Below are 72,089 nucleotides of genomic sequence, written 5' to 3'. Positions count from 1 at the left end.
TCTCTCCCATAGCAGTGATGAATGAAGAAGCCACTTTAGGCCCTATGGGTAAGCAGCCTCAGGATGGATTCCACCCCAAAGATGACAGAGGAAAAACAACCAAGACTCCATCTTTAGTTACCTTGTTGGTCAGCTTGTCTAACAATCGTGGGTGTAAAACACACCTCTTGCTCCAAAGGGAGTGTTGTAGTATAGTTGTTTAATCCAGATCTAACATGACCATCCCATCGCCATCTTGGAGTAGAAATAACCATGCCTCATAGCTATAGAAATGAAACAAAGAGATGCTGAGAGGTAGGTCTATAGTAATGATAATGGGACTATTGACACTCCTTAATAGCGGGTGGAGGGGCTCATGGGCTCTGCACCTTTGATTTTAGCCATTACAGCCTCCTGCACCTGTCCCACTTACTCCCTATTTCCCTCACCCCTGGCTGCACGTCATCTTGGGATATGTTAGACATGGAAGATTGGTCGAAAGGGGCACTGCATGACTCCCATGCCATGAGGTTGTCATCCATGATAAAGTGGGGCCTTGCTGGGAAGCAATGGTTTGGGGTCACCCATGTTCCTGCAAGTAAACCCTGTATGCTCATTGGCTCACCAAGTTGGACTTGAGTGCAATACTTAAGTCTGGTGTCCACTTATCATGTCTCTCCTGTAACTGTACTTTCTCATCGGGACCGCCAGTCTGCAAATAATGACGCGAAGACTTATTGTTAATTATAAAGGCTTGGCTTTAGCTTACTCTTGTCTCAACTAGCTCTTATAACTTAAATTAACCCATTTATATTAATCTACATTCTGCCACATGGCGTTACCTCTCTTCCATCTTGCACCTCCTGTTTCCTTTTCATGTCTCCCTGGTAACTCCGCCTTTCTTCTTCCCAGAGTTCTCTCTCTGCCAGGAAGTCCCACCTATACCTCCTGCCTAGCTATTGGCCGTTCAGCTTTTTACTGCACCAATCAGAGCAATATATCTTCACATAGTGTACAAATATCCCACAATATTCTCCAGGGAAAGTCACACAACAGGAAGTCGGAGGTAACTTATTCTGAACCAAATAGGAACAACCATGGCCCAGAAACATGGATTCAGACTACCCTTACTGTCATGTTCCACTGTGCAAGAAGTTACATGACATTTGTTGTCACAGAATAAAGGCGGTGGTGAATCACTGCATTTATCAAAAACATTGGTCAAGGCATCAGGTGGTTGGATTATTACCAAGCCAGGAAATTCTTTTCTGTAGGTTGTAGATGTTGCCTTAACATTCTTCTTAGCTTTCAGGTTGACAGAAGCTAGTGGTCTCCTAAGCCTAATGACATATTCCAAAAGTTTTGTTAGAGTAGAAAAACTTGCAGTCAAGAAAATAGACTCTCTGGCATGAATGGAGACAGGCTTAACATTTCTGTTGGGCCAAGTAAGTCATTTGGCCGAGACACCACCCCTGGGAAGGCAGCTTTGCTTTAATCCATGCTATAGGTAGGTGGAACTAATTATCCCTTTAATGAGGTACTATAATTTTCCTTCCCAGAATTCCAAGCCGCCACTGCCACCACCACCACCACCTCCCATACTCCAATATTTACAGACCAAAGTTATGCAGCTTCCCAAGTCTGTCCACTTATCTGGATTATTCAGAAAATTGTAACTTCTCCTTTTCTTTTTTATTCTTTTCTAACAATACTTTCCATAATGGCTTGGGTTTTGCCAACACTTGGGGCTTTCTTACTCTTTCTCTCAAGCTCTCCCACCCACCAAGTAGCTACTTGTCTGCTGTCTTAGTCAGTGTTCCATTGCTATGACCATGTGTGGTGGTTTGAATGCAAATAGTCCCCCAAAGGCTCGTAGGGGGTGGCACTATTAGGAGGCGTGGTCTTGTTGAGGTAGGTGTGACCTTGTTGGGGGAAGTGTGTTAAATGTTCCCCTTTATAAGAGTTACTGTGGTTATGGGGTCTCTTCACAACAATAGAAACCCTAACTAAGACACCATGGCAACTCCTTATAAAAGGAGGCTTTTAATTGGAGCTTGCTTACAGTTCCAAAGGTTTAGTCCATTATGATCATGGCAGGGAGCATGGAGGCACCCAGGCAGACATGGTGCTAGAGAAGTTGAGAGTTCAACATCTGGATCTGCAGGTAGCAGGAAGAGAGAGACACTGGACCTGGCTTGAGCTCTTGAAACCCCAAAGTGCACCCCCAACTTCCTTCAACAAGACCACATCTCTCAAAATCTCTCTCTCCTAAACTCCCTAATGACCAAGCATTCAAATACATGATCCTATGGGGGCCATTCCTGTTCAAACGATGGGATGTGACTGACCCCCATGCCTGTTTACATGGAATGGCTTCTCCTCTCCATCCTCCTTCTCCAGCTAAGGTTTACAGCAGCGTGCCCTAGGGGTTTTCTTTTAGACTCTAATATAATTGTCCTTGAGGGTCCCTTTGAATCCATTCTAAATTCTTTCATTGAATGAGACTAAGAACAGGTATCGGTTTCACCTAATAGTCACAGAGATGTTAGATCAGATACAGCGGTTACAGTAAATGGCTGTTCTGAAAACTAGAGATAACTCCAGATATAATCTAGCTCCTGATGTGCAGCATTCCACTCTCCAGTCAGGAAGCCTGCGAGATCTTCCACACAGATGGGGCTTCTCGGTGAACTTCATTCCCACCTCAGTTCTTCCAGGCTTTCCCACTCAAGTCCATTTCTGCAATCGTTAAGCCAGCCCACACTGGCTTATAGCCCCAGAGACTAGCCATATAGGAAAAGTCCAGCAAGCATTTGGCCACACATTAAGTATTTTACAGAGTTTTGCTCCTCGTTACATGGAAGCAGTCTTGAAGATGTACCCATTTGGCCCAGCTGTAAAAGTACTTGCCAAGCAATCATGAGGATCTGAGTTTGGATCTTAGCGCTGGTTAGGGGTGGGGGGTGGACGGGACCGGAGAGTCCCCAGGGTTTACCAACCCATCAGTGAGCTCCACTTTCGGTGAGCAGTGACTGTCTCAAAAAATAAGGTGGTGGCGCACACCTTTAATCCCAACCCTTGGGAGGCAAAGACAGGTGGATCTCTGTGAATTTGAGGCCACCCTGTTCTACAGAGCAGTTCCAGGACAGCCAGAGCGGTTACACAGAGAAACCCTGTCAAAAAAAAGAAAGAAAGAAAGAAAGAAAGAAAGAAAGAAAGAAAGAAAGAAAGAAAGAAAGAAAGAAAGAAAGAAAGAAAGAAAGAAAGAAGAAAGAGAAGAAAAGAAAAGAAAAACGAAAAAGAAAGAAAATAGAGAGCAACTAAATTCATCAACCCTGACCTCTGAACTTTACATGCACCTGCGCACACTGGACTGGGGTCCTCTGTAAGAGCAGTACCTGCTCTTAACCACTGAGCCATCTCTCTAGCACTCCATGAACTTCTAGAGTGAAATATTGGTGATGCCTGGGTTCCAGAATGAGGCTTACTTGGTAAGTATGAAAAGTGATAACAGGCTCAATGCAGACAGCAGAAGGAACAGAGAGCAAGGGTCCCTGGCCTCTCCTGGACTTGGTCATGAGTAACAGGGGCTCATGTTTTCCTGTTTCCTGCCATGTAGCCTGAGTAAGCTACAGCCTTCTGTGGCCATCACCTAAAAAGCAAAGCATCTGAGGAATGTCTGCTATTCAGGGTATGTGGTGTGTATGGTGCGGTTTTTTGTTTTTTTTTTTTTTTTTTGTTTTTTTTTTTTTCTGTTTTTCTTCACTGGGGATGGAAATTCCTAGCTGTTTTGTCTGGAGGCATCAGCAAGGATGTGAGGACCCCTAAGCTGAAGGTAGGGGAGGGAGAAGAGATGTGAGGCCCCTGATCCAGGGTTGGACGGTTCCACCACTGTTTGAATGAGAAGACTTGGTAGTTGGGGTGGGGGTGGGGGCAGCGTCTTGGGACTGGAGGGTGGGAAGCCTTTGGCAGCTCTGGGGGTGGGGTGGCTTGTAATCATAAAGATAACGGTTCCTCCACTTCTGTGGCCATCTCCCTACCCACACACAAAAGACAGAGCTAGTGTTCATGAGACATGGTACAAGTTCTGACCAGGCAATCTTGGGCACAAGTCGTGGTTCTCAGAACTTTTATTTTTGTATGTAACCAGGACTTTTCATAATCCCTCTTGGGGCTGGAAGGTGGCTGGGTGGATGGCATGGATGTTGGCAGCTAGCAATTCTTTGAAGAATTAATTCCACTCTCAGTCTACTAGGCTGTCTTCAGTTTTACTTTTTCTTTATTTAGCATGTGTTGTGTGCCGTGGCATGTGTGTGGAGGTCAGAGGCAAAGTTCAGGAGTGTTTCTCTCTTTCCAACAAACGTGGGCCCTGGGGATTGAACTCAGGTCATCACAATTGGCGGCAAGTGCCTTTTACCCACTGACCAGCCTCACCAGTCCACTTCTAGGTACTTTAAAAATATCATTTTCATCTTCACAGCTCATGTTCATTATGAGTATATAACATGCCAGGTGCCCTCTTGGGAACCTTTTTAAATACTAGCACATTTATCCCTGCAAAGTAGACACTAACTCCTTTGTACAGATGCAGAAAGCGAAGTAAGATAAGGTTGAATCGTTTCCCTGAGTCCATGGTGGTAAACCACAGGTCCACAACGGAACCCAGGCAGCCTGTCTCAGAATGTATATCTACAACTAGGGATTTCTGTTATCACATGCCGGTGGTGAGGGGACAGAGACACAGCTCGACACTGCCATCGTCAACAACCTGAGAAGGTCCCCCAGCCTTTTAGGGACCGGGACTCAGGTAACCTCGATACTCAAAAGAATTTCAAGATTGATTGGTTTATGATGAAGAGAAGTTGGAGTGTGTGTTGAAGACATTTTAATATAGGCTGAAGCATGAGAGATAAAAGAGAGATGCTCAGAAAATAAGTAAGACAAGCCTAAGAAACCTAAGAGGGGGCGTGTGCTTCCCAAGGGCGAGTAGGGGAAAGCAAGATGTGCCCAGTGTGGGCCTGGGCTCCTCAAGGGAGAATAAGCAACTGAGTGGCTTATCATTAGCCACGTACATCATTTGGGTGGCTCTCAAGTTACGTCTTGAAAGACTGCCTAGAAACCCCACTGCCACATTAATCTCCTTTGATAAATGAGGTAAGCAAGGTAGCTCTGGAGATGCCTCGGATGGAGTTAAAATCTGCCACAGTGAAAACAGGTCTGTTAGGGTTGCCCATGGGGTCTAGTGCATGCCTTTTCCTGCAAGTGGGACTTCTGGTGAGAGTCCCAGAAAGGTGTGGGTTTGTGTCTGGGAAAGGAGAAAGGTTTTGGGCAGTTGAATTGTCCTGCAATCTTACTTCTTGGCTGCTGTATTGGGCAGGGTTCTCTAGAGAAACAGAGCTGATAGAGGAATAGTGTGTGTGTGTGTGTGTGTGTGTGTGTGTGTGTGTGTGTGTGTGTGTGATTTATTAGAGTGGCCTACAGGCTGTGGTCCAGCTAGTCTACCAACAATGACTACCACTGGAAAGTCTAAGAATGTGGTAGCTGTTCAGTCCACGAGGCTGGATATCTCAGCTGGTCTTCAGTCTGTGCTGGAATCCCAAAAAAGTAGGCTCTAATGCCAGTGAAAGGAAGAACTTGCCAGCAAGAGTGAGAGCGAGCAGACAAAGAGAGAATCTTCCTTCTTCCATGTCATTCAGATAGGCTGCCAGCAGGAGGTGTGACCGAGATTAAAGGTGGATCTTCCTACCTCAAAAGATCCAGATTAAGCCAGGCAGTGGTGGCTTATGCTTTTAATCCCAGCACTTGAGAGGCAGAGGCAGATGGATCTCTGTGAGTTCGAGACCAGTCTGGTCTACAGAGTGAGTTCCAGGACAGGCTCCAAAGTTACACAGAGAAATCCTGTTTTGAAAAACAAAACAACAACAAAAATCCAGATTAAAAGTGGGTCTTCCTGCTTCAAATGCTTTAATTAAGAAAAATCCCTCACCGGTGAATGAAGCTACTTGGGTTTTAGACCATTCCAGATGTAGTCAAGTTGACAGCCACCAGACTGCAAAGGCTTCACATAGATTCCTGGGTGGGAAGGTTCCTTTCCTTTTCTCATGTTGATAGACCCCAGACCCAGGGTACTACCTTCTCGAGTGGGCGCCCCAAGAATCCAGACTCCGGTCCAGTTGATGCAAACAGCAAGAGGTTTATTGATGCGGCTGTACAGTCGGGCTACTCTTGTGAGAGCAAGAGTCGCATCCTACTGCAGCCACATAGTTACTTTTAAAGGAAAAACCCACAAAAGCCACAATATTACAATTCCCATACAATTTTGTTTCGATTGATTTATATCTAGAGGCTAATTTCACAAGATCATGGCCTGATCACAGGGTGGGTACAGTCACGTCCGCATGCACATTCTTCCCGAAACCTCAAGGGGGGTATCAGGGAGGGAGTGGAGTTTACACAAAGGTCATAGTGGTCTTTCCTGGAACACTTGCAATTATCCCAGTCACAGCTGAGCACATCTCTTAACAGAAATCTCTTTACATTGTTACATTGTGGCAGGGGTGGCTGAGTCAGTTTGCCCTTGGAACTAGATTTTTAGTTCCTCATTTTCCTGGGGCTTGGGGAGGTGTAAGCCTGAAGGGTTAGGGTCTTTCAATGTCCCTAAAATTGCTCCTGTCTTTCTGTCCTGCTTCATTATGTACATCATGCAATTTATCTCCACAAAGTAGATGAGAAAACCAAGATCAAAGTGTATAATACACAAAAATTACACAGCTTAGAGATGAGGGACTCTATGGGGGGAATCCCCAAACCAAACCAAAGTATGTAATATGCACAAATTGTCAGTTTATAGATGGGAGAACCCAGAACCAAACCCGGGGTGCCACCCAAAGACTTTCACTGCCGCAGACTTCCTACATACAGCCAAAGAGAAGTCCTCAGACTCCTGCGGTGGTGATGGATTTTATATGAAGGGTTCCATTTGTAGGCGTTATGATAAGTGTCAAATACCATGTTCAAAGAGTTCAAAGCATGACTGTCATACAAATATCTGGGAAACGTCCCAGAGGGATATCTAACTTAGTGGGGGAACCAGCAGTAGGTCCGGAGTCATCTAAACATATACATAACAGTCATCACCTCTGAAGAAAGAACCCTGAGGTAAGACTGCTGAGTCCCTCACAACATGGATTGCCGTATGAGTTAACAAAACCATAGTCTTCGGTTGACTAGTAGACAAGAAGCATATATCCCATGTGGATACTCCGAACAGAAGGATGTGGCACAGCCTGGCTCAACATAGTAGAACTATGAGAGATTTAAAACATGAATTGCTTATTTCTGGATTTTTTTTCCATTTAATATCAGGCTGCAGTGCATTATGGGTAACTGAAACTGCACAAAGAAAAGCCTTGGGTAAGAGGAAACAACTGTACCTTTTTTCTAAATGCAGAGTATTGAGTTGTCTGTTACTATTATACTTGGGTGGAGAGAATGAAGCTTAGGATGAGAAGACAAACCAGCAAGTTGGAATCATGGCCTGTCAGATTGTATGACTGTGTTAATCCCTGTGCTCTCTGTCAGGAAGTGTTTTGTGGGCAGGCTGGAGAAATGGCTGAGTCAGTAAAGTGCTTGACAATCAAACATGAGGACCTGAGTCCATCTTCCCAGTGCCCATGGAAGGAACTGAGCGTAGCGTTCATCTGTAATCCCACTCTGGGAAGGTGGAGACCCAAGGATCTTCGGGTCTTGCTGGTTTACCATCTTAGGAAAACTGGTGAGCTTCAAGTTCAGTGATATACTCTGTCTCAAAACATAAAGTTGGCCCTGATGGCTCAGCGAACATCGTAGAAGAGGGGACAGAAAGAATGTAAGAACAGGATTGCGAGGATGCTGGGAAACGCTGACTTCTGGACATGATGCCTGTTGCTCTCGTGAACCCACTGCAGCCATGGTTACTGGCACGAGACCCAGATTCATCAAACAAGATCAGTGAGCATTCCCCAGGTCCTGGGTCACCAGAGGCAGCGGGGAGGAAGGTAGAAGTGAGAATGTGTTGGAGGGAGTGGTATTTACTAGAAGTTTGGGAGACCAGCAGATGACAGACACCAGGAAAACTGGGTCTCCTTTTGGGGTTCTTAGTCTCATTAACAAAAGGATTTAAGAAAAGACTCAAACTGAAGCTGAAGGACAATTTTATTAGAGTCTGAACGAAAAATCCCAGGGTAGACAAGCTGTAGAGTTCAGCAGCTGCTTGCAGAGTGTGCAGGGGAGAAGAAGGGGGGGCGGGGGGGGGCATTTGAGTTAAGGCAGCTTGGAGGTCAGTCACATGGTGGCCGGCAGCCACATGGTGGAGAGGGGGGCTTGAAAGAATTAGGAAGCCCAAAGTATGAGGGAAAGTATGCTTAGAACAGATTTTATTTTTTAAAAGAAAAAGGAAGTTATGCTTTTCTGACTAATTCAGAAAATTGAACAGACTTACCAAGCTGTATACAGCTGTGGCCCTCTAAGGCTATTGCTCTAGGATGGGGGAAGGAAAAGCACATTATCTCATTAAAGGGATAATTATTCCACCTATCTCTTTAATGTGACTTAAGGTGAGCCTGTCTTCCTAAGGGACAGTAGCTTGACCAGGTGATTGACCAGCCCATCTGGAATGGTAAGTCTCCACTCAGGCCAGAGATCTCATCCTCTTGACCAGAAGGAACTTATTTACCCATAATGGGCCTTAATGCTGCTGCATCATTCTCCCCTCTGAAGAGTTACTCCAAAAATCACTTAGGAGATGGGTTGAAATTGGAAAACACAACCCATTTTCACCATGAAAATCTATCTAGAGAGCTAGTCCTAAGGCTAGGGACCTTCTAAGACTAGAAGGGACCAATGTCTGGAGTCGAATTCAAGTTCCCATGCACAGGCTCCGGAGAGGGATGTTCATTTACGGCAGGAGAAACCAGAGCTCCCTTCTGGCATTCTTGACTGGAGGTCCAAGGGTGTCTCTGACCAACACTGCGGCTTTGGGAGCCCCAGTCCTGAGCTGCACATCCGGTTTCTAGCTCCCGTTCTTGTTAGTGGCGGGGAGAGTTGAGGATGGACATGCTCAAAATAGATTTAATAAAGGTATGAAATTGTTGAAGCATAAATCCAAGATACTCAAGGTAGATAATTAAATGGAGAGGAAGTCAGGAAGGCAGCCAATGTCTGCTTCTGATGTCCATATCACTGCATGAGCACACACACGGAGGAGGTGGGAGATTTTGTTTTGTTTTGTTTTTTAAGCAGGGTAACGATGTTCTTTCTTCAACATCATAAAATTTTCGCCAGAAGCAAGAGTGGATATAGTAAGATGGAGGGCATCATGGTCCTGGCTTCTGTGTGTCTAGAGAAAACAGTCATTAACTTCAGCCCCTAGAGCTTAAAGGGAGCATTTGATGGCTAGCAGGTGAAACATTTCAAAGCCCTCAGCTCTGTGATGTCCCCGGGAGCACCAGTGCATTCAGATGAGGATGTACCTCCTACAGGTCATGCTGACAAGACAAGGATCGTGAGTCTTCAAAGACGTAAGTCACATGAATGACGCAGAGCCTCTAGGGAGTGTATTTTTGACAATAAACCTTTTTTTGTTTTGTTTTGTTTTGTTTTGTTTTGTTTTGTTTTGTTTTGTTTTGTTTTGTTTTGTTTTGTTTTACGAGACAAGCTTTCTCTGTGTAGCTTTGTGCCTTTCCTGGATCTCGCTCTATAGACCAGGCTGGCCTCAAACTCACAAAGATCCACCTGCCTCTGCCTCCCGAGTGCTGGGATTAAAGGCATGTGCCACCACTGCCGGACCAGACAATAAAGCTTTAGAAGGACAAGATGACCCAGTGTCATCTCACTGGGCACCCAGGATCAACAGAGAAAGACACATGTCACAGTCTTCATTGGTAGTCAGAACACTAAAGGCCCAGAAGGGTAAAGCTAGAACTTCAGTTGATGCATTTCTGATTTTTAATTTTGTGTGTGTGTGTGTGTGTGTGTGTGTGTGTGTGTGTGTGTGTGTGTACACCATGGCACCCATGAAACTTTTTGGAGCTGATCTTTTCCTTCCAGCACATGGGACCCTGGCATTGAACTCAGATCCTCAGGCTTGGCAGCTTGCGCCTTTACTCATTGAAGCCGTCTCTCCAGCCCCTGTTGAATTTAAAATTGTCTTGTCCTTGTTGGAAGGCAGGAAAGTCTGGACTCTGGTGGCAGCAAAGGGTGGCCACAGCGAAAACCATGGGAGAGACACACTAGCAAGAGGCAGAGGTGGGCAAGTGAGTAAAACCACTTTTCCGTGGCCGTCTGTGTCTGAGCCACTGCGGGAAGGTGCCGGCTCCAGCGGACCATCTCCCTTCAATTACTCCTCCCTGGATGTATCCATGAGAATGGCTCTTGGTTGAACCCAAACCCAGTCAAGTTGACAAAATTAGCTATCCCAAAAGGCCCTTTCCGGGCATGAGAGGGGCATTGGTGAAGTCCCGAGTTCTCTTCCCCAGCCATGTATCCACACTGAAGAAAGAAGCACAAACGGTGTTAATCGCCGCAAAACCTTAACCTTCTGGTGAATCTCTGGGACATCAAATCAGGCCTTTCAACCCCAGAGTCTCTGATGGAGCAGTCACTGGATGTGGCTCGTCACCTCCCTTTTGGATAAGCATCAGATGGCTCTCAAGCCCAGGGGCCCTGGACAAACTTGCCTTTCCCCTCATGGTCTGGCCCAGGAGGCAAAAGAAAATTACATCTGGTTGCCTAGCAGTCGAACTTTAGCAGTGGACCAATCAGCTCCTGAGTCTCTTGGCGTCTTAGGGTGAAGAGGAGGTATCAATAAGTAACTTGGTAAGGAGATAAATTAGGGAGATGATTTAAATTTTAAGCCTGGAAACCCTCATTAGAATTCTACTGACAAGGAAGGATTTTCTTGCAGAGTATTTACTTTTTACATAATCACAGCAAAATGACAATTTAATATTCAGCTTTCCCCAGGGGCCTTATTACAAATGTCGTCCATCCATGCATGTAATCTCTCTCCTAGGGCAGCTCCTAGCAACTGGAGATTGGGGATGGGGGTGGGTGCCTAGATGGAGATCCTTCTACGATCAACCGGAATACATCCCAAAACTTACCTGACATCCTCTAGGCTCCATAAACTGTCTCAGGCACAAGTGGATTTTCTTAGAAATTGAGCCCAGAGGTGCAGGTCAGTAATCACAACTACCTGAGAGGCAGAGACAGGAGGATCTCAAGTTCAAGGCCTGCAGGGCAAGTTAGTGAGACTGTTTCAAAAAGTTAAGAAAGTGATAGAATGCTTGCCTACCAAGCACAAGGTCCTAGGTTCAATCCCTAGCACAGAAAGAAAAAGAAAAGGAAGGAAGGAAGGAAGGAAGGAAGGAAGGAAGGAAGGAAGGAAGGAAGGAAGGAAGGAAGGAAGGAAGGAAGATGCTGCTTTATTCTGAACAGAGTTGCCTCACCAGACATTGAACATGAACCCAACACATTAAAGATTACAAATAAGAGTCCCACTGGCCTGTTCCCCAGACAGCTGGCTCACATGCTTCCCAGTGGCCCTGCCCCATATGCCCTGGAGGGTCCTCCCAGCCAGAGACACTGCCATCTAACTCACCCTAAAGGCTGTCACCGAGGACCCTAGGGTTCCCTTTAGTCACCCTGTATCTGAGTCTTGGAAATGACACTCCCTTCAAGCCATAATCTGCCACACACCCTCTGTCTCTCCAAGTCCTAAGCCCACAGCCCCTTCTCCTTCAGCTTCAAGTTCCTCACACCATGACCGTGTCCTTGCCCCTGAGCCAGGCAGGAGAGTGGCTTCTCTGAGCTCCCTCCCCGCAGCCTCGGGTCCTGAGAACCACATCCTCTGTCCCTAAAAATTCCATCCCACGACACCATCCATTTCATCATTCCACGTACACAAAGGATTTAGTAACAAGGCAAACCCATAGAGAGAGAAGCAGCTCGGTTGTTAGTATGAGTGACTTTTTTTAAAAAATCACTTAAATCTAGGTAACTCACAAACAAACACACCACACAGCTGCTTTAAGGATGCCAGGCAAACATTTGCCCAGATCCACACTCTGTACCTCTCAGCGACTTCTATGCAGTAACTGTCCATTCTGAAATCACTGACATCACTTAGGGCTTTAATGGCCACTATAAGTTAATATTTTTCCTTATTTTATGGTTCTTGCTGCTTCGATGCCCAGAAAGTTGAATTCATTTATCCACCATGAAAATGAAAAAAACTATGACAGAGTTGAAACTAGGAAAGAGCATGGCCTTGTAACTTCCTTCATGACTCCTGGGTCCTTGTCCCTGATTCCATCCTTCCTAATCATCTAATATCACACTCTCTCGGGGCTCTTTTCTGAATTTTGTACTGTACTCACACCTAGACCTGTCTACATAGATACTTGTATACATTATAGGCTATTATAGGATATGAATATGAGAGAGGACGTGTATTTTTGTCTGTCCAAGTTTGGGTCGCCTCACTATTACTCTCTCCAATCTACCCATTCATTATTTCATTTTTCTTTTTCTTTTTTTTTTTTTTTCCCGAGACAGGGTTTCTCTGTGCAGCTTTGCGCCTTTCCTGGAACTCACTTGGTAGCCCAGGCTGGCCTCGAACTCACAAAGATCCGCCTGGCTCTGCCTCCCGAGTGCTGGGATTAAAGGCGTGCGCCACCACCGCCCGGCTATTTCATTTTTCTTTAAGCTGAATAATATTCCATTCTGGGCATGTACTCCATTTCCATAGTCCATTCTTCTGATGGCGGACATCTAGGTTGATTTCATTTCCTTGCTACCAAAAATAGCATCCTATTTTCATCGCCGAAAACCCCTCTGTACTCTCAGTCATTAAATTGTTTTACTGATTTATATTACCAGGCAGATATTTGCTTTTTAATGATATTACTAACCTTTTGACACAAGGCAATGCAATTGAAGAAAGTGCTTTCCAGGACGCATTTCCATAATTTATGAATAGAGCAGGCAGAATAATGGCCCCAAAGATGTTCACATCCCAACAACCAAAGATTGTGGTAAGTCACCTTGCTCAGCAGAGGAAACTGTCAAGATGTAATTAGATCAAGATGTTGAGGGCTAAGAGAACAACTCATTGGGAAAGCACTTGATAGCATCCGTGGGACCCTGAGTTTGACCCGCACTATCACAGTAAATAAATAAGAAAATAAATAAGGTTGGGGTGCAGCTCAGTTGGTAGAGCATTTGCCTATTATGAACAGCATTCATTTGTTCTTACATCATTTTACTCATGTAATTACACACATTTATGTATACATGTTTTAAGAATGCTAAATAGAATGTAAGAGGAACTAGTCAAAGACTACTTGTATTGAATGACATAGTTTGTCCATACGACTGATATATAGCACATAGTACACTTTCTCCAGGTTGCCTGAGTTTTAGGGCTGGTGGCTCCTTTCTCCATCTCCAAAGCCAACAGGAGTACTTTCAAATCATTTATTCTGGGGCTGGAGAGGTGGTTCAGCAGTTAAGACCTCTACTGCTCTTACAGAGGACCTTGGTTTGGTTTCCAGCACCCACATCAGGGGTTTCACAACTACCTGTAACTCCAATCCAGCAGGTGAGAGGCCCCCTTCTGGCCACGCACTCAAAAACCATTGACTGCCCTTCCTCCTCGGCTGCATGCCTCTCTCCTTTTCTTTATGAGGAATCTTGTTATTATATGAGACTCACTTGGATAATCCAGAATAAGCTCCCTATCTCAAAATCTCTATTATTTTATTGTATTACTTTGAGACAGTGTCTCTTGTGCCCAGGCTAGTATTGAACTAACTTTGTAGCTAAGAATGGCCTTGAACTTCTGACCCTCCAGTCTCTATCTTCTGAGTGCTAGGATTATAGGTTTGCTCTACTACGCCAGTTTATGAGGTGCTGGGATGGAATCTGGGACTTCTTGCACGCCATCATGCAAGAAGAGCTACATCTCAAGCTCTCTATCCTGCAAACAGCTTTAACACCACTGTCATTCTGAAAGTGTCTTGGAGACTCCTGGATCACATTCTGAGATCTACTCTCTTGAGCCATTAATATGTATCTAGATCATTTCATGCTCTTGACTTGAAATGTGTAGCATTGTTATTCCCATTCTATGAAGGGAAAAACTGAGGATAGGAAAGGCCTAAGAACTTGGCCCAGGCCACACAGCTACTAAACAGCAAACCAGGTTCAGCCTGGCTGGCTCTGACTCCTGAGCTGCGTTCTCTAAGAGGACCTGCCCCGGACTGAAAAACAGGGCAGAGAGCCCTGAGGCTGGAAGGAGGGGCGTCACAGTGGGGAGGTGACTGCACAGGACGGGGAGCAGAAGGTCCAGAGTCAGCTTCCCTCTGTGAACATGTGAAATGGATACTTGCGCTGACACTCCAGTCTGGGATAGGGAAGGCAGGGGGTGAGAGTGGGGGACGACCGGACGGGACACAACCTGGAACACTGCAAAGGGCAGATAAGTGGAGGCCTGGCTGTCAATCAAGGCACTCCCAACTGGGTAGGTAGAGGATACTTGAGAGCAAAACCCTGTGGTGCCACCCTTCCCAGCCATCAGTATTCAGCCCCAGATCCAGGGTGAATCCTTGGGGTCTGCTGGTCAGCTGAGGGCTGGGAAAAGTCTCACCCTGAGAAGGAAAATGTCCTGTTCCCAATAATCACATGGTGCAGGATCAGTCCAGAGGATCAGGGCCTCTTCCATAATAGGTGATTTCTCTCCAAAGCTTGCCAGTGGGAGTGTCCACTGAAAACCACCAAGAGTGGGTTTTATATTAGGGCAGCATTCCACAGCTACCGCTGGCCATCCGCTGGGGAGGTCTGTTACCAATCTCAGAGATGTCAAATAATCTTAAAGGCACAGACACTCATTTATACCCACCCAGGCAGGGAAGAGGGATCCTCCGGGTTCCCAGCCTCCCCACGGCAAACCCTAAGGCAGCCTCTCCAGTACCCACCGCATCCCAGGCGGAGGCTCCTTCCACCCCTTATTTTGCCTTCCAGCTCCCAAGTGGGCTGGTGCGGATGTTGAGGATGCCCGTAGCTACCCACGCACACTCTCAGGGAGCGTAAGTGTCCACACAGCAGGCCCACGCCTGCCTTGGCACCTGCAGACAGACACCTGGCTCCTGGGTACAGCGTCTGGAATCACGGGTATCTGTTGGGAGCTCACATTTCCTGCTTGCTGTGCGTACCCTGCATGCCACCTCCCAGACACTAGCAAGGCTCCTGCTGTGGCCCTTCAGCCCATGCTTCAGAAGCTTGTCTCTGTGCAGTTTTACAAAAATCTTGGGGAGTATTCAGGTCATAGTCCGAGTTATTTGCAGATGGGGAAACTGAAGTCCACAAGGGTGAAACTGAGTGTCTAAGGCTCTCCCCAGAGAAGAAAGACAGGAGAAAGTCTAACATTTTTTCAAGCTGCGGATTGTGTAAAGATTTATTTTTTTTGGGGGGGGGGGGCGTTGATTTGGTAGTTCTCCGTTCTTCAAATGCCCCACTGAACTTTTTTGGCCATTGTCAGCAGAGGTCCTTTAAGGGAGTTCTGGATTAAACACAGATCCTTATGCTTACACATCAGGTGCTTTTTTTTTTTTTTACCAACTGAGCTGCCTTCCCCACCCTCAAATTATTACTTTTATTAAATCTCAGCCCCTGATTATGTCTTTTCACTATCTGTGTGACCAAGTAGAAAATTCTTAAACTACTTCCGTTGCCTGTTGTATTGCAGTTACTATATTTAACACCTATTATTGTGTATGTGTGCATGACATACGTATGTGGGTGTGCATGTCACAGCACTTGCCTGGAGGTCAGAGAACATCTTTATAGACTTAGCTCTCTCTCTCCTTCCACATCTACATACGTTGCAGATGGGTAACCAAACCTAGTTGCTAAGCTTCTGTAACAAATTCCTTTATCCACTAACCCATCTTGCTGGCCCATCTTAATACACAGTGCATGTCTTGAGGGAAAACATTTGTGTGATTGAGGCACATACTGAATTAACCCCTTTTTCATATGTGATCCTCAGTTCATATGTGTAAAGGATGACTGAGGTAAGACAACTCAGAGGTAAAGGCACATGCCGCCACCAGGCCTGAAGACCTGATTTAGCTCTCCAGACCCACACAGTGGAGGCTGAGAACAGACTCCCAAAAGTTGTCCTCTGACCTCCGTTTGTATCATACACACTCATACACACACACTGTAATGCTATTTTCTTAAAAGATTCATTTACTTATTATTAATCTGTGTGTGCCTTCATATTTTATGTGAACCACATGCATGGAGGCCAAAGAGGGCATCACATCCTCTGGAACTGGAGTTACAGGTGGTTGCCAGCCTCCTAATGGGGGTGCTGGGAACTGATCTGGGTCCTCTGCAAAAGCAGCAAGTGCTCTAACCACTCAGCTCTAACCGCTCATCTCTCCAGCCCCATTATTGTTGTTGTTGTTGTTGTTGTTATTATTATATGAATATTACATTTACTTATTTATATTAAAGAACTCTTGGAAAGGAAGAGTTTCTTGACCCCAGAGTATGTGCCTATTAAACTCTTTGTGAAAGTATCAGACTGTTTTCCAATGAGATCCTGTCACTCCACATTCTTTTTAACACTTGATATCGTCAGACTTCTAGATTCCCCCCCCCCAACAATGATTATAAAATTGTCTTCACTGCAGGCTTGATGTCTGTTTGTCTAGTCACTACCAAGGAGAATTCTCCTCGGCTGTCTGTTTTGCATGCCACTGCTAATTTGGAAGCAGGCTTGTCAGCTACCATCACAGATGGCATCGGCATGAGAACATGCAGCACCTGCCAAGAATGGGGGTGGTTTAGGATTACCACATTTAATATATTATAGGATGCCATGGCTTGTAAGATACACCGTCCATTTAATATGGAGTCTCAGCAAAAGAAAGCGAAATGTCATCTTATATTATACAACCTTTAAAACCTAACAGCAGCACACATTTATTTGTCAGTCTAAGCACATAGCACTTTTCTCCTTCAGCAATCACCAGATAAAGCCAATTTTGTTTTCGTCACATTTTGAATCTAAAGATTCTTTCCAGTTAATGCAAATACTGTCAGGGAAACAGATATATGTAGCCTGGCCCCATGAACTTGGTCTCCTGGGTGTCTGTAGTAAAGACAGGCAACACACCAAGGTTTGTGTACGTTTAATTAAATTTGATGTTTCAGGTTTTTTTTTTTTTCTTCTGTAATTGAATGACGTGTGACAGGGAATCTGAAAGTCAGCCAGACACTTTGCAAAGATGGATGTCTAGTGATAATCTTCTGCGAGGCATGAATTAGCTGCAGCAGTGTCTCCCAGCTCCCGGAAGGATTAGTTATGTTCGTATGTCACAGTAATGACAGCCACGCTGTAACTCTCTCCTCTGTTTGCAGCTAACAAACTTTGATTGCCATCAATTAAAACATACCGCCCAACCTCAAAAGCATTCAATGAAAGAACAGGCATTGTGGTGGTATTGTGTTCACCAAAATATTGTGTACCTTAATAAACTTACCTGGGGTCAGAGAACAGACAAGCCACTAGTTAGTCAGTGATAGCACACGCCTTTAATCCTAGCATTCCAGAGATAGAAATCCCTCTGGATCTCTGTGAGTTCAAGGCCACATTGGAAATAGCCAAGCATGGTGACACACACCTTTAATCCCAGAAAGCCAGCCTTTAATCCCAGGGAGTGGTGGTAGAAAGTAGAAAGATATATAAGGCGTGAGGACCAGAAACTAGAGGCTTTTGGCTGGTTAAGCATTTGGCTGGATAAGCATTCAGGCTTTTAAGCAGTAATTCAGCAGAGACCCATTCTGGATGAGGACTCAGAGGCCTCCAGTCTGAGGAGACAAGACCAGCTGAGGATCCGGCGAGGTGAGATAGTTGTGGCTTATTCTGTCTCTCTGATCTACCAGCATGGACCCCAATAACTTGTCTCAGGTTTGATTTTATTAATAAGAACTTTTAAGATTCCTGCTACAAGGCATCTTATATTTATTCTAATTATTCGTTAAGTTTTGGGTGTATACATTTGTGCATATGTGTGTGACATGTTCTGCCAGTGTTTATTGAGCATCTGTGGTGTGAATCAGCTCCATGATTCCAAGCCAAGGATTCTCCACGCATATCTAACCTTTACAGTAATTTGGTGGGCTATGTAGTATCCTCATTTTATTTTATTTTATTTTTTAAGTTAAATTTTATTACTTATTTTTATTTCATTTGTTAAAGATTTATTTTGTGTGTGTGTGCGTGTGCGTGTGCATGCATGTGGGAGCTGGGATTACAGGTGGTTGTGAGCTCCCTGACTTGAGTGCTGGAAACTGGACTCTGGTCCTCTGGAAAAGCAACATGTGCTCTAAAATACTGAGCCATCTCTCCAGCCTCTACCAACATTTTAAAGAAAAACAAAGTTCAAAGAGGCCAGATGACTTGACCAAGACTACCAGCAGCAGAATCAGAATTCAAATCCAAGTGTATCTCATGCCAAAGTCCACTAGCTCCCCACCATGCTATGATTGTTTTTTAGTACCAAAGCTCATGGAGCACTACTGGATAAGACCTCACATGACTATATGCCTTTTCCTACACACTTTGTCTCTTGGATCAGATACTTCCCAGTGGGGAGAGTTGCTGGCAGAGACAATAGATTTTTGGAAAAGTTCCACTCCATTAAAAAGAACTGGATATTTACTCCTAATCCTGCTAAGCTCTCTTGAGCTCTGTGCAAGCCGAGAAGAGGAGAGCATCTTAACTGGCCCGAAAGCAGGTGGGTCTAAGGTTGCTGTTAGAATCTCCTGCATCTTCCCACCTCAGCCCAGGGCTCCTGTCACCTTCTCCAGTGTTGGTGGTGGAAAAATCTTAACTCTTTGTCATGATGAGTGATCCTGTGTCCATGAAGCTTAGTTTCCTCTGTAGAAATGTGTTTCATTTCCTTAAACAGATCCCAGCCTCTCAACAGGAGTCTGATCAGAAAGAACTCAGGTTTGTATTGTTCATAATCTTCCATTTACATAAAGGTCTATCTTCCAGGTCTGAATAGACCTAGGGTGGAATTGGGAGGAGCCCCCATCACCATTAGCCAAAAGGGCCCCTGAGCTATCTGAGCCAAATAAAAACTTGCCAACCAAAGAACAGTGTTCCTCCACCTCCCTCAAAGAATGTTTTAATCTGATGTTCATCACAAAGATGTTCATCACACAAAGATGTTTTTCACCAAAACCCCAGTGTACAATTTCTCTTATGAAAGCCTCTTTTCTTCCTTCTTTACTTTTCTCTATCTAGTTCTTTAATAGGGTCCTATGTAGTCCCAGCCGACCTTAAACTCTCTGGGTCGCAGAGAATGACCTTAAACTTCTGATCCTCCTGCTTCTACCTCCTGAGTGCTGGAACTTCAGACATGCCCCACCATGCCTAGTTTATGTGAGGCTAGGCACACCCTCTACCAACTGAGCTACATGCTCAACCAAGTTTCTTTGGAGAATCTTCAACCAACATGCTGTTTCAGCTTTTAAAAATTCCCCACCAGAATATAGGATTCTTACCTTCTCTGGACAAACTTATAGTGGAATATGTGGGTTTCCTTTGATTTAAAAAAAAAAGTGTGTGGAATAACCCTGTGGCTCCTCCACTTCTTACTTTTCTAGCTAAATCCCCAGGATTCCAAGGAACTGGATTTGAGACTACTGGTCTACCTGCTTAACACAGTGCCTTTAACTTTGTGGTTGACTTTGAGGCTAGCTACCATTCACTGGCTCCTCCCACCTTAGAGAAACCCAAATTATGTAGGAAATAGCATACCATATTATTTCTTTAAAAATTTTTTTTTTGCTTTACTATTTTAAAAACTTGGAAATAAATGAAAATATCACACACAAATTTTAAAGTGCACCAAGTGACTAACCCTCCAGCTTCTGCCATACCAGAAGCACCTTGGAACCAGGTCTCCAGCCCAGTGGCCTCAGAGGTCAGTGCAGTCCTGAGCTTCCCCTCCAACGTGCCCATCATCCCCTGAGAGACTGGACCTCAGTGGCAACTGAGGTCAATATGGGTGTAGGGTTTTGATAGGTGAGGTGCTAAATGTCACCACAGGACCTGGAGTTTCTATTTCTGTGGTGTCAAAGGTTGCTTTGGCCTATGCCTCTAACCATGGCCCACGATTGTAGACAGGCTTCCCGGGGTCTAAAGTTTGCTGCCCTGCCTTCAGCAGATCCATAGGATCCAGGGGTGACCCAGGTTTTGACTCCTCCATCTGATCACCTTGGTGTTTAGTGTATAACCCCCTCCCTTTCCTTGGTCCAGCTGACTCATAGCCAAGATGAGATCATTCTAGCAGCTCATTTGATGTTCAAACCAAGTTTTACCAGTCCCCATAGCTTAACTTCATGCAAATATTCCCCTAAGAAGAATCATGGAAAGCAGACTACCCAACAGGCTCTGAAGAAGAGAAAATCAAAACAAACCCACTTCAACAGATGCACACACACACACACACACACACACACACACACACACACACAAAGCAATAAAAAAAGAGACACAACTACCACTGTTTATGGGTTTGTGCACATTAGTACGGGTGCCCACGGATGCCAGAAGAGGACGTTGGATCTACTAGAGCTGGAGTTGCAGGCTATTGTAAGCACTCCCACATGTGTGCTGGGAACCACATCCTGCTCCCCTGCACGAGCAGCAAGCACCCTTAACCACTGAGCCACATCTCCTTCCTCCCATATTTCATCAATTCCAAGATGCTGTAAGTAGATTTTAAAATTTGAGGCTCAATTAACACCAGCAAAATTCAGATGTTAGGGGACTGGAGAGATGGCTCATTAGTTAAGAGTACTGACTGCTCTTCCAGAGGACCTGGGCTGGATTGCCAACATTTACATGATGGCTCACAGTGGTCTATACCTCCAGTTTCAGGGTATCTGATACCCTCTTCTGGTACCAGGCACACACACGGTATGCAGGCATACATACAAGCAAAACATTCATACACATAAAACAAAAATAAATAAATCTTAAAAATAAAAATGTAAAAAGTCATAGTATTGGGTGTGTAGTTCTATGGGTTTTGACAGGTGCATACCTTTGTATAACTGATGTCGTGATCAAAATATAGAACAATTCTGTTTCCCAAACATCATTGTGCCACTACATGGTCATCCTGTTCTTCTACTTCTAAGCTTTGACAAGCAACTACTAATTCATTATTTTTCCCTAAACTTCTTTCTTTTATGAAATGTCACAAAAATAGCATCAGAAAGGTGAGTTTGATCTCTTTCATTTGGTAGAAGACATCTGAGATTTATCTGTATTGTTGAACATGTTGGTTTTTTTCTAGGTAAACATTCAAGTAACCTACAAGGAAAGACAATTTTGTATTTCCTCGGGAGTCTCTGTATTGATTTATTCCCTATGGCTCCAGTACATTGTCTAGACCTTCTAGAAAAATGGTGTGCGATGGTTAGCTTGTCAACTTGACACAAACTAGAGTCACTTGGGAAGAAGGACCCTCACTTGAGGAATTACCTCAATCAGATTTGCTCATGGGGATGTTTGTGAGGCATTTTCTTGATTAATGATTGACTTGGAAAGGTCCAGCCCACTATGGGTAGTGCCACCTCTAGGTAGATAGGTCTAGATTGTTTAAGAATGTAAACTGAGCAAGAGTGAGTGCTCTCTTGTGGAGAGCAAGCCAGTAAGTAGCATTGACTTGGAAAGGTCCAGCCCACTATGGGTAGTGCCACCTCTAGGCAGATAGGTCTAGATTGTTTAAGAATGTAAACTGAGCAAGAGTGAGTGCTCTCTTGTGGAGAGCAAGCCAGTAAGTAGCATTCCTCCATGGTCTCTGCTTCAGTTCCTACCTTGGTTTCCCTAAGTAATGGATTCTAATCTGTAAGATGTCATAAATCCTTTTTTTCCTTGGGTTGATTTCGGTCATATTGTTTATCACAAAACAGAAACCAAACTAGAACATTGAGCACTTACACAGCAGACAGTTGATTTAAGGATAAACTCTGTCATCCCATAAGATGATGGCAGAATTGTTCTATTCTGCCATGGAAGCCTAGTTCTGAGGTGACTTTTGACAGCTCATTAATATTTAACACCTGTCTGACCACCTGCTCTGCTTAAGCCTATTCAGTCTGCTGCTGTTAGAGGGTATTTCAATGGCTTTGTGAGATGTATACCCTCCCTCCCTCCCTCCCTCCCTCCCTCCCTCCCTCCCTCCCTCCCTCCCTCCCTCCCTCCCTCCCTCCGTTCTTTCTTTCTTTCTTTCTTTCTTTCTTTCTTTCTTTCTTTCTTTCTTTCTTTCTTTCTATAGTATGAGTGTGTGCCCACAGAGTCCAGAAGAGGGCATTGGATCCCCTGGAGCTAGTGTTAAAGGTGGTTGTGAGTTACGTGATGTGGATGCTGGGACTTGAACTCTGGGCCCTCTGCAGGGATAGTTAAGCATTCTTAACACTGCCAAGCTATCACTCCAGCACTTCACTCCCAGCTTGAATTTTTGAGACAGAGTCTCCTGGAGTTCACCAATTCAGCTGCCTAGGTTAGGTGGCCCTCCAGTCCCAGGAATCCGCCTGTCTCTCTCTCCCCAGTGATGAGATTCCAAGTACATGCTGCCATGCCCTGTGTCTTACATGGATTCTGGGGTCTTGGGTTCAAATACTCACGCTTGAGCAGTTCACAGACTCATTTTTCAAATCAGTCAAACAAACAGAGCAAAACTGAGCTCCAAACAGCTTGAGAAATTTGCCTAGCAAATGTGGGGAACACATCTTCTTGCTGTGTCCAAGTCCATGAAGTTGCCACTGTTCTGTCCTGGGCATGGTCCACGTCACTGTTATCAATACCAGCCTGTCTGCACTGAGGCTTCTGTGGAAGCCGTGGAAAAGGGGTGGCTGCCCCAGTTCTCTCCACACCAAGGGAATCTGAAGCTTAGCCTGAGGGGTTTTTATTTTTAATTATTTTTTAAATTTCTGTTTTTGTGTGTTTTGTTTGTTTGTTTGTTTTAATGTGTAGCCCAGGCTGGCCTAGAACTCCTGATCCTCCTGCCTCTGCCTCCTTTAACAAATCCTACCAGTGTGTGCCACCACAACCGACCTGCTTTTGTTTTTTAATTACATTTAGTGTGTGTGTATGTATGGGGGGGGGGAGGGAGCAAGAGAGAAAAAGAGAAAGAGAGAGGGAGGGAGAGGGAGAGAGAGACTGTATGTACATGGGCCACCGCATCCGGAGTCCGAGGAGCACTTTCAGGAACTGGTCCTCTTCCACGGTGTAGGTCCAGACACCGAACTCAGCTCCCAGACTTGGTGACAGCACTTTCGCCTGATGAGTCGAATCACCACCAGCCAAAGGATTTTTTAAAGCTCTGTGGTTGATGTTGAACACTCAGAGTTGGGAACACTGGACCTGATGGCCTTCAATGGAGGGGTCCTTCTTGCTGTAGAGCTCGAGATCAGGGGTGCCTGTTTGCTGAGTCGGGAAGCGGTGTGTAATGAATGCCTAGCAGGCGGACAACTGCTCCAGCTGCTTCAGGCCTGGGAGGCTCAGAGCTATAAAAGGCAAAGCTTTCTCCTTCATCTGTTAGATGCTAGCAAATCCAAGGAGTGTGTCATGGTATTTTAGCATCAACTTATCACACATGTTTGTGCTGGCTGATGGGGGAAGTCCTGATGGAAAACAGGTGTGGTTCCTACAAGCCGCTATGGACTTAATGGGTTACATCAGGATGCCAATGGAAAAAATCTAATGAGAGGAATGTTGCCATTTCCAAGGATATGGAGAGACTTGGGTTTCCCAGAGGTATCTGGCCTGCTGGGATATCTTCCAAAGCAGAAATGGAAGTTCCGGGCATCACCGTGGGAGGCGATGGATGGCATTCCTGAAATATGATGCCTGGAGTGGCCCAGCTACTCAGATGTGGAACCTTCTCTCTGAGACGGTAGGTGGGAAGGAGGGGAGACAGCTCGGCCTGCGAAGTATTTGCTATGCAAGCGTGAGTTCAGATCCCCATCCAGACACAATGGCATTCATCTGTAATCCCAGAAAACTGAGGGAGGGGTGAAGTCAGGCAGATTCTCGGGGCTTGCTGGCCAGCTTGTCTAGCCAATCTGTGAGCTTTGGCTCAATGAGAAACCCTGTCTCAAAAAAGAAGGGGAGGGGGAGGTGACTTGAAAACACCAGTCATTAACCTCTTACACATATTCACCTGAGTACACACACACACACACACACACACACACACACACACACACACACACAAACGGGGGCAGGGCAGGGGAGTGGCAGCAAAAAAGAGTGTCTAAGAGATCCAGAGCCAAGGAATACCACAAAAATCACACCACACAACTAACCTCAGCAGCTTTATTGGGGGGAGGGAGACAAAATGGCTGCTTCTGTGACAAGCCAGGCCACAATGTCAGTCTTTATCAGGGTATGGAGCATGAGCATAGAGAAAATATTGATGGTGGAACCATGTGGCTTTGGCGGTTAGTGAAAGTGGGGTGTTGGTGCTGAGTCATTAAAAGTGGGGTGGGGGGTGATGGATGAGGGAGCTCTGAGGAACCTGGTTCCAGAATGTGGGCAATTCTTAGTATGGCCGACGGGGGTGTAAGGTAGATTGACAGATTAAGTAAATCTCCACTGAACTCATCATTTTCTAATAATGGGATTCTGGAAAGCCCTCCTTGTTCCATGTGGTCAAAGAAGTTGGCACTCCAGTATATCTCACCATACATAAAGATAAAGAACTCAGTGTGGACACACACCCATCATCCCAGCACTATGGAATGGGAGGCAGGAGGATCAGAAGGTCATCCTCATCTACATAGCAATAGCCTGGGCTACATGAGACCCTGCTCAAAATATAAAGTGGCAAGCTGGGATCTTCTCCTTCCAGACAAACTGGTTGGATCCCAGTCTGTTTACTACTGATGTTTTCTGACTTAGATGTAGCATCTATCTGGGTACCATCACCTGCTTTGAAATGTCCCTGTTGCATGGACTTGCTGGTGGTGTGTTTCAGGCTTAGGTTTTTGTTTATTTGTTTGTTTGTCTCATTAAAGAGTAAAATGCACATAATGGAAGACTTCAAAAGTGCAGAACTGTAGCCCAACATAAGGCTATGGACAGTTTTCATATAACTAGCACCATGCTAGAACATTCTTAAACTTCGCCTCACTGAATTCTTTCAAGAAATCTTGGGGCAGGGGAGAGGCATAATTCTCATTTTCAGATGAGGACCTTGAGGGATAAGGACACTTAATGGCTTACATAGAACAAACATCTCTGCAAGCAGCTGCTGGGAACCCCAAAGTTCTTTCCCAGCTCCTTGTATTTGCTGCCTAAATACATGTCCGAATATTTCTTTATGGGCTTCCTTTGGTTGAACAAGCATTTTCATTTTTGATAGCATGCTGAGGCTCTACACTTTGGAACACATGAAAAGAATGGTTTTGCTTCCAGAGGGTTTTTGTTTGTTTTGCTTTTTGAGATAGGGTTTCTCGGTGTAGCCCTGGCTGTCCTGCAAAGTTCTTTTTTAAGTGTAACTTAAAACAGCAGCAACAACAACAACAACAAAAAACAGTTTCCTGGTTAGTTAAGCCTTGGCACACTTGTTTGATAGATGACCCACTATTAAACACTAGACTTTAGGGAGTTTGTCTTGGCAAGCTTGGCTATTGATGAAAGTGAGCGCAAAGGGCCAGTCATTCTGGGAAGGTGTGTGGGTCTCAGGGAGTGGGTGTTAGGATGGGTGGCAGAGCCATGGGGAAGGAAAGGGCCAGATTTTCACACCCCATAGACAGACTCCTGTAACTCAAATCTCCATTGCTCAGAAGAGAGGCTTATAAAAACTAGAGTTTTTTGTCTTTTATTTTTTGGGTTTTTTTTTTTTTTTTTTGAGACAAGATAACATCAGACAGAAAAAGAATGAGCCCTCCTCAGCCCTGATTAAAACCAAGAAGGAGGAGATGAGGGTCTCGGCTGAGTTGCTGAAGGATGTGTCTGAAGTACGCCCCTTCCCCTGCTGAGCAAGCCAAGACAGAGGATCCCAGCAAACACACTAGACGGAAACGGGCCCAACAGAGAACAGGCAGAGCTCCAGAGAGGCCAGGCAGGCCGGGATTGCTGGCCACAGGACGAGGATCGATGCTGTGTCCAGCTCAGAGCCTCCTGTGCCTGTGAACACCTATAGCCTTCCCGGAAAGGCAGTAGAGGCTGGAAATGCCCTTTATAGCCTGGCTCACAGGCACGGGGCAAACCCCTCATACACACAGCTGTGGTCAGGGGTCTTGCCTTTGTGTCCTTAGCTTCAGTGCAGTCTTTGACTCCTACTGACGGGCGGGGATACATCTGGGTGGGTTGGGTGGCAGAGGACCCTTAGGAACCATCGTGGAACGGAGCAAACATTTCTCTGAACACTGGGCTCTCACTGTTGTCTTTTAATGTAAGGGTTTAGCTAGTTAACTCTGAGGGATTGCTGTGGGTGGCTAGCTGAGGCCTCCATGGATGCCTCCGAGTCTCCTCCCACTCAGATTTTAACCCCAACTCTCTCCGCTGAAATCTAAAAGATGGGAAATCTGAACCGTTTTCTCTAATATTCAGAGCCTCCAATTCCTACAGGGAAGAATTTCAAACAAACCCCTCTTGGCCTGTGAGCAGAGGGAGACTGGTATCTGCTTGGAACCCTCAGGTGAAGGACGGAGCAAGGGTCTGGTTCTTGTTAGAATTCTTGGCAAAGCCTTCGGAGGCACATCTGGAAAAGGAGGCTGCCGGAAAGCCTGTTTAATGAGCCCCCCTCCCCCTTACACGTCTGTTGACTTTCCCCAGGATAGGTCACCGGGACCAGCTTTTCCAGGCCCCATGCACCCCGACATGATTCTTCACATACTCAGGACATACAATGTGTACGTGTCCTGGTTGGCTTATTTTATTTTATTGCCAACTTGACATAAGCTCGAGTTATCCGGGAAGAAGAACCTCAACTGAGAATAATGCCTCCACCGTCAGACTGGCCTGTAGGCAACTCTGTGAGGGCATTTTCCTTGATTAATGGTTGCCGTGGAGAGGCCCCGCCCACTGTGGGTGGTGCCACCCTTGGGCAGGTGGCCCTGGGTTGTAAAAGAAAGCGGGCTGGGCAAACCAGTAAGAGGCATTCCTCCAGGGCCTCTGCCTCATTTCTGGATTCCAGGTTCCTGCCTCGAGCCCCCGGCCCGACTTCTCTTTACGATGGACTGTAAGTGGTAGGTGAGATAAACCCTCTCCTCCCCGGGTTAACTTTTGGTCATGATGTTGAATCACAGCCAAAGATACTAACAAACACAGGCACAAGTGGAGAACCCAGTCTCACCTCAAGAACACAGGGGCCTTTGTCCCAGTGTGTGGCCAGGAATAATTTTAAGATGATCCTGACCCCGTAGCCATTGCCTTTCTGCCTGCATCACATCATTCCTATTCAGAAGCAGGTCTTCACTTCAGGACAGGGAAAAAAAAAAAAAAAAAAAAAAAGCAAAGCCCAAACCAAACCCGAGGCCCAGAGAGAGTAGATGACTAACACACAATTGTATAGCAAATGGGAGTCTGAGCTGTCTACTATGGGTCACACCATCTCTCCACTCCCACCATGTTGCCTCTCCTGGACACCTAAGGTCTTAGATGTGTGCAGGGGTGTGTGTGTGTGTGTGTGTGTGTGTGTGTGTGTATGCACACATGCCATGCACAGGTGAATATATGTATATGCAGGTGGAGGTTCAAGGATGATCGTGAATGTTGTTCCTGAGGCTAGACCACCTCTGCTTTTTGAAACAGGGTCTCTCCCTTGCCTGGAACTCACCTAGTGTGCTAGGCTGGCAGGCCAGTGAGTCCCAGGAACCTCCTGCGTCCACTTCCCCAGCACTGAGATCATGAGCATGCATTCACATTGATGTTTGCTTGTTTGTTTAGCATGGGCTTAGAAATCAACTCAGGTACTAATGCTTATAAGACAAGTACTCTGCTAACGGAGCTTGTCCCCTGCCAGCCCAGCTTTCAAATCTTAGTTTAAATGCTTCTTCCTCCATAAGCCTCTAATGAACCAACCCCGTCCTCAGACTGTTTAGGTTTCTGTAATTAACCGATGGTCCCAGGTCATCTATCTGTAGAGGGGAAAGTGGAGCGACACGGGAGGGGGAGTGGCCTACGAAGCCATACTGACAGTCCTTTATTTTCCAGATGTGGCTGAATAGCTTTGCCAAGAATCCTAATGAGAACCAGATTGCACAGGTTAGTGTGCTGTATTCCTCATCACAACTTAGAGTCAGTTTTGTGTGTTCATTTGCTCCCTATTTTCCTTTCTAGAAAAACTGTAAGCTACAACAGACACTGTCTCTCGCTTTGTACTTCTTGATTTCTATCTACCCAGCCTGGCACTGGGACATACGCAAACAGGTTTGCAAAATACATGACCAAGAGCCAAGGAGGCGGCTCAGCAGGTACGGGCGCTCACCGCACAAGCCTGATACCCAGAGTTCAACCCCTGGAACCCACATTGGAGCCAGATGTGACAGTGCACATCTGCAATCCCAGCATTGCTACAGAGTACCGGAAGCAGAACCAGGAGACTCTCCCAGAAGCTCCTGTACCTGCAAACCTTCAGTTCACAGAGCAACAGGATGAGAGACCATTGCAAACAGGTGATAGTGAGAACTGACTCCCCAGAAGTTGTCCTCTGGCCTCCACACACGATGTAGCATGCATATGTCACACACACACACACACACACACACACACACACACACACACACACACAAAAAAAAAAAAGCATAAACAAACAAATACACAAAGGAAGCATTGCCCCGGCACAGTGGTGATAGCAGACTTCAAACATTCTTCTTGTTTCTTTAGTGACCTGTTGAGGGATTCCTTAAAGAGAAGTTTGGAGATTGTTATGTTTCTTGTGAAAATCTTTTACTAAATACTGAGAAAGCTCCTAAAAAACTAGAGGCTGAAGCCTGCAGCTCACTCAAGACTTCTGCTTGCTGCTGGCCTCAGGAGTGTAAGAAGAGGGGCCTATAAAGGTGCCTCATGCCCCAGGCTGAAATCCAATTATATGGCCCAGCTGTGGTCTGGGAGCTTCCTGCATGGAGGGTTCTCTCAGACCTGGCCTCCATTCACGTGATGTGGGAGAGTTCTAGCGTCTAGATGGCCATCAAAAAGGTGGTTGTAGTTTTCTAGTTTGTGTGGGGAAACTGAGGCCAAAGAAGAGGATGGTGGGTCAGGAATGGGGATTAGTGCCCGGGTGTAACTGGTTTGTTAGCATCAAAGCAAAAGCCAAAACTTAGGGATCGTGCCTCTTTGGCTGATGTCCTCACCATCACCACCCAGAGAATGACTAGCATTTGCCATGTGCTGGGTCATAAAATCTATGCTGGACTCTGAAATGGATACAAAGCGTCTTGAAAGTTAAGTACATACCATAATACAGAGATAGGGAGCCTTACCTTCCAAGAACCTAGTTTATTGGCAATAAAGCTGAATTCTTGAAATTATAACTGGGGAAGACTGTGAGTTTAAGCCAGGCTGCTACACTGTGTTCAGGACAAACTCTAAACACCGAGACTTCTTAGGAGACGTTTGGCCGACAGCACACGCTCCACAACTCTACCTGAGTGGACCTATGACACAGCAAAAAAATGTCTACAAGAGCTTGAGGGCGTGTGCCATGGCAAAGGGCACAGTCTGCCATTTCGGGGCTCTGTGACCTTGGGAAGGTCAGTGAGTCTTCCTCAGATTCCATCTCCTCTTCTGTAAAATGGGATGAGATGGTAATAGGCATAGTTCTCTTGCAAGGTTGTTGCAAGACCAACATCCATGACGCTTTCCCCTGACTTTTGATCGACTAAACAGAAGCTAATGCTATCCATGGTAAAGCTGTACGGATGCGGAATGGTTGTTATAGAAAGGTTATTTTGGAGAAACAAAGTTGCTAGTCATCAATGCTTTTCAAACTCTGGCTACAAACTACAGAAGAATTGGTTTTAGGGGCTGGGGAAATGGCCCAGCGGGCCCAGAATTTGACACAGAAGAGAGAGGACTTGAGTTTGAGTCCCCAGAATGCAGGGAAAACCAGAGAAAGGAGAAAGTATCTATCTGTAGTCTAGTGATTCTACAGCGAGATGGGAGGTGGGGACTGGAGAACTCCTGGACGCCTATAGGCCAGTTAGCCTGGTATACAGCACACAGCGGCAAACAACAGACTCAGCCTGCCTCAGACAAGGTGGAAGATAGGAACCAACACAGGAAATTGTCCTCTGTCCTCTGCACACAAGTTATGGCACACACACACACACACACACACACACACACACACACACACACACACTCATTGCTTTTAGAAGATGAAAGATCATAGAGCTAGGTGAAGTTTAAGAGTTTAAGGTCTTTCCCAGTGCTGACCCCGAGATGACCTTTCAGGGCATTCGCTGGCATTGAGGAAGACTATGCGTTGTTCATTTGGGAAGAGGAGAAGAGTGAAGTCTTCAAAGTTGGGAACAGCATGAGCAGAGGCTGAGGAAATACCAGCAACTTTGAAGCCATAACTTTACAGACCAAATATTCCTCAGATGTGGGTTTTCTAGCATCTGAGGCCTGACCATGAGCTTCTAGGATTTTGTGGGCTGATGAGAGAAGAGATGTTTGTGATATGATTTCAGGGTTAAACCAAATGAACTCTAACCACAAAGGCTCACATGAGCCTGCTCAGCAGGGCAGTGGTCCAGTGCCGCTCAGGAGCAGCCAACCCAACTGGACCAGTCTGGCCTTCCACCCCCAGAAACAAACACGCCAAGGTGGATTCCTCACTGCCCTAGTCTCTGCACAAACCTGACTGTGAGTGAGCACGGAGAAAGAGGGTGAAGGAGGTGGGAGCAGAAGGTGGTGTTTGGACAGCCGTGGAAGCTGGAAGGTCATTTGGTAAAAGCCAGCTGTCCCATTTAGTGTCCCCAGGATCTGCCCAGGCCCATCTTTTATTTTTTTAATTCTTATTTATTTATTTGGTTTTTTGAGACAGAGTTTCCTTGTGAAGTTGTCCTGGAACTCACCATGTAGTCAGGCTGGCCTCAAACTCCAGAGACTTGCCTACCTCTGCCTCCAAGTGCTGGGATTAAAGGCATGTACCAACCACCACCCTGGCCTTATTTTATTTTTTTTATTTGTATGTGTATATACATATATGAGTATAGGTGTCTGCAGAGACAAGAAAAGGGTGTCAGATCTCCTGGATCTAGAGTTATAGGTGGTTCAGAAGTGGGAACCCAACTCCAGTCCTCTGCAAGAGCAGTAAGCACACTTAACTGCTCAACAATCTCTCTAGCTCCCCACCCCCACGTACATCCTTTACCATGAAAATTGGCAGAGGACGATAATGTTCTGAATCACCCTAAAGGGGAGAGTCTCACCCAGTACGTAAGTGAATGTCTTCTGGACACCAAAGGCTGAAAGTGATGAGCAGCCAATGGACAAAGTGGCTTTTGAAAAATCTGTAGAGGGGTAGCAATGTAACTCAGTTTGTGGAATGCTTGCATGGAGCATGCATGGAGCATGCATGGAGCATGCATGGAGCCCTGGGTTCCTTCCCCAGCACTGTCTAAACTGGACATTGCAGGTGGGACACACCTGTAATCCCAACTCTCGGGAGGAAGAGGCAGGAGGATGAGAAGTTCAAGTTGATCTCCTACTACATAGTGACTAGGCCAGCCTGGGCTACATGGGACCCAGCCTAACAACAACAACAAAATCACACACACACACACACACACACACACACACACACACACACACACACTCACACGCACGCGCCCTTATAATCCCAGGAGTCAGGAATCTGTAGCAGGAGTGGGTTCTGGGCTAGCCCAGCTGTATAAGAAGACCTTGTGCCCTAAATCAGACTAAACTAAAATGTATAAAGCTGCTACAGAAAAATAACTCATTAGAAACAACCTTATATGCTGCCAATTTGCTTGTAACTGGCCACTCTCTCCTTAGTTCAGCATCCTTTGCAGCTGGAAAAGTTGGGACATGGAGAGGTCGCTCCTGGAGGCCCCGGAGGAGCCTTTGCCAAAAGCCAGCTCTGCCGTCTCGAGAGTGATGTCTGGGAGTCCCCTTCTTGGCCTAAGGATTCCTGAATGAGGAGGGCAATCACATGCTCCCTGTGGTACCATGCATGTTTCAGACCTGTGGCTTTGGGAGCAGTGCCCTGCTCTGCTGGGCTCGGTGTTTTAAAGTCATTGCCAGATCGGGTCCATCCTGCTCTTCCAGAGGGACTGCCTAGCAGACCGTTATTCACTCCAAGCTTTCTACTGCAACATCTTTCTCTACAGGGACGTGTCTTCCTAGAGCCTGCCTCAGTCCTCACGGTACCCTGGGGTCCAAGCACAGAACCGAGGCCCTCATGACCGCCCAAGACGTCCACCACGGGGTGGACAGATGTTCTGTGCTGTGTATGTGCTGGCTGCACACAGGTGGAAAGGGGTAATAGGTTTAGCCAGTATCTAGGAGGAAGGAGGATCGGGGTAGGTTGTGTTTGTGCAAAGAGAAGCAGGTTTGCCCTAAGAGGGGTACAGCAGACAGGAGCGGTGAGCCCTGAGAACCAAATATCCTCGCCCATAAATCTTCCACCCTCATCAACACACAAAAGCCCCGAGGACAGATCTCCTTTCCTGCCATTAATCTAAGACTGACTGTAGCATTTCCTTGCTTGTCTAAAGGGGACAATAGAACGTCCCTCTGACCCCAAGCAGCCTAGGAGAGATAAATGGGAGGGGAGGTGCGGGCACACAGGTGGCTTTTCACCTGATGACAGAACCAGCTCCTGCCAAGAACCGTGCCAGGGAGCTGCCCACCACCCTTAGAAAGACCCAGTCAGCTGTTCAAAGGTCAGTGAGGGCACCATCTCTGACAACCACTCTGGCGGGCAGGCTCACGTGAGCCATCGTGGCTAAAGCTCACTTGCCCAGGATGCTTGGATGGCCAGATGTCAGGAACACAGCTGTCCAAAGAGGCGCAAGCTATAGCAGGTTCAAGCTGTACACGCCTCCCTTCTGCGCCCATGACCTTGATTAGGAAGGTCATAAGGTCAGGAAAAGAGACCTTCATGACCTTCTTTTCTTCTACAGATAATATGCATGACCAAGGAAAAGTTAACATAAATAACTAAGCTTTACAGCTTTCTTTTACCAAATGAGAAAACCACACACAGACACACAGACAGACACACCACACACACACACACACACACACACACACACACCCCTCTGGAGGCCAATTTGAACATATAAACTTTAAATAATATAGATGGAAAAGTCAAATACTACTAATGACATTCTAGTAATGATTTCTTGGATTCCTTTCAAGCAAATTCTGTCAAGTGATCAATTTAGTAACCTAAAAAGAGCATTGGCTGAGTTCCTTGGAGAGTTTTGCATAATTCTCAAATACTGCGTTATTACTTAAAAGTGCAGTTTATGCAAAAGAGATGCACTGTAATTAAGAATCTATCTGCAGTATTGCACTCTTTTTTTTAAAAGTATTTGTGTATCATTTATGTGTATGTGTGTGTGTGTGTGCCTGCCTGTGTTTATGTGTACCACACGAGTGCAGGTGTCCTTGAAGGCCAAAAGAGGGTATTAGACCCCCTAGAACCAGAGTTACAGACAGTTGTGAGCTGCCTTGTGGATGCTGGGAACTGAAACGTGTCCTCTGCAAGAGCAGTAAGTGTTCTTAACTGCTGAGTTCTCTCTCTAGCCTCCATGTCTTCGTTTTTGAGAGATAATTCAAGTAAAGCAGCTTATCCATGGCACCTTTATGCAAAGTGATGCTCTCTGGTTATTTCAGTCTTTGCTTCCTTCCAAAAGAGGCATGATACTGGGACTCCCTGTGCACCAACCGGGCCTTGCAGGATCGCAGCATGGCTGAGTTCTGAGTTCTGCGTAAAGAATGTGCTTATGGGGAAAATGGAGGAGGAGAGTGTGTGTGTGTCATCGATGGAGACAGAGGAGACCAACCTCAGCCAGAGAAGTTACCTGTTGGGGCTATTACTCAACGATACAAACTATTTAAAAATTCATTTCTGGACAGGCATAGTGGCACACATCTTTAGTCTCAGCACTTGGAAGGGTGAGGCAGGAGGATCAAAAGTTCAAGATCAGCCTGGGTGACATAGCAAGAGTCTATCTAAAATAATAATAATAACTTCTTAAATTGTGGACCCAGAGTCATCTGTCTTGGCATGCCATTGTTGTTTATGAAGTTTTAACTTAATCCTGGAAAGAAAATCTCTTTTAATTGGCAAGTTATGCCTCAAATATCATCTACAATTTCCATTTATTAAGTCCAGATGGTCTCTGGCTTACATTGGCTCAACTTAGATCTTTCGGCTTTACAGCAGTGTGAAAATGATGCATGTTCCATGTCCACATTTGCTAGGATATGATGTCAACATAGATGTCCATCAACAGATAAATGAAGGACTAAAGAGAGGGTGGTGTACAGTGGAATATTATTCAGCCACAGAAGAATGATATTCTTGGGGCTAGGGAGAGGAATCGGTGGTTAAAATACTTGCAATGTAAGCCTGAGGACCCAAGTTCAGATCCCCAGAAACCCACGTAAATGCGAGGTGGACACAGTAACCCACTTGTAATTTTAGCCTCAGAAAGCAGAGATGGGATTCCCCAGAGCAAGCTGGCTAGTAAGACTCTCAACATCAGCAAGCCCTGTGTTTGATTGAGAGATGCTGCCTCAAAGAATAAGGTGGAGTGATCAGGGATGATTCCTGACATCAACCTTGGACCTAAACACACATACACACACACACACACACACACACACACACACACACACACACATACACACATACACACACACACACACACACACGCACGCACGCACGCACGTGCACACACACACACACACACACACACACACACACACACGCACGTACATGCACACGCACGCGCACATGTCCACACACCATACACATATGCATGAAAAATTGAAAAAAAACCCACAATATTCTGTAATTTTCAGAAGAACAGATGGAACTGGATGTAGCAGGCTTTTCCTTTGGGCTACCAGCTCACAAAACCCAGCATAGTGACTTATTATTAATTATGAAAGCTCAGCTTTAGCTTAGGCTTGTTCCTAACTAGTTCTTATAACTTAAATTAACCCATATCTTTTAGTCTACATTCTTTTATGTGGCTCAGTTACTCTGTACTGCCCATCCTGCCTCCTCAATATCTGACTGGTGATTCTCCTTTCTTCTTCCCAGAGCTCTGTCTGTCCAGAAGTCCCACCTATACTGCCTGCCTAGCTATTGGCCAGTTAGCTTTTTGTTAAACCAGTCACAGTGGCACATCTTCACACAGTGTAAAGGAATGAGTCACAACAACTGGAAGACATTGTTATGTGAAATAACTCAGTCACAGAAAGAGAAACTATTCATTGATTGAAATTAATACTGATTGTTGAGGCTGAGAAGGCTAGTGAGATAGAGAGTGGGTGATTAGATAATAGCACCTTCATGGTTAGATGGACGCAGTAAGTTATAGTATTCCTAGAACAATGGGGAGACTATGGCGTATAATGGCGTAGTATATAGCTTATGAATAGCTAGAAAGGAGGACCTCAGAAGCTTCAGACGTAAGTGGAGCTAAGGACACAGAAATGTTAATCCCTTTGATTTCATCGTTCTTTTTGGATACTGTATTTAAAATCATATTATGTCACATAAGTAAATATAATTATTATGTCAATCAACTTTTAATGTTTAAGGAGATTTTTTTTCAAGTGACAACTCCTCTAATTTTATCATCACATATTCATGAATCAAATTATTAAACTGTTTACTCTGTAAATTTGTACAATTAAATTTTCTTTTAATGTTGATACTGGGTTTTAGGTATCCCTAGCTGGCTTCTAATTTATGTCACCAAGAATGACTTTGAATTTCTGATTCTCCCACTACTACCTTCAGAAGTGGGGGAGGGGATTATAGGTGTACACCAACCTCTGTTATGCTTTGCTGGGTCGCCAACCCAGGGCTTTCTGCATGGTAGGCAAGCACTCTACCAACTGAGCTACAACTTCAGCCCACAAATAAAATATTTTCAAGTTGATAAGCGCTTAACTGTACTTTGAATTTTTAGAAAGATTTATTAACTTTGGTATGTGTGTGCTTGTGCCTGTCTGAGTTTATGTGCACCACATGTATGCAGTACCTGAGAAGACCAGAAGAGGGCATCAGGTTCCCCTGGAACTGGAGTTAACAGTCGCTAGCTGCCTGATGTACACTCAGGTGCACAGACATAAAATTAGATAAAAATCTCTTTAAAGCCCTTTGCAGAATATACACAATAAATCTCAAATGAAATTATATACTGAAAAAAGCAACTTAGTTAGCCGGGCGGTGGTGGCGCACGCCTTTAATCCCAGCACTCGGGAGGCAGAGGCAGGCGAATCTCTGTGAGTTCGAGGCCAGCCTGGGCTACCAAGTGAGTTCCAGGAAAGGCGCAAAGCTACACAGGGAAACCCTGTCTCGAAAAACCAAAAAAAAAAAAAAAAAGCAACTTAGCAAAATCCAATACTGTGGCACAAAATGCCACCATTTGTTTCAGATGTTTTCTCAAAGGAGACATTGGGGGCAGCTGGGAGGCTCTACCTAATCTGAGATGTCCTGAAGTGCTAGAACAATCCGGACACAGTAAGAGGAGGAGAGGCTGGCCAAGGGGCCTGTCCAGGTCAAAGGCAAGCGTGGCAAGATCTGTGTCCAGCCAGGATTCCTTGAGGGGAAAAGGAATGAGAAACGGCTGAACGTTGAAGTAATGAGCTTCTAGGAGTGAGGGAATGCAGACACGACAAAACGTGTTGTTTTTAACATCCCCGTTAGCTGATGAATCAACGAAAACCCAACTGCCTTATTTCTGCTGAGTTTTGTTTTCTGCCCACCTCTCCTTTCCTTTGTTTTATTTCCCCCTCCTTTCCAGCGGCCTGAGACTAGACTCCTTCCAAGAAGGTCGTGTCTGAGATGAGCGAGCGATGTCTGCAGCTTGTTTATTTTAGGAAGTGGTTCAAGGAACAGGGCTTGGGGAGGGGCTTAGAAGAGGAGGAAGCCAACCACCCCGAGAGGCAAATAGAGTTCCCTCCCTTCGCCGCCCTTGGTGAGGGGAAGCAGAATGTGCCCTAGCCTTATCTACACAGACAATAACGTCTTTCTTCGTCTTTTTTTTTTAATGTGACTCTGCAATTAAAATTTTCCTTTCTACATTCTGTAGCATGGTTATGTGCTCAGAGCAGAGAGTGTTCCACACAGTTTTAATTGCTCCATCTTAGCTTTCTGTCTTTAGCTTCCACACACTCGCATGATGCCCTTTAATGGTCTCCGTGTAGGAAGTAAAGAATTGTCTAGTCAGAGAAGTACCAGCTGAAGCAGTGGCGCCTAACTCAGGTTCCGGTGCATCTGATTCCACAGCCACTCCTTCTCAGCACAAACTGCCACCTGTGCCGTGTGGGTGGCTTAGGAGCTGGCCATGCTGTTTACCTGCGTCACGATATCACATGGCTTATCTTAGCCACATCAGTCCTCAAATACCCACTGGCCCTTGTGTGGGTTTGGGCACATCCTGTCCAAGCTGTAGTCTAGAGAGACTCTAGAGATTACAAAAGCCAAGGGATTCTTAGACTCGTTATTCAAAGGCTTCTGTTGCGTTGTGTTATGTCTAGGGACCACAGCTCTTCCTATGTTCCAAAGATGAGGGATTAACTTACCAGTAAACCAACTACTGTGACTGAGAATTACCCAAGCAGGTCTGATCCCCTTCTGTAGGCTCGCTGGAAAAGAACACAAAGTATTTTCCCTCCTCTTCTAGGGGGACCTTTGTGTCTTGCAAGGCTGGGCTTCTCTTGCCCCAAGAGGAAGCGAAAGGACCTTCTGTTTTCTAAGCACCTGGAAGCTTAACAAGAACTCTTAGAGGAAGAAAGGCCTAGGAGGGGGTTCAGGGCCTGGAGAGCATTCAGGGCTATAGCATCTTTGAGTAACAGGCCTTTCCAAAGATGTCTGTGGTGGCAGGGCCTTGCAGAGTGGCTTCCAGCTAAGGGGAGGGTATCTGGGCACTGGGCACTAGAGCATGGACTAGAATTTGGAAAGGATGCATATTGTCAAGAACTGTTCTCTGAGGCAAACTCCATGAGTTCAGCTGAGCCTACATGCAAAAGACCATGAAAGCCGGGCTTGTTGGCTGTTGACTTTCCCTCATAGAGTGGGGAGGGTCACGGGACCCTCCTGAGTGGCCATCAACTCTTTCCAACCAGTTATATAGAATTCTGCCCTATTGCATCCAGCCTGGGGGAGGGGCTAAAAGTACAAGGAGAGACTGGGGAGGGGGCTGTAGTGGGTAGCCATTCCAACCTTGATCTGGAAGTTCCAACCCCCATTGAGGCTTCAGTAACTGTCATGCCTACAAGGCGGGGCCAAGAGAGGACCCTGAAGATGGGAGATCTGGATGTGCCGGCTCTCTTGGTTCCTGGACCCTGGACACTGGAGATAGACCGAGCAGAGTTCTCCAGAGAACACCGCCGGACTGCGCTACACCTTTCCCAGACCCTACAACCTACCTATCCCTTCATTTGTAAGTTACGCCACTAAATAAACTTCCCTTTTAACTATGTGGAGTGGCCTTAATAATAGAGGGCTCTATCTGTGCAGCTAGGAGGAAGCTACCTTTCCCGCTGGGTGCACACCTTCCGCAGTGGCTGCTCTAGGGTTATCCACAGTCCTGCCCATAACCCCTCTCGCACACTTTGTAAGTAACCCTCATGAATGCATTAGTTCCCAGGATGAACTTTGGTAGAATTGAATTTGGTTTGTTATCAGGACCTTGAGAGGAGGGGGGTGAGATGTTGCCTGGGTACTCCCAAGTCTGGGAGAAAGTTCTCTCCACAGTGTATAATTGGCGACAACTTTCAACCCATTCACATCAGTCTGGAAAAGTGGAGCCATGACAGACCAGATGCCCTTCTCAAAGTTTCCAGGTTGTAGAGATTTCAGAGTTCTGTACAGAGGAAGAGAATATGTCTGCAGAGTAGCTGTTGGTGGAATTTTCTGTGCTTGCATTGGGCGGGGGGAGTAGGGGGGTAAGAACGATTGAATTTGACTTAGAAATTTCATGAAATGCATCATTTCTTATAACTTTGGAGCAATTTATACAAGTTATAAAAATAATAATCAAGTTCTGAAGTAAGATTTTTCTCATGCTAAGTAAAGCAAGTCTATACATATTTTGGCCTACATACATGTGTGTGTGTGTGTGTGTGTGTGTGTGTGTGTGTGTGTGTGTGTGTGTGTGTGTGTGTACATGCACACATGTATAAATCATCCCTTGGAACTGTTTGATCTATAACTGACATGATGTCTTCATTTGTTTTCTATTATTGTGATTAAACATCATGACCAGAAGTAACTTGGGGGAGGAAAGGGTTAATGTGGCTTTATAGCTCTGAGTCACTGTCCACCATGAGGGAAGTCATGGCAGCCAGGTACTTGGTGACAAGAACGGAGGTAAAAACCATGGAGAAATGTTGCTCACTGGCTTGCTCAGCCTGATCAAGGTACCAAGTCATTCCTGTCACCTCCCACCACACAGGACTCTCCTCCAGATTGCTCTCTTTTTAGTATGTGTGCACATATCATGTGTATACATGTGTGCACATGCATGTGGAAGCTAGAGTTAGATGTTAAGTGTCTTTCTCCATTACACTTTTCCTTATCTTTGAGATAGGGCACATCACTCAGTGTGGTCTCCCTGGATCCAAAACACCCCAAATACACAGACAGACACACACACACACACTTACAGCCCTTGTATAAGACCATGGTCCACACATTATGGTAGGATACACACTCAAATTGATGAAATTTAAGTAGCCATTCTTTTTACAGTCCTCTTTCATTTCCTGGGAATGAGAAAATCTCTACCATGCATTTCATTGCATGAGTTTGGAATTAGACTGTCTGGAATATAAATTCCTCTACATTAAACTGGAGCCTATGAATAGCATTCGACCTCTGTAAGTTTCAATCTCATATCAATAAAATGGGACAAACAGTGCTCACCTCTAATGAGGTCACATAGATTAAATGAGATGGTGCTTATGAATGAACAGAATTCAGCACCAAATAATTCTTCAGTAATTTGATCTATTATTCATAATATTAGTTGTCATCAAAACCAACCAAATACCTGCATGGTTAAACATGAGCAGCCAGGTGAACTTGACCCTGTGTAGAAATGATGATGTAGCATCCATATTTATATCCAATCACTTTCCATCACTGTGATAAAATACCTGAGCTAAACAATTTGAAGAAGTAAAGACCTATTTTGGTTCATGGTTTTAGTCCATGGTCTGCTGGCTCCACTGTTCATAGGCCTACAATAAAGCAGAAATTCCTGGTATAAGGCATGGTGGGGCACAGCTGCTCACCTCATGGTAACTGGGTAACAGAAAGAAAGGTCTGGGTACAAGATAGTCCCCTCCCTAGTGACCTATTTCCTCCAATCAGCCCCCACCTCCTAATAGACAGTTCAGCCATGAGCCCATCAATGCATGAATTAATTGATGGAGTTGGTCATTATGATCCAATCATCCTTCAAGCCTTAAACACATGAACCCTTTATGGTGGCGATGACACTTGTTAATCAAACTATAACAGTGTTGTTACCAAAAGTCTTGAGGCATCACTGAGATCACAGATAAATGAGTGTGAACAGCCAGGTGGCTGGTCTGGTAGAGGCAAGAAGCAGACACCAGGGACCTCTGACCTCGGAGCAGGAAGTTCTGTGTTTATCTGGTGGGTGTCTCTAACCCCTACCCAGTCTGTGTCCAGAAGAATGGAGTCTAAATGGAGCACAGAACATTCCAGGCATTGACCGAGATAGGACAAGTGTGACTGAGAGTCAGGGCAAAGGCTGGCACCAGGTACCCATGAGTGTGCCTGTTCTTTGTCCCCATCGCCTGCCTGCTGGGAATTCTGCCCACCATCAATGCAGTGGGTGTGAGCAGCAACCTGTCAAGGAGAAGCATTTTTTAATGTTTTTTTTTAATGTCTTCATTAATTTAAAAAAATCATAGGCATTATGTAAAATATATTTTAAAACCAGAAAATGGTATATGATCAAAAAAGAGCAAGGTAGATTTCTCCTCACCTAAACCACACCCTCTCCAACACACACATAAACATGTTTATAAACTTGTGTTCTAGAAGTTTTGGAGGGTGTTTTGTTTTGTTTTGTTTTGCTTTGCTTTGCTTTGTTTTGTTTTGAGACAGGGTCTTTCTGTATAGTCCTGGCTGTTCTGGAACTCGCTATGTTGACCAGGCTGGCCTCAAACTCACCGTGATCTGCCTGATTCTGCCTCCTGAGTGCTGGGATTAAAGGCGTGCGCCACCAGGCCTGGCTAGTTTTTTATTTATTTATTTATTTACTTACTTACTTCTTACTTACTTACTTACTTACTTACTTTAAATTGTATGTGAGTGTGAGTGAGTGTGAGTATAGGCACAGTGACACTCACGTGTGGAGGTCAGAGGACAGCTTTGGAAATCAGCTCTCCCCTTCCACCTGGTTGAAGCAGGCTCTCTTGCTTCTGCTGCTTCCCTGAGCTTCCCAGGCCAGCCAGCCTGCAAGCTTCCAGCTGACTCTGCTGTCTCTTTCTCATCTTGCTGTACAAGTGCTGGGGTCACAGATGTGCACCACAGTACCCCATTTTTTTAATGTGGGTTCTGGATAGTGAACTCAGGTCATCGGGCTTGCACAGCTAACACTTTTACCCACTGAGCCACCCCCCACCACACACACACACACAGAAAGTTTTCAAACACACGGTGTAGGAGCACAAATAACATGAGGAAGCCCCATGTACTTGAAATCCGCCTTCAACAGTTACAGCATGTGAGAACCCCGACCAAAGCGATGAGCTCACAGTATTTTCCTAAAACTGCAATGACTCCACCAAGCAAGTTATTGAATGTAGAAAATTTCTGCGCATTATTTAATTATGTATTTTACTTATTTGTTTTGAGGATTTTTGTTTGTTTGTTTGTTTGTTTGTTTGTTTGTTTGATAAGACAGTGTTTCTCACTGAGCCTGGAGATCACCAATTTACTTAGGTTGTTTGGCCATCAAAATCTAGGGCTCCTCCTGTCTCTGCCTCCCAGCACTGGGGTTAAAATTGTTGACACTCCCGGCTTTTTATGTAGGTTTTGGGGATTGAACTCGGGTCCTTAAGCTTGCATGGCAAACACTCTACCAACTGAGCTATCTCCACAGCCCTCAACTTTGCAATGTTTCTGTCATGAATACAGATTATTGGTGCTTCCTAGCATACAGGGAGGTAAGAAGAACGAAGAAAAAGAAGAGAGGAAGATTGGAAAGTGCTTTGGTGGGCTGGAGAGGAGATTGGGGTGGTAGGTGGAGAGAATGGGAGCAGGAGCAGTATGATATGGGTGGGGCCCATGCAAAGTCAGCTCTTCTGGTCTCAAGACATCTGGTCCACATGTCAGGTTAGGCCCAGGCTAAAGGGCACGGAGCACGGGGCTCCCACACCGTCCTCACAGAACCCCATGGCAGGAAGAGTGCCTAGCGAGTCAGCGTATGTAAAAATACACCCCGTCGCCCAACTCTAGTTTCTGGGGAGGGGCAGTGAGAAGCCATGGCATTCTGACACCTTCTCAGAGTCATACTGCTTTGGCAGGGCCTCCTGGCCTGGGGCTGTTGGTTCAAAAATGCTGCATCTTTGGGATTAAAAATAACTCTGGGTCTAGGTTGGCTGTTTGCCCTCTTCCAGAGTGATTGAGTTGGGAACAATGGCCGATGTCCCCTGGATTGTGTTTCCACTCAACCACCAAATCTACTGCCCAGACAGTCACACTCCCATCGTGGTTTCTCTACTGAAGAAGGAGATAAAAGAATGGAATTGGTGCTTCTCTCTGGTAGGGAAGCTATAAAACCCTAGGGGACAGGCAAGCCAATGCCATTAAAATAGCCGCAGTGATCCTGAGAGAAAGTGACAGGCCCTTTATCAACTGTCAAACACCATGTGAATAAAGGTTCCCCTGCAGCATGGGGGGGGGGGGGTGAGGGCCCTGAGGCCTGGCTTGTCCTCAAATAGCTCCACGAATTAAGATACACCATTGAAGTTACTTCCTTCAGACTAAAAGACCTGTGCCCTCCACAAGTCCCGGCACACGTGGCTGGAGGGCTGGCACTGATGGTTAGATGGATGGCAGACCTTCTCAGGACCATCTTTGCCATTTCAAAACACCTTAAGATCACAGGCTGCTTCCATCTGCATTCCTATTTTTTCGGCTAAAGAGCCACAGGCAGGTGTCATTAGTTTTCTTTAGAGTGTTGAACTCACTGAGGTACGGCTGTGACTAGAACCTGTTCCTCTTCCTGTCATAGCCAGTTAATGGTCAGATCAGTGGCTTAGCCCTGGGGAGCCTGGGGAGAGTAGTGGGACAGCTGGAGAAAAAGCCACCCCAGAACCTGCAGAAGGATGGCCGGGAGAGGAGCTGTAGTCTAAGGATGCACTTCACAGCGTCACTGGTTTCTTTGTGAATCCTTCCTGCCTCACAAGGAGGCACAACTACAAACCCTACCCTCAAGGCAGCATAAGGGATTCCCCCGGAGGTCCAGCCATGGTAGCTTTACCAAGTGTTGGGAGCACTGTTGAGAGACACAGCTCAGAGATTATCGATGTTGGCCTTTGGTGTCAGTTCAGGGCAAGCTAAGCCATGTACTTCAAGGTTTACCATCCCATCCTACACCACCTGGAGTCCACAGTAAGGGTGCTGATGGGAACGGCTTACATGAAGAAGGCGGAGGAGGAGCCTCAGACCACATCAACCCTTGATGCCTTGACACAATTCCTCCATACACCCCCAAACATTATCTCAGCTCTGTTTTTATTGTCAAGACAAGCTTGGACACACACCCTCTCTTCGCTTCTGGATGTGTTCCTACATTCATTCATCTTTATCCTGCCTTTGTCCACTTTTCCAAGGAACTCCCCCCACACACACACTGTGTCTTCATCCCACCAGCCTGGTGTTCCCTCCTTCCTCACATTTCTCCATCTCCCCCTTTTCCCAGGGATACTATCTTCACTTGAGGGAGCCTCCTAGACCATCTGCACGTGGAGGCTGCACCTTCCACCTCCTCCTTCACCTTCATTGCCAAATGCCCCAAGCCTGAGGGTGGGTGGGCTGGTTAATTGATTGATTGATTGATTGCTATAAAAACCACCTCCACCTTCCCACTTCCTCCCAAACTTACTCTGCTTTTGAACCCCAGCACAAAAGATTCCTTATTTTTGAGCCCTGGGCTCTGGCCAGCCCTGGAGCCTTGTCCCTCCAGCCCACAGATTGCTCACCTGCCTTTTCCCTCGGGTTCCCATGCCCTGCATGACCTCAAACACCCAAGTGTTCTCTAAATTCTGAGCTTAACTTACCCCAAGCCTAGAGGAGAGTTCCCTGGAATCTACAGCTTGGTCACTCCAAACCGAGGGACCTCGGGATCCTCACAAAGCCTCTGATTGCCCCTATAAGGTGGTGGTAATGCTACAGACCTCACAGAGTTATCATTAAAAGCAGTAATAGATATCAGGTGTGTGCCTTAATACTCACTATTAAACTTCTTCCTATTAAATGACTAATGGGCAGGTGGCATGCACATAATTGATACACTAGACAAAGGGATGAATCACATCCCAGGTGAGATAGCAGGAGAGAGCAAGATTGCTTTAAACTATGTATGAGTTGTTTATTTCTAGAATGTTCTGATTAGTATTTCCAAACCTCAGTTAACCACATACCATTGAAATTATAGATAAGGGAGAGCTACTGTACTTCATTTGGCCATCAGATTATTAATTGGATATGACTTCACCTTCTAACAAATTTTCCCTTAGCAAATCCCAACTCAGTGCCTAATATGCAAAGGGTACGATTTGAAGTGTTTTAGAAGGCCTAATTATTTGAACCCTCAGGACAATACTATGAGGCTTTCTCATGTCACAGAAGAGTAAGGCACAGAGCAACAGTGACCTGCCCATGGTCATAGAGTCGACTGGATTCTTGCTCTTAGCACTTGCTCTCCAGCTGCTTGCTAAGCTGACTTAACTACAAAGATGTGAGTTGGCTCTCACTCATGAGCGAGCTCTGAGGGCACTCAACAGTGCCCACACTGATTTCACTAAAACTCAGCCATGGCTTTTATTTTTTTTTAATAATTCTTTGTTTCTTTATACACTTAGTAGAAAATTACAGACTATCAAGCATGATCCAGGCAATATTATGTGGCGAGAACCAATGATACAAGCAAGATGGACAGGGCCCCTGCCCTCATGTCACCGCCCATACCTTGTAGTGGCTGACAATCCCTGGTATACATACAGTGGGGCTTAGCAGCGCTCTGAGGAGGAACATGGACTCTATCTTCTCTCTCTGGTCATCCAGCCATCCCCTCTACAGAGGCCAGGTGGGGACCCAAAGTCTCACTAGAGGGCACTGTTCAGTAGGGCTGTTCCAGGCATTAGCTTCTGTGCAAGGAGAGCGGTGAGGGGCAGTGTTGGGGTTGTTAGGAAGATCTGAGGGTGCAGTGGGGCCGGAAGGGAAGTGCTCTCAGTTGAACAGAGAGGATGCCAGACCAGGAAAGAAGCACACTGCCCCGGAAGGGACCTTGTCTGGCTTCGGTGTCTTTATCAAGCACCGGACAGGGCCCCTGCCTGTGTCCACACTGGTGGCTCCACCAGACTGCTGAGGCCTGGGGACTTACACAGGTAGATTTCAGGCTCTGTAAAAAGACAGCTGCTGCAATGCTGGCTCCTCCCTCCCCACCCCTGCCCCCACCCCCACTCTTTGGGCATCCCTTCTCCTTCCCCAGAGTCTCCCATGGAAAGCTGAGAACAAAGTCTGGTGGAGAAACACCTGCTTCAGGCAGGCTTGCAGCTGTCTGGGGTACACATTTCAGAGTGTCAACACGTGAGTTACAAAAGTTAAAAAACAGGGCTGCCATACGATCATAGAGTAAATATTGGCATTTAACTCATTAATGAAGGAACCAGTGAGCACCTAATGCTGATGCCAAACCCATCTGAGAAACTGTGTGCATAGAAAAGAAAAGAAAAGAAAAGAAAAGAAAAGAAAGAAGAGAAGAGAAGAGAAGAGAAGAGAAGAGAAGAGAAGAGAAGAGAAAAGAAAAGAAAAGAAAAGAAAAAAGATAAAGATGTGAAGTAGTTTCTAATGCTGGTTATGTTCCTATAGGGTTAATAAACCATACATAATCTATCCGGCTAAAACCATATGACAATTAACATGCAACTTCCCACTGTCTGGGGCAGGGTGGGGGTTATCTAATAAAGTAGAGAGACAAGTGAAAGACAGGTGTTTCCTGTAGAACACTGGAGACCCTTCTCAAGGTGCTGCAGAGACCACTCGGCAGGAAAGAGTGCCTGTCAACCTGAGCTCAGAGCCCCAAGCCCACATGGAAGCAGGACACAACAGCACAAGTGTGTATAATCCCAGCACTCCTCTATGTGGAGATGGGAGGAGAGACAGGGGACACCCAGATGTTTGCTGGCCCCCTAGCATAGCTTACACAATGAGGACTCCCCACCCAAGCAAGGTGGAGAGGCAAGGATTGACACCAAATGTCCTCAGACCTCTACATGAACTATACGGCATGTGAATACCCTTCCCTCTCTCCCATATCTCTCTTTCTCTCTCTCTCTCTCTCTCTCTCTCTCTCTCTCTCTCTCTCTCTCTCTCTCTCTGTCTCTCTCTCTCTCTCACACACACACACACACACACACACACACACACACACACACACACACACACCTTCTGGGGGGTCCTATTCAGCAAAGCCTCCATGTGACTTTGAAAAGACATCCTATACTATCTTTGGCTTGTTGCTAAGTTCTGGAAATTTTTTTCTCAGTAATGGCAAACATCTCTCTGTCTGAGATTACCTGCATATTTATTAGCTTTTTGTCAGGTTCAACCTATTGGAATTAAAACCTTTTGAAGGTATAAACTCTCTATCATGATGAACTCTGTGTCTCCACATTCTTTAGTTCCTGCCCAGGCTGGTAAATATTTCTTGACATGAACCAAATATTAAAACGGCTTTCTTTCAGTTGAAAAAAAAAAATTTTTTTCAGGGGCTGGAGAGATGGCTCAATGGTTAAGAGCAATGGCTGTTCTGGTTGCTCTTCCAGAGGACCTGGGTTCAATTCCCAGCACCCACATGACAGCTCACAACTGTCTGTACTTCCAGTTCCAGGGGATCTGACACTTTCATACAGACATACATGCAGGCAAAACACCAATGCACATAAAATAAGTAAATTAATTTAATTTTTTTTTTCAGACACTCTACTTTGGTCATCTTTCCCCCTCCCTTGATTCTTCTCAGATACTCCTTACCTTCCTGCTCACCCAATGTTGTGTTCTGTCTCTCTCAGAAGGCTTTTATAACCAAAATTTTCTTATTGGAGGCAGAAAAAAAAATAGTAGCTCTGTGGGATGAGCAGAGGAGACGCACATGAAAAGATTTAGAAGTCTGGTGCTGATAGTCTCACAGCTTGAGTATGCTTAGTCGCACCCCTAACCAAGAAGCTATGTGCAATGGGTGTCTGGCGGGGAAAAGAACAGCAGTTTTTGCTGGGCAGTGGTGGCGCACACTTTTAATCCCAGCACTCGGGAAGCAGAGGCAGGAGGATCTCTGTGAGTTCGAGGCCAACCTAGTCTACAGAGTTCCAGGACGCCAGGACTACACAGAGAAACCCTGTCTCAAAAAAAAAACCAGAAAGAAAAAAAAAAGAATACCAGTTTTTTCCAAATGAGTGTCACTGGGGCATATCAACCACACTCTAGGGTAGATCCCATGCCCAGGCATAGTTGGCCAACACAAAATGGATTCCATATCTTTTCTTGTGTGTGTATTTTATTTTGGTATTTTTGTCTTGTTCATTTTCTTTCTTTCTTTTTAGTTGTTTTTCTGTTTTATTTTCACTTTTTTATTTTGTTGTTTTTCCTGATTTTCTTTCTTTTTTTTAAGAGAGAGAAAGAACATTTAATTAGGTGAGTAGGGAGGCAGGGAGGATCTGGGAGGAGTTGGGGGAGGGAAATGAATATAATAAAAATATATTATATAGGGCTGGAGAGATGGCTCAGAGGTTAAGAGCACCAACTGCTCTTCCAGAGGTCCTGAGATCAATTCCCAGCACCCACATGGTGGCTCACAACCATCTGTAATGAGATCTGGCGCCCTCTTCCGTATACATAATAAATATATATATATATAAAGATTGTTGGAGCCCACCGAGGTATCTAGCAAGGGGGAGGTCTTTTGCCCCTCCTTTGGGCATTGTTATAAAAAGTCCTTTTGAATAAAGTTCTGGGCTGGTGGGTTTTGACCCAGCCCCTCCGGAGGCTATCCTGTGCTTCTGTCTGTTTCTCTCCTCTATATTTCTATCTATATATTCCTCACGGCTCCCTGCTCAAGAGTACCCTAGTCATAAAAGGGACTGGTTCCCCCACAAAAGATTTTTAATAAAGAAAATTTTAATGACTAAAATGGCAACATCTTATGTTTTACATGCCACAAAAGAGGTTGTGAAATCAGAGCAGCCTTGCTGAGGGCTTGTTTGTGGTAGATACTGTTCTAAGCATTGTGTATATTAAATCATGTATTCCCCACAACTTCATGTAGAGAATTCAATATGGGATAGGGTGTGGTTTAGTTGGTAAAGCACTTTATAAGCAAGCATGAGATCAAACCCAGAGTCCATGTAGAAAGCCAGGCATGGTAGAACATGCTTGTAATTCCAGCACCAGAAGCAGAGACAGGAGGATCCCTGAGGCTTGCTGGCCAGCCCGCCTAACTAGATCAGGGAGCCTCAGACCAGTGGAAGACCCTGTCTCCAAAAACAAGATGGATGGCTCTTGAGGAACGACACCCGAACTGACCCCGGCCTTTATGGAAGCTGCACACAGACACACCTGGGAAGAGAAGGGAAGAGGAGAAGAGATAAAACATCCAATGACTTGTCAAAACACATACCTAGGTGAATAGGAGAGAAGAGATCTGGGCCAGGCAGACTCTTCCTAACCATAGACATGCTTATGATCTGTGGATGACTTGTGAGTTTCCAAGCAGAAATCCATCTAGGCTGGAGACAAGGATGCCTTCCAGAGGAGTTGGGAGGCAAGCCACACAGGTTGTCCCCCTGGGAGAGGAAGGAAGATCTGTCTGTCCTCTGCTGTAGTTTCTGTGCATCAATCACACATTCCTATCTCTACCCCATGGATCTAAAAGCTCCCAGTGCCCAGTCCTGGAGCTCTCCAAAAGGACTATGTGTCTGTTGTGGTGGGGTCAGGGGACAGACACAGACCTTAGCAAATGCTCTTGCCTTTATTGTGGGAGCGATGAGCTGGCTTCATTGGCCTGGGACTCCCCCAGTCTGTACTAACCTAGCGATAGCAGGAAGGGGGTTGGTGACTCTTGATTGACAATGTTCCATGACCTCACATTCACCAGGCACCTGCTGCTACTGCCGCAGCTTAAGGAGGGGGCCCTGTCTGCTGCTTGGGCAGGGCAACGGGGCAGCCCTTGAATACTTTATTACACAGACAATACCCTGCACCTGGTTCTGCCCGGAAGCCTCTGGGGCACACAAGCTCCAGGGACCTAGCAGTGGGTGTGGACAAACACAGGCCTGGCCTTCCCTTTCACTCTCCCACCTTCTCAGAGTAGCAGGTCCACTGCAGGTGGTCCCATATCTGAACTCTCTACAGATTTCTGGTGTTCTTCTTGTTGATGGCCTCACAGAGCTGCCCCAGCAGTGCTAGTGAATAGGTCTAGTCCAGAGACCCCCGGCATGCTGTCTAGAACAAGAAGAAAGAGAAATGGAGAGCGTGACTTGGGTTGCCAAAGTTGTGGTAGATCTGTGTGGGTGGAGAAGAAATTTTATAGGGTGCCCCCAACCCTATGAGATGATCCATTAGGAGATTTCTTGGCAGTTCTGGCCTAGAAAGAAGCAGCCCATTTCCCACAAGAACTCAACCCACAAAGATTTCCTGTATCCTTGGGAAGGTCCTGTCAGGCAGACAAGGAGATCTCTGAGCTCCTGTGAACTTTGTAAGGAGTGTGGATCAAGATGTTTCCCTGAGGGGGAGTTGGTAAAATGAAGTATTTGTGAATCTTATTATTTCCTGTCCTCGAAAACAATAACTCTTTCTTTAAAGCATAGATTTTGAATCAGTGAAGACAAAGATTATATATAGTCTCTGGCAAGTGTGTGTTTGCTTTAAAAGGGGCCAATCCCTTCCCAGCAGCCTTTGGGACTCATTCAAAACAACAGCAAGGCATCACCTCTATTGATGGGCCCTGCCTTGGCCTTGCAATCCTGTGGGGTCTCAGTCCTCACCAGAGCTACAGGGATTCCTCTTGGTGGATGCAGGGGTGGAGGCGAGTGTAGTACTGGAGACTGTGTGGATGGCAGGCTACACAGCCAGCCCCATCCCCAGGCCTTAGAGATGTTACATCACAGTCATTACAGGGCTAGCCTCCACACTTGGCTTATCTCGGTCCCTCTTCCAGAGTTCAGAGATGCCCCACGTGGGAACAATCATCAAGTCTAGGTGCAGCGCTGGGGAGATGGCTCAGTGGTTAGTGCTTGCCATGCAAACCTGAGGACCAGTGTTGGACCTCAAAATCCAGCTAGCACGCTGGCTAGCACCCCCAAAACTTAGGCAGAGAATCTGACACATAAGCTTACTAATAGTAATACAATTAATAAAATTGGGAATTGGCAGGGCTGAGACTCGAACCCAGATCTGATGATGGTCGACTCTTAACTTTCCATTGATCCACATCAAATAACCTTCTGGTGCCCTGAGAGGTGCACAGTGGATAGACAAACCTTCTTGTCTGCAGGACAGCCATCTCCATGTCCTGATCACTAACTGGACATGTGGCAGGAGCCACAGTGTGCCCCCTCAGTGCCCCTTGGCTATGGGCAGTTCTAGAATGGAGTGAGGACATTTGCATATGAGTATCTGTATGTGATCTATGTGTTCACCTGGATTCTTGAGATGGAAGTGAAGTGTCTGTTATTATCACACACCCCCAATACAGGGCCTCACTATGTTGCTCTGGCTCTCCTGGAACTCACTATGTAGACCAAGCTGACTTTGAACCCACAGAGATTCATCTGCCTCTGCCTCCTGAGTGCCGGGATTAAAGGCATGAACTACTACATGTGGCTTCTGTTATTTTGTTAACCACACTATAATGAAATATTTAACATACATAGGCGAACTGACTCACCAAATTCAAGACTGGCTCAGGACATGTCACACAACAGTTGTGGCCCAGTCAACCGTCCTATCTGCTGATGGGTGACTTGATCTTTTATGTAGAAAATTCTACATTTCCCTCTATTGTGGCCAACATTTCACTTGACTGTCCTCTCAAGTTTTACTTTACTGACCCAGGTCACTCTGAGTGGCAGGACCCAGTTCAGCTTCCACAGCCAAGTCTGCATACAGGTAGGGGAGTGGAGCCTACTGGACCAAGCCCCCACCCCAACCCTGGGGACCCCATAGTCCTGTCCCTGCTCTGTCTCCTGCTCTGACTTTTCTTTGCCCTCATGTTTAGGTGTTCAAGATCAGTACAGGAAGATGACTCAAAGAAGCCATGGAGAAACCTCTTAAAAAAGGACAGTGAGCTGGGCGGTGGTGGCTCACACCTTTAATCCCAGCACATGGGAACCAGAAGCAGGTGGATCTCTGAGTTTGAGAGCAGCCTGGGCTACAGAGTGAGTTCCAGGATAGCCAGGGCTCCTCAGACAAACTCTGTCTTGAAACAAAAGAAGGAGGAAGAGGAGGGCAGTGACACCAGGGCTTGATATGGAAAAATTCCTGGCCCTGCGCACTTGAAATACTCGGGTGGCAGCCTAATTCCAGGTTCAGTGAGAGGCTCTGTCTCAAGGGAATAAGGCAGAAAGTGATACAGCAGGATACTTAATGTCCTTCTCTGGTACAGGCACAGGCACACACACACACACACACACACACACACACACACACACACACACATTTAAAACAAACAAACAAACAAAACTCTTGCAGGAAAGTGTTGACATAGAGTTCTTTGTGACCACAATTCCCGAATCCAAGCGAGGGTCCTTGGACCCCAAGCTGTGAACAGGCTCTAGTTCATATGACGACCTTGTTCTACCTACCCCCACATACCCCCACACCCCCCACACACATCCCATATCTCACACCCCCACACACACACATCTTCACATATGTCCTCCTTGAGTCTTTGAGGTCAGGGTCTCTGTCATCAGTGTCCCATCTCTTAGGAAACACCTGATAAGGTCTACTTAGAGGCAGAGAAGGTTTCAGTGTGTGATCAGTTGGGCCCGTTTGGGTCTGCAGCCAGGCAGAGCTTCGTGGCAGGGACAGCATCAGGCAGGGCAAAACCATTCACTGCAGGCCTAGGACCTGAAAGAGAAGAGGAGAAGACTAGCTTCCCACAATCCCCTTCAAGAGCCTGTCCAGTGACCCAAAGACCTCCAACAAGGCTCAAGTAATGCCTTAAGTCATTTCCACAGCCTCCTAATAACATCCATCTTGGAATAAGCCTTTAATACAACCTTCTGGGATATTCTAGTTCCAAATTAGAGCAGTAAACTTGTCTTTGTTGTTGTTTTAAATTCTGGGTCTCACATAGCCCAGGCTGGCCTCAAACTCACTATGTAGCCAAGACTGACCTTGACTGTCCACTCTTTCTGCCTGTGCCTCCCAGGTGCTGGGATGACACAGGAGTACCACCACACCATGCCTGGTTTATGTTGTGCTGGCCATCGAACCCAGAGCTTTGTGGATGCTAGGTGAGCACTCTCCTAACTGAGCTGGATCCCCAACCTTTGTCTTTGGTCTTATGAAACTGCAAATCTTAAGTCTCCTATGCTTCTAGTTGCTGAGGAATTTAATTTAGTCTCCAGCCCCTCAAATGTGTCTATACTTCTAACTGAACAGTGGTTTGGATTATAGTGGGGGCGGGGTGGGAATCCAGGACTTCTCTGCATGAGAGGAAGGCTAAAAAATAGTAAAACAGTGGAGTCGATTTCCTTATATGAAGGTGGGTGTGGTGGTCTGAACAGGAACGGCCCCCATAGACTCACGTGTTTGAATGCTTGGTCCATAGGGAGTGGCACTGTTAGGGGGTGTGGCCTTGTTGGAGTAGGTGTGGCTTTGTTGGAGGAAGTGTGTCACTAGGGCGTGGACTTTGAGGTCTCAGGAGCTCAAGCCAGTCCACTTCCTGCTGCCTGTGGATCCAGATGTAGAACTCTCAGCTCCTTCTCCAGCCCCATGTCTGCCTGCATGCCTCCATGCTTTCTGTCGTGACAGTAATGAACTAAACCTCTGAACTGTAAGCCAGCCCCAACTAAAGGTTTTCCATTGTAAGAGTTGCCACAGTCATGGTGTCTCTTCACAGCAATAAAACCCTAAGTCAGCGTGGAGCAATGGTAGACGAAAAGAAGTCAGCGTTGTAGGGAGGGGCAAGGAAAGGTAGGAACTGGGGATACTGGGTAGGAACCGGGGATACTGGCCTCAAGTAGACAAGACTGTTTTCATTCCTAAAATGGTGAAAAATAACAGCCTTCCTCGGCTAACTACCTGCTTCCACTGTCCCCCACTGTCCTTCCTCTGTCCTCTCCTGAAGCAGCTTGCCTTAAGTGTTTCACCCTGAGTGGTCCCTCTGTCATTTCTGCTAGGGCTCCAATGTGGCCATTACTAAACCTATCTAAGACCTGCCCTTAACTTGTGTGTTTTCCCTACCCTGGGCTCACCATAACTAGAATCTCCCTCTCTCCTTCCCCATCACCTACCCAAGCCAGGCCAAGCTCCTTAGGCTGTATCCTCAGCACTCTTGACACGCAGGATCTCCTGCACCCCAGTGGCCGCCTTGGTGCAGGCAGGGTCATCACCTCTCGCTGACAGTGAGGTTCTTTTCCGACTCCAGTCTCTTCTCTGGTCTGATTTGTCATCAGAGGCAGCTACAGTTATGTCTAAAACCCTAAGTCTGGTAAACCCTACCTCAGCTTTCTAATCTTCCACAACTGAAGCCTAGCATTTTTCTTAAGATTCTATTTTGTGGGCTGGAGAGATGGTTCAGTGGTTAAGAGCACTGGCAGCTCTTCCAAAGGACCTGGGTTCAATTCTTAGCACCTACATGATGGCTCACAACCATCTGTAACTCCAGTCCCGGGATAGTGATACCCTCCTCTGGCATCCTCAGACACCAGCACACACATGATACATAGACGTGCAATATGGGTAAAATGCTCATATACATAAAATAAATGAAAAAAAATAAAAATGAAGTTTAAAAAAATACATTTTATGGGCCAGGTGTGGTAGCACACCCCTTTAATCTCAGCATTCAGGAGGCAGAGACAGGTGGGTCTCTATGAGTTCCAGACCAGCCTGCTCTATTGAGTTTCAGGCCAGTCAGGGCTACTTAGTAAGAGCCTATCTCAAAAAAGGGAAAATCAAATTATATTTTATTTATTTTGCATTTGTGGGGGGGGGCATGCATGTGCCACCGGAGGGTGTCCTCTACCTCCACATGGCAGACATGCACCCAAACGCAAACAAATGCAAACAAACATGGGCACACGTGCATAATGTGCACACCTTCACACAGGGAAAGATAAACAATGTCTGCAGATGGTGTGCCCGTGCCTGGCTGGTCACTGATTCCGTTGCGATCCACTCTTCTCCGCTGTCACAATAGTCCCTTTCTGTTAGCATCTCCCTTGCTGTGGAATCAAGTCTGTCCAGTGGTTAGCATCTCCCTTGCTGTGGAATCAAGTCTGTCCAGCAGTCTGACCACTCCCCTTTCCATGTTTAATTAACATTTCTTTACTAATTTCTCAGACTCCTACTCAAAGCTAAACAATTTTTTAAACTTCTCAGAACTTTCAAATCCATGATTAAACAGATGAAATAAATAAAAGCTCAGAATACACAAAATTCCTTAAGCAAACACTCGGTCAGAACTGTCTGCGTTTTGCGCAGATACTTGGGTGGACGGTTCCCCAAACATAGCACGCACTGGGAGTTCTAACTTTGAATTCACGAAGGTTAACTACACAAAGGATCCACAAAGCATCCAAGTCTTATAAACAGCTCCACACTGGCCTGTCACCTCTCAGTGTCAACATTTATAAATTAACAGACATGTTCCTCGCAGGACTTGAATGTTTTGTATTCATTGGCAGGAGGGACCCAGTAAAAGAATGTGTGGGGATGAACTCTGCAAGAGAGGGCACAGGGTGTTCCATGTGGCCGCCTCACAGTAGGGGCCATTGTGTGACAGTGTGAATGTCTCTGTCTGGATTCCACCATCAAAGTGCACACTCTGGGTGTATGGGTCTCCACAAAGGCTGTGGGGGCCCTGGAGAGAGCCATGCTGAGATTTTTGTAGCTGAACATGCCATCTCTAACTACAGTTACCCAAGCATAGTTTTTACAAACATTTTTAGACAGGGTGACAGGAAGCTTAGGCTGGCCTTGGACTTGTTATGCATAGACAATGACCTTGAACTTCTGATCTTCCTGCCTGGGCCTCCTGGGGCCGAGATTATAGACAGGTACCAACCACCATGTCTGTTTTATGCAGTGCTGGGGGTAGAACCCAGGGCTTTGGGCATGCTGGGTAAGCACTTGGCCGGCAGAGTTGAGTCTCCAGCCCTCCGCACAGTGCCCTGCAAACACCAGCTGCTCTTCTGCTATCACTCCCCAAGGCTGGGGCCTTTACCCGACCATCTGTGTCTCCCTTCACAGTCCAGCCACCCTCAGGTTTATACCATAAACAATTACGCTCTCCATGCTGTTCCAATCCTGGCCATGAGACGTCGGCCGGTGTCTTAAATGGTCCTAAACTGACTTCTTTCCATCCTCCATGCCCCTTTTCTCATGGCGGATCCATTCCATCTTATCTGCTTCTTCTTGAGCAATCCTCACACCAGTCCATTCAGAAAAACCATGCGGCCCCTACTGGACACCGCCCCTGGACTTGTACCTGCTCACTCAGCCCCTCAGCCCATACTAGGTGAATGAATGAACTTCACATGTACACTTATTAGGGGCAAAGATCAGTCAGAAGGCACCCGTGTGATGTCCCAGGGTTACCTGTTGAAGAATCCAGGCTTTTGTGTCCCACAGCAAAGAATTAACTGGGACATAGAATTAATGACTGCAAATTAAGGAAAGGAAAAGACTTCCAAGAAGGGCTAGTGAGATAAAAGGCAAAACCCCCGAAACATTGGCCCCTTCTAGGATATTTATATTGTATATCTCAGGCTTTCCTCCAGAAAGCCCTTTCCTTACCTGAAGACAGGTGAGGAAGGGCCTCCTGCCTTTCTCTGCTAACGGCCTTCTTTTTTGTTTGTTTGTTTTTCCGAGACAGGGTTCTTCTGTGTAGCTTTGCGCCTTTTCTGGAACTCGCTTTGTAGACCAGGCTGGCCTCGAACTCACAGAGATCCGCCTGCCTCTGCTGGGATTAAAGGCGTGCACCACCACCTCCCTGCCTGGCAATGGCCTTCTGGTATATGTTAATCTTGATGCCCCTACCACACTCGATCTGTGAGTCCCAGCTTCCTCAGACCTGTCCTCAGGGCTCCAGCAGAGATATGTGAACTTTGCTCAGAGTTAGTCAGGGACCAGATCCCAAGCCTGGGGAACCAGGAAGGCAGAGATCTGTGCTTCTTCCTCAGCCAGGAGGTCACAACTTGCATTGAAAGCCTGCCTGGCCTCTGATCCCTCTCCTTGTCTCTTCCCCTCCCCCTCCCCCTCCCCCCCTCGGAGGCCAGACAAGCTGCTGTCAGCTCTAGTAGCTGGTCTGCAGAGCAGGAAGCCATCAACTATAAAACAAACAAACAAAACAGCTCCCTCGAAGCTGTTGCCATTGTTTGGAGTTTCTATAGGAACCTCTCTGGACAACAATTGGCTCCATGTAGCCACACTGCCCTGGAAGCGCTTGCCAAAGACTGGAAACTATTAAATGATGGAGTCAATCGTATACACCTGTCGTCTGGCGTAGCTGGGATTTCCAGACTACAGCGTGGACTGTTGCTGAGGAGAGGCCCGGATGTGTCGATCCCTGGTCCCTATTGAGTTCTTTACTTTCTATCACAGTCCTCGCATACAAGTGGGGAGCCCGGTTGAGGTCCACTTCACATTCCTGAGAAAAGGCTGTGTTGTTTTTTGTTTTTTTGTTTTTCCGGAACTGAGGACTGAACCCAGGGTCTTGCGCTTGCTAGGCAAGCGCTCTACCACTGAGCTAAATCCCCAACCCCAAAAAGGCTGTGTTAAGCTGTAATAATAGTAAGCGCCCTCCTGCCTGTTGAAAGAAGCATTTCTCTTTCTTCTTCCTCCTGTGTATACATCCCTAAAGACTACGGCAGCATCTTGCCTATTGGAGAAATGGAGTCAACTTCTAATGGAGCTTCAGCAGCTGGCCTCCTGCACCTAAACTTATGTTCGTGAAATGCATTCATTTAGTGGCATGCTTTAATACACACAGTATCCCCTTACAGCGGCATATATAACACATTTGTTCAACTGCAGATGGACACTCTGGTATTTGCAGGTTTTGCCTCATGCACACTATGGCTTTAAGCATTCTTGTTTGTGTATAGTGGTACACATGTGCCTGGGTTTCTCTAGAGCCAGGACTGGAAACTCAGGCTCTCGTGTACACATGTTCAGCTTTTCTACTACCGAATGGTTGTCCACAAAGGGTGTGTGTATGCTGTTTACATTTCTACCCTCAACATATCTAGGTTCTCAGTGTCCTATATCTTTGTCTACACGTGATGTTGCCTGTTTTCTTGTTATTTCTGCTGGTCTGCTGGCTATAAAAATCATCTTGTTATTGAATTTTAAGCGTTCTTCATAGCTTTTAAATCAGTGGTTCTCAACCTGTGGGTTGTGACTCCTTTGGAGGTCAAATGACCTTTCATAGGGGTCACCTAAGACCATCCAGTATATCAGATATTTACATTGCAATTCATACCAGTAGCAAAATTACAGTTATGAAGTAGCAACAAAAATAATTTTATGGTTGCAGGTCACCACAATATGAGGAACTGTATTAGAGGGTTGCAGCATTAAGAAGGTTGATAGCCACTTCTCTAAATAGTTTACCAAATGTGTGATTTTCAAACATTCTTTTCCACAAACACGTATGCCTTGGACTTTACCCACAGAGCCTTTTGAGCCTGGATTGAAAGTGCATTGCCTCCAAGATGGATAGCGTGCTTCTGTTCATCATCTGGAATACTTCTACAATCTGAGATGATTCCTTGACCCAACTACAGGAGGCAGGAGGAGCACGGAGCTCTCCTTCCCTGTTCTGGCAAATGAGGAAGCTGTATTGCTCTGTCCACTCCAACACCTTGACTTTGTTATACATTGTTAGAGGAGGAGGAGCAGATGTGTTGTTTCAGAAAAAGAGCTTACGCAAAATTATGCTTCAGCAACGAGCTTTATTAGGAGTGCCTGAGGGCCATGAGAGTCATGATCAGGCCTTGAGGTGGGAAAGCATTGGAAAGATAGAGTATCATATCAGAGACAACAGGGCAGGACCCTAGAGGAAAGCCTTGAGAGCTTCATTAAGAAGGATGGCCTAGCTGGGCTTGATAGCATAGGCCTTTAATCCTAGCTCTTGGGAGGCAGAGGTAGGAGAATCTCTCTGAGTTCAAGACTAGCCTGGTCTACAACAGGAGTTCCAGGACAGCCAGGGCTATGTAGAGAGACCTTAGAAACAGCCTAAAGTTAGAGGTAGAAGTTGTAAAAATTACACCACAGCGTGACTTCTTAACCCCTCACAGTGGGAGCTGCTGCTAGATCATGGCTTGATTTCGTCAGGCTGTAAAAATCTGGTCAACACCAGGCTGTAAAATCTCTGGTCGGTTTAGAATGACCCGCATCTGATATCTAACACTCGTAGGCTGGACAATGCAAGCTTTTCACTTGGTGGCTATGCGCAAAATAGGGCACCGTACATGTAATAATGACAAGGGCCCACCTTTAAACTCAGGTCTGCATGACTCTAGAGCCAATACTTCCTCAGGGAGAAGCCAACTGGATGTTAGGTTTTAACGGATTCCTATGAAGTGTCGAGGCCCCCAGCAGTAAGTAGAAGAGCCCCAACTTGCACATGAGTCTTCTCAGGGTGTCCTCTTCTTGTCACTTCTCCAGACTCGTTCCAGGAGTACTGTCGTCACCATCCAGGTGGACTCACTTCATTCTATAATCGTCTGGGAACCTGAAAGAAGTCGCCGTCACAAACGTCATCTCTCCTCTCTTCCGGGAGAACCGGCTCAAAAGCCACCCGTTCCCAGCCTGCTCGGTGACCTCCAGTGCATCCTCTTGGCCCTTGGGCAAGATGGTCTGGCAGGAACAATATTTGGAGGCGAGTGCCCTGAAGGAACACTCACTGTGGTGGCCAGTCAGGAAATGCCATTGGCCTCAAGGCAGCACAGAGCAGTGTCTGTTTCGTCTGGGAGGCTGCCTGGTATGAAAACTGTTGTGTTTTGTTTTGTTTTGTTTTTTATTTCTTTCCTTTGAGGATTTTTGCAAGATTGGGAAAAGTGTCTGGTACTTTCAAAGGCAGTTTGGTTTATCTCCATTTTAGTTCTGTCTGGTCTGTGCTGTGGGTAGTGATTGTCCTCCTGAGGAGAAATGATGGGTTCCATCCAGTGATAAGCACACGGTTAACAAGGTTAAATCTGTGTGACATTGGCATCACTAAAAAAATAAGACTGCTTCCCACTGGGGAGTCATTCATATCTGCACAGATGAGACGCTGGTACCCCCGTCGCCCTCCCTAATGGGCTGTACGCGTATGTCCAGTGTTGGAGGCTGTAAGGAACTTCACTGACCTCCCTGAGAACTCCTCAAGCACACAGCACCCTAAACTCAGCCCTCTGAGCCAGAAGACAGCCCTGGAGTCGGCACTACGGGACAGTGGTGGCAGAAACAGCAAAGAATTAGACAACACAGCTCAAACAGACACATATTTATTGAGTTCCTACCCTGTGGCAGGCACTATTATACATGCCGAGATTAAACCACCATTTCTTCCAGGGCAACAGAGTCAGGGATAGTCATGCCAATAAGCCATCACAGCATGGGAACCACTGTACTGAGATCTGATCACACTCTCAGAACAGGGAGCACAGACATGAGAACACTCCCTCCCTCGAGACCTGAGCCACCACAGAAAACAAGGAGACAGTAAGAGCATCCCAGACCCAGACACTATCATGAGAAAGCAAGAGCGTCTGTGGAGGTGGCTCGGTGGCTAAAGTGTGTGGTACAGAAACAAGAGGACTAGAGTTCCAATCTCAGTGTCGTAGGACTTCCATTGGTTGATAAGACACCATCACTAAAAGCATCTCAAGGAGGAAAGGGTTTATTTCAGCTTGCAGTTGTAGTCTAGCATGGAGGAAGTCAGGGCAAGAACTGAAGCAGAGGCCATGGAGGAATGATGCTTATTGGCTTGCTTTCCATTGCTTGCTCAGCCTGCTTTCTTATACACCCCAGGACCACCTGCCCAGGGATGGCACCACCCACCATGGAATGGACCCTCCCACATCAATCACTAAGAAAATTCTCCACAGGCTTATGTCAAGTTGACAAAACACACCCACAAAAAAAAAAAAAAAAAAAAAAAAAAAAAAAAAAAAAACGCAAAAATTGCATGGTCAGGTAGGTGTGGCAGCCTGCCTGTAGTTCTAGCCTCAAAAGGCAGAGATGAAATATAGAGAGAGCAAGACTAGCCATATTGGCAAGCCCTGCATTGTAAGCCCCTGCCTCAATGACTGTATTAGATAATTTTTTTGTTGTTGCTGTGATAAAACACCCTGACCAAAGCAACTTAAGAAAGGATGAATTTGCTCTGGATAATCATTTCAGATGGTTAGAGCCCATAATAGTGGAGAAGACATGGCCGTAGGCAGCTAGAGCAGGAAGCTGGTTGATCACATCTCATCCACGCACAGGAAGCAGAGAGAAGGAGTAGGAAGCTGGGCAAGGTTATAAACCTCAGAGCTGGTCCCCAGAGGCATACTTCCTCCAGCAAGACTCCATATTCTAAAAGTTCCACAAACTCCCCCAACAGTAACACCAACTGAAACCAAGCATTCAAACATGTGAGCCTAAGGGGGCCATTCCTCATTCAAACCACAATACTAAGGATTGAGCAAGATGAATAGTGAGAGCAGCCATATCAGCCAGTCCTGGGTTTGATTGACAGACCCTGCCTCAACAAGTAAGGTGGAAGAAGGGCTGTTGAGAACCATTTCAGATATCAGCCTCAGGCCTCCTCCACATACGCATACATTACATGTGCACCCATACACATTCAAATATGCACACACACATGCATGTACATCTCACACACGTACACTTGAAAAGAAGAAAAATAAAAACTATAAAGACATTGTCAAAGTTGCTGGCACATGGCCAGCATTCCATGTACACAGCCTCAGGAACAGATGGAAAGGGCTGGGTGATGCATTTGGAAAAAAAGGTTGGCATGCTCGTTGACTTCTCCAGACTCATTGTTGGCCTTTATCTGTCCAACTCTGGTGCTGGAGGCTGACCCCTGTGCCTGGGTTACCAGACTGCTGTGTGGCGATAAGGCGCCACTAACAGGAGATACCAGCAGAAGGTCAGATGGAGGAAAGGGGAGCCTGCGTATTTACTCCTGGTGCCCCCAGCTGCCTCTGTGTCTGCCCCTATGGTGTTGACAGTAGCTTTCTCACCAAGTGGCACTTCCTGAGGACTCCAGGTCACTCCGGCAACACTGTCCTTCTCTCTTCCTTCCTTAAACTGTGGGTGGGATTGCTTCGGAAGGTTCCAGAGGGAGTGACAAGGTTAAGCAGCCAATGGAAGCTTAAAAGGTCACCTTGATAGGCTCTAGAATCACCTGGGAGACACACCTCTGGCCGTGTCTCTGAGGAAGTTTCTACACTGGTTTGATCGAAGTGGGAAGACCCGCTCTGGATGTGGGCAGTTCCATTCCACAGACCGCCAGTATGAATAAAAAGCAGGCTGAGTATCAACATTCTCCTCTCTCTCTGCTCCTCAACTGTGACTACATTAAGTCCAGTCTCCCCCACTTCTGCTGCTGTGCCTTCTCCACCATGATGGTCAGGTGTCCCCGTTACTTTTTTATTGCCATGATAAACACTCTGACGGAGAGCAGCTTGGGGAGAAAGGGTTTATTTGGCTTACACTTACAGGTCACAGTCCATCACTAAGGAAAGTCAGGGCAGGAACTCCAGCAGAAACCATGGAGAAATACTACTTGCTGGCTCTCTGGCTTGTTCTCTGCTAGCTTTCTTCTACAGCCCAGACCTACCAGCCTAGGAATAGTGTCACCCACCATGGGCCGAACCCTCCTATGCCAATCATCAGTCAAGACGATTCCTCACAGAATGGCCTTAAGCTAATCGGATGGGAACAATTTTTCTAGGGGGGTTTCCTCCTTCCAGGTGACTATTGTGTCAAGGTAACGATAAAAACTAATCAGGACATCAAGGGATTTGTCACAGCCACTGGAAATGAAACTGATGCACTATTTCTCTGAAATGACTGAAAAGGGTAAAGCTATAGAGACAAAGAGGAGATTAGTTGATGCCTTGGGCTGGGGAGTCACACCATGCAATAATGCTCACTGAGACAGAGCCCTTCCTGATATTATAGGCCCCACAGTCCTATTCCATGCTCCACTAACCCCTTCCTACTAAGAAACATTAGAGAACCCCAGGAAGCAGGCAGGACATCCAGACTTTGCCACTAGCCACTTCTTTGGGTTTGGGCAAAAGATTAAATCTTCTCATCTAGGTTTTCATCTATATACAAGAGAGGGACTGGGCAAAACTGCCCTGAAAAGTTCTTCTGAGGTTGTGAAGATGGCTCACATGCCTCACAAGGACCTGAGTTCCATTCCAGAACTCACCTTTAAAAAGCCAAGTGTCGTAGTACACATTGGCAATCCCAGCTCTGGGGAGGTGAAGACAGGCTGTTCCTGGGGCTCACTGGCCAGCCAGCCTGGCCTACTTGGTGAATTCCAGGCTAGTGAGAGACCCTGAATCCAAAAAATAAAAGTGGATAGCATCTAAGAAACAACACCCAGGGTTGACCTCTGGCCCTCACACATGTATGCACATACAGAAATACACTTACCCATACTCACGAACATGCATAAACAGAAGAAAAATAAAAGAAAATCAAGCTCTCTGGCCTTGTTTGTTAGTGCTGAGCATCTCAGGGGCTTCCTGCTGACCACAGTGGAAGAGGACGCTCCCTCGGCTTCTCAAGCCCCCAACTCTTTCTGTGTCTGTCTCCATCTCATCCCCCAACGCGCATGCACACACACACACACACACACACACACACACACACACGCACGCACGCACGCACACACACACACACACACACACACAGAGAGTGCTGGGTCAGATGGAGGACTCCTCACATTTCACTGGTTGATTCTTTCTCCCTTCCCAATACTCAGTCCCAGCCCACGAGACTCAGAAAGAACTGCCTCTGGCATGAGTTATTTCTGTCAGCTGAGTCACCAAGTCAGAAAGCAAGTTAGGACCTGGCCTTATGTCTGATGTGAGTGGCTGGAGCCAGCCAGGACCTTCGGACCACTGAAAGCCTTAATAGTGACATCACCCCTGGGAGCCCAGAGTCCAGATGCTACCTAAAGAGAAGCAGCCAGCCGCTCTAGCAGGGAGGTGTCAGAGGCACCAGGACTTGTCCCCATCATCGTTGTCCCTGTGCTGGGTCAGGGCTGGCTGCTGGAACTGCTGCTCCCTGGATCCACTCTGGCTCGCAGCGTGGTCCATGGGTCCCCGGGGACAGTCTTATTTGATTCACCAAGCTTTGGCACCCTCCGGTGAGGACCACACCTGTTCATATCTGGTGGACACTCATCATGACTGGCTCACGGAGTTTGGTACCTGTTTCCTTCCCTCTGCTGCTGCTCTGTAAGCAGACACTGCCTCTCGGCTTCCTTGCCTTTAAGCATCGCTCCGGCCTAAAGGACATTTCATCTCTATAGCCATATATAGTAATACTTTCTTGTCGGACTTTCTTGGACTGCCAGCCCACAAACAATGACACAAAGACTTACTATTAATTATGAAAGCTTGGCCTTAGCTTGGGCTTTTTCCCAACTAGCTCTTCTAACTCAAATGAACCTGCTTCTACTAGTCTACTTTCTGTCACATAGCTCGGTTACAGTATGTCTGACTAGTTCAATGTCTCGCTGGCGTCTGCCTGCCTCTCTTCTTCCCAGAGTTCTCTCTCTGGAAATCCCACCTATCCTCTCCTGCCTAGCTATTGGCCATGCAGCTCTTTATTACACCAATCCCAGCAATACATCTTCACACAGTGTACAACTATCCCACAACAGCCATGTCCGACCCAGAGCCTAAGCCTCAGTCACCACCCAATCCATGCTGTCCACCACTCTGCCCACATAGCTTCCCCCTGGCCTCCTCCAGCCCTAACCACACCCGCAGCTCCCCTGCAGCTACACAGAGCATCTGTAGACATGTTCCTCATGTGGGCGCATGCATGGCTTCTGGGAAACCCCAACTATTACCAGTGATCGGGGTCAGTTCTTCGTCTCTTATTCAAGGAATTGAAATAGAACCCCACATAGATTTGCAAAATACCAAGGAAAGTTTATTTAAAGCAAAGCAATAGAAAAGGTCAGAATACACTTCAAGGGAACATGAGTGAAGACGTTCAAGGACCAGTGACTGCTTGGGCTTCCTTTTAGGGATTCAAGAGGAAGGGCTGTTACTAAGGAAGACAGTTTTGGGTAGTTCCTTATTTTGGCTGATGGATTATGTCATATAATTTTCCTACTTCTGTCCTTTCCCATAATGCATCTGATTTAACTCCTGCATGCCCATTTATGCAGAGGCAGAAGATGGTAAATAGGAAATTATCTGTAAAAGCTCATTTGAGGACCAACAGTCTTGTCTTATTGCACATGCATCCAAAACCAGTTCCAGCTGGATCCACCCCTCATCTTTCGTAATGGATATAAACAGAGTATGGTGAGCAGAATCTAAGTTTAATGATTGCCAAAGGGAGGAGAAACTTATCGGATTGAGAGGGGTGTGCATGCAGTTCAATACAGCTGGAGGTCTGGATTTACTAGTGCGTTGTTCAGTGTGAGGGGTGCGTGCGTGCCTAGCACACAAGGGCAAGGCACTCAGGCTGCCAAGTGCATTCACTGAAGAGGGTGTGCACAACCCTAACCAAGTGGAATCCCGGGTTACTGAACTATTCTCTATGGTAATCTGTCACCCAAGGAGCTCTTGAACCTAAGAAGTTTAGTATGCCAGGGAGAGATAGAGACCTGGTAGCTCCAGATCAGGCTGTGAAAAAGGGGTCTCCTCTCTCTCTCTGTCTCTGTGTGTGTGTGTGTTTGTGTCCTACTTCTTTATTCTTAAAAGATACTTTTAAAAAAGATACTTATATTTTTGCTTGTCTATTATTTTATGTATATATGTGTCTGAGTGTATGCGGGTCCACAGAGGATGGAAAAAAGGCATCGGTTCCCCTGGAGTTGGAGTTAAAGACAGTCTCAAGCCACCATGTGGGAATCAAATGCAAGCTCCCCGCAAGAGCAGCCAGCTCTCTTATCCACTTAACCATCTCTCCAGGCCCTCTCTGTTTTTGGAAGACAGGGTCTCGACATACAGCTCAGGTTGCCCTCTAACTCATGGTGACCCTCCTGCCTAAGCCTCCCAAGTACCGGGAGGGTTTACAGGTGTGTCTCACGGTACCAGCTTCTCCACTTCTTCCTCCACTTGCCTCCTCTGAGGGAGTTTGGGAAGGCCCAGCATAGAGATGTCAGAGCATCCTGAAGCAGGAGAGGAAGTCGTGCGTGGCCAATAGACCTCATGAAATCCCGGTGGCCTTTCAGATTCGGAGCATTTTAAAATCCTCTGGCAGGCAGGAGTTGAAACCAGAGATGAGTGAGTCACCCTGGTCTCCTGTAAAATAGATGAGGAGCCTGAGCTCTGGGCGAGCCACAGTCAGTCAGTCATTTGCTTGGACCCGGTGGCCACAGCTGCGTGGAGTGATAGCCCTGGTAAATGAATCGCCTGCTGGCAGCCTCACCTTGGAATATTTATAAGGAAGCAGGCAGAGGAGGAGGCCTGCTTTGTCATGGGGATCTAAAGTCTGATTCTTGGCTCTCTATGGGAAGAAAGGGGGTACTTGGGGGACTGATTCTATCAGGGAGAGAAATGGGGTACAAAATTGCATTTCATTCTCTACAATGACCAGTCCGTTCTCCTGTCTGTCTGTGAGACCTTCTCTCTACAAGAGAATAGAGCTAGGAGAACCCGGATGCCCTTCCTGCCTACCCTCCAAGCCTTGGCAAGGAAGGGCATGAGGCCCTCAGATGCTGGGGGTACTCAAGAAGCTCTCAGATTCTGCCAAGGCCCGCCTACACTGTGGCCACAGGAACGCGGGCTGGGCCCCCTCTTCTGGTTGTGATGCTGATGAGGCACTCTGGGTGAAAGGGGATCTACCCTGGAGAAGAGCCCCAGCTGGGCTTGGAGAAGCATCCCTGTACATCCAGCTGAGCAAAGGGCAGGTGCTGTGAGTGAGCCCATTGTGACTTTGGCAGGCAGCCTGTGCCTGAGCCCGGCCTCACCTCCATGACTCTGCTGGTCTCACCCGTTCAGTTCCCTGCCCTCAAGAGGGCTTCAGAGAAGCCCATACAAGGGGTGTCACAGTGTCATGCAGGAAACACTCAGCAAGGCATTGGGACTACCTGGCCATGTGGCCTTGGGTACTTGATTTCGATGTCTAAGACCTCAGCAGCACCAGTTTAGTCAGAATCCTCTTGTGTGTCACATTTTTTTTTTTACCTATGTGCATCACTGTCCGTCACAGGCGATGTGGGAAGAGGGAAGGATAAGGTGAGGTTTCCTGCCTCCCAGACATCAGAGGTGCAAAAGGCTGTGGGCCAGGAGATAAAGAAAATGAGCGCAAAAGGAGAGGACGGAAGTTCTGGGAGCTGATGGGAAAGCTCAGCATCCAGCCCGGGGCTATGGGCTGCAATGAGAGACAGCATTTGAGCTGACTGCTGAAGGCTGAACAGAAAGAAGAGAGCTAGACCAAAGAAGAGTATGGCCTTCCTGCAGAAGGGACCGTGTCTGAGAAGGCCTGGGGTTGAGGGAGGTCACACATGGAGGAAGTTTAGGAGATGCTGATGGCACAAGACATGGGTCTAGGGCTGTAGGCAGAAGTAAACTATAAAGGTCCTGAGGCCACACACAGTCAGAGAGTTGGAGCCTGTGTCTAGATGGTCCTTTGGAAATGGAGTTCAGAGCACACCGTTGCTCTGCTCAGCACTTTGCAGAGAGTACCATTTCCCTAGCACTCAAAGCCAAGTCAGGCCAGCACTGGCTTCCACGCACTGCTCCTCACGCCCCATTGCACACTCACAAACTGCTCCCCATCCCTCAAACAAGCCAGGCGGCTTCTGCCCCAGGACCTCTGTACTGCCTGTCGCCTGTCCCCTCTACCCTGAATGCTCTTTTCTCCAGTACCTACAGATCTTCCTTTTTTTACTCTTTTAAAGTCTTGCTAAACTGGGCAGTGGTGGCACATGCTTTTAATCCCAGCACTCAGGAGGCAGAGCCAGGTGGATCTCTGTGAGTTTAAGGGACAGGCTCCAAAGCTACACAGAGAAACCTTGTCACGAAAAACCAAAAAAATAAAAAATAATAAAGTCTTGCTAAAATGTTATGTCTTGATGAGGCTGGCCTGATCATCCTTTCCAAAATTGCCAGCAAAATGGCTCAGTGGGTAAAGGTGATTACCTCCAAGCCTGATGACCTGTGGTACCCACACCCATATGGAAGAAGGAAAGAACCACACTGATTTCCACAAATCAATCTCTGACCTTCACATGCATACTCTGCCATGCATGCACATGCAAGTGCGCACACACACACACACACACACACACACACACACACACACACTACCTCCTCTTCCCAGATGTCTATAGGAATTTAGTATCAACAAATCAATAAATCAATAAATGTGATGGCTCAAGCCTGGGAAGGATCAGCAGTTAAAGCACCTGCTGTGCGAACAAGAGGACTAGAGTTGGATCCCTGAGACCCACACACGTGCCAGGTGGGCGTGGCATCCCTCCTGCCATTCCAGCCTCAGGAGGGAGAGACAGGGGATTCCCCTGAGCAATCTGGCTAGCCGGACTAGCCGTGTTGGTGAGCTCTAGGTTTGAGAATTCCTGCCTCAAAGAGTAAGGTGGAAGGGGCTGGAGAGATGGCTTATCGATGACTCAGGGGCTAAGAGCACTGGCTTCTCTTCCAGGGGACCCAGGGATGTGTCATGAATCCTAGTTGGCCTAAATAATAGAAGCCCAGAGCCAGATACTGGGGTAAATGCTGAAAGATCAGTAAAGGAACCAGCCACTAGAGAGACTTCTTACCTCTACCGAATCCTCAGCCTGAAAGGGCTGAGCTCCTGTGTCCACCCCACCTTATCACTTCCTCGCTCTGCCCAGCCATATCATTTCCTGTTTCCTCCTCCCAAGTGCTGGAATTAAAGGTATGTGCCACCACTGCCTGGCCTCTAATGACTAGCTCCACAATCTGATCTCCAGCAGAGATTTATTTGTTAGAGCACAAACAAAATATCACATTTCCCCTTTTTGGTCTAAAATAAAAAAAGAAGGTTATAACTAAAATAAGAGAAACTATATACAATAAGTACAATAACTATATACAATATATACAAGCAATAATTACATCAACAATGTCTAGTCCATTAACAATTGACAAATTCAGAGAAAATACTTCATATGGGATAATGTACACTGTAAAAGTTTGTCACTCAAATTGGTTTAATAAAACACTGCTTGGCCAGTAGCTGGGCAGGAAGTATAAGGCAGAGCAACCAGACTAGGAGAATTCTAGAAAGAGAAAGGGCGGGGTCAGGAGTTGCCAGTCAAATGCAGAGGAAGCAAGATGAGAATGCTGCACCAAGAAAAGGTACCAAGCCACATGACTAAACATAGATAAGAATGATGGTTAATGTAAGTGTATGAGCTAGTTAGTAATAAGCCTGAGCTACCAGCCAAGCATTTATAAGTAATATTAAGCCTCCAAGTCAATTATCTGGGAAGTGGCTGCTGCGTATTTGGGAACAGGCAGGCAGGAGAGAAACGTTCTGCCTACACAAGTTAAATTCCCAGCACCCATGTAGTGGCTCACAACCCTCTGTAATTACAGTTCCTGAAGGATCTGACGCCCTCTCCTGGCCTCCACAGGCATTGCATGCACATGATACATGCAGGCAAAACTCTCATACACATAGAGAAGAAAACAAAGGATAATCGCCATGGTGCAAATGATTAACTCCAAAGGGGACCCTGTGGAAATAGGAACACTAGTTAGAGCCATCCAGGTGAGGGATGTTTAGTGAGCAAAGATGGGTTGAAAGAGAGAAATTAGTTCCACACCTCTGTAGGACTTTAGGTGGCACATGTATGTGTTAGGAGGAGCCGGGGGCGTTCTAGGCTTCTGCTTTGGATGTTAGGGGAGAGCAGGTGCTACACTCTGGAAAACAGGACATAGCCCATATGTATAGCAGGGAGCTATGATTTTTCTTAAGACAGTGTGTGTGTGTGTGTGTGTGTGTGTGTGTGTGTGTGTGTGTGTATACTCAACAATGGCCAGTGATCACAACGCTACAAGGCCATGCAATATGCTGTGGCCAGTGATAGGAGCAAAGGGACCACCAGGGACAGGCAGTGGGAGAGAAGGACCCCAGAAGTGATGCTGCTATTCCGGGAGACTCTGGAGCTGTGGAAGCTGGAGGAAGAGATGCTAGAGGAGGAGATGCTAGTCAGGTCGTCCAGAAAAAAACAAATCAAGACAGAAAGGAGAGAGGCTGAATAACAAGATGCATCTGGTGGACTCCCCAGTGGATGGGTCTCAGCAACAGCACCCCCAAGTGGTGCATAGCCTCAGAGGCAGCCAGGCCTTGGCAGATGGGTTTCCCTGCCTTCCTTCTCACCTGAGTGAGGCAGCGGGGAGGACAGGGTTCTCCTGAAGGCTGCTATGGAGGGCTTTCCTTGCAGAATAAGACTGCTTTTGCCCACCAGGCCACCCTGTCTTCAGCGTTTTGTAGCTTGCCCACCTTCTCCCCAAAGCCCCAACTGCAGTTTCTGTGACTCCGACCCTCAGACCACCACAGCTTGACTGTCTTGCACCCCTGGCATAGCACACTATGTGTTCAGCAACCGGGTTTAGGTGTTATCCTAGTGTGATTCTCTGTTGCTGTGATAAAACACTGACCAAAAGCAGCTTTGGGAGGAAAGCGTTTATTTGACTCACACATCCCAGTCATTGAGGAAGTCAAGGCAGGAACCATGGAGGACCACGGCTTACTGGCCTGCTCTCCATGGCTTGCTCAGCCTGCTTTCCTATACACCCCAGAACCTGCCTGACAACATGGGTTGACACTGCCTACAGTGGGGTAGGCCCTCCCACATCAATCACTAATCAAGAAAATGCCCCCCAGACATGCCAATCTGATGGAGGCAATTCCTCAGTTGAGATTCCCTCTTCCCAGGTTTGTATAAAGTTAACAAAAACTAACCACCAGAGGTATGTCACACATTTTGTTTTCTATTCATCTGATTATTGTTAGTTCCTTTCAAATACTAAAACTATCAAAACTTCAAAGGGAAGAGAGTATGTGAACCTTCCTACAGTATCTCGGCATGAAATAGAAAACCCGTCCCTTCCTCTGGGTCGATACAGACTTCTGTCAGAGAGCCACGCTGGTACCACCCCAGCTCAGAAGCTGCCCCTAAACTGGGTGCTCTTGTGCAGCAGCCCTGGATACAAACAGGAGTGCAGCAGGGACTCACACACTCATAAACTGATTGGCAAGTGTGTAGACGAGCAGCTGACTAACAAAAATGGGCCGAGGGAAGTGCTCCAACACAAGTGTAGATGAGACCTTGGGCATGGTCCCCTAGCTGGGAGTCCCAGTCTACATCTTTATAAAGACCCCCCAGCTCTGTGGGCATTTTGGAGCCTGCAAAGCCAACTCCGCCCATCTGTCCGCTCCCTCCAAAGCCTTTCCCCCTCGCTGCTCCTCTATAATGCCCAGAGGTCCTTTGTCTTCCTCTTTACCGTCTCCCAGGAGAATGTCACTCTAATGACTACTGCTGCCTGCTCCTGTTGGACTCCAAAGGCCACTGAACCAGCACTGAGCACTTCTCCAGTAACCCAGCTCATAGACCCAGGTCCCTGCGTGATAACTCCAGATTTCACCAGCCTATGTACAATCCATCCACACTCCTCTGGCTCTCCAGCTACATTCCCCTAGGTCATTGGGACAGACACCTGCCAGGGACTCCTCCAGACTTCTCTCTTACCCTCAACTCCCTAATTTATTCAATAAGTATTTCATGAATGACTGGTTAGTGCAGTGTGTGTATGAATGGTCGGGATGGAGGCACTGATGGAGAGTAAGAAGAGTCATATCACCAAAGACAGTAAACAATAGAAAGGGGGGTTCATTTTATCTTACAGAATACAGGGAATAAGAAGACACGTGCTCCCCAAAAAAATCACAAAATGAATCACACCAAAGACAGAGAAGCCACAAGACCACCAGCCAGATGGTAGGTAGAATTGGTGAAGGAGAAAGAAGATGACATTCTGAGAGGCAGAATGTGGGATCTAGTGGGAAAAGAGATGGAATGACGTGAAAGGGTAGAAGAATGGAGTCCCCACATCTTCT

The 72,089-nt window shown here is 46.5% G+C and overlaps 1 long non-coding RNA gene across 1 annotated transcript; it reads left to right on the top strand.

Annotated features, from left to right (window-relative positions):
- The first annotated feature begins 27,034 nt into the window (after positions 1-27,034).
- On the top strand, positions 27,035-32,408 carry LOC107401463 (uncharacterized). The gene is made up of 4 exons (XR_013052799.1): positions 27,035-27,309; positions 28,277-28,327; positions 28,403-28,737; positions 32,087-32,408. It is a non-coding gene; the product is annotated as an uncharacterized LOC107401463 (long non-coding RNA).
- The last annotated feature ends 39,681 nt before the right edge of the window (positions 32,409-72,089 follow it).

Source organism: Peromyscus maniculatus, chromosome 7 (assembly GCF_049852395.1).
Source record: "Peromyscus maniculatus bairdii isolate BWxNUB_F1_BW_parent chromosome 7, HU_Pman_BW_mat_3.1, whole genome shotgun sequence".
In the NCBI taxonomy this organism is placed as follows: Eukaryota; Metazoa; Chordata; class Mammalia; order Rodentia; family Cricetidae; genus Peromyscus; species Peromyscus maniculatus.
The sequence above is the reverse complement of the archived record's forward strand: the minus strand, read 5'-3'. Positions and strand labels throughout refer to the sequence as shown.